This window comes from Hemiscyllium ocellatum, chromosome 12, assembly GCF_020745735.1.
Source record: "Hemiscyllium ocellatum isolate sHemOce1 chromosome 12, sHemOce1.pat.X.cur, whole genome shotgun sequence".
Lineage (NCBI taxonomy): Eukaryota > Metazoa > Chordata > Chondrichthyes > Orectolobiformes > Hemiscylliidae > Hemiscyllium > Hemiscyllium ocellatum.
In genome coordinates, this window is record NC_083412.1 from 87,780,149 (window position 1) to 87,852,237 (window position 72,089).

Here is a 72,089-nt window from a genome sequence, read left to right on the forward strand (position 1 = left end):
TTCACCATGTTAAATATTCACTCCCTTCACCATATTAAACATTCGCTCCGATCACCTCGTTAAACATTCACTCCCTTCACCTTGTTAAATATTCACTCCCTTCGTCGTGTTAAACATTCACTCTCTTCACCGTATTGAACATTCACACCATTCAACATTTCAAACACTCACTGCCTTCACCGCATTAAACATTCACTCCCTTCACCGTGTTAAACATTCACTCACTTCACCGTGTTAAACATTCACTCATTTCACCACGTTAAATATTCACTTCCTTCACCATGTTAAATATTCACTCCGTTCATTATGTTAAACAGTCACTCACTTCATCGTGTTAAACATTCTCTCCCTTCACCGCGTTAAATATTCACTCCCTTCACATTGTTAAATATTCACTCCGTTCATTATGTTACACGTTCATTCCCTACACGGCGTTAAACAGTCACTCACTCCACCGTGTTAAATATTCACTCCCTTCACCGTATTAAACATTCACTCCGATCACCTCGTTAAACATTCACTCCCTTCCCCGCGTTAAACATTCACTCCCTTCCCCGCGTTAAACATTCACTCACTTCACCGTGTTAAACATTCACTCACTTCACCGAGTTAAACATTCACTCACTTCATTACGTTCAACATTCATTCTCTTAACTGCGTTAAACTTTCACTCCCTCCACCATGTTAAACATTCACTCCCATCACCGTGTTTTATGTTCACTTCCTTCACCGTATTAAACTTTCACTCCCTACCATGTTAAACATTCACTCCCTTCATCACGTTAAGCATTCATTCTCTTAACTGCGTTAAACGTTCACTCCCTCCACCGTGTTAAACATTCACTCCCTTCACCGCGTTAAACATTCTCTCCCTTCACCGTGTTAAACATTCACTCACTTCACCATGTTAAACATTCTCTCCCTTCACCGCGTTAAATATTCACTTCCTTCACCGCGTTAAACAGTCACTCACTTCACCGTGTTAAACATTCACTCCCTTCACCGTGTTGAACATTCACTCCCTTCACCGTGCTATACATTCACTCTCGTCTCCGTATTAAACATTCACACCATTCAACATTTCAAACACTCACTGCCTTCACCGCATTAAACATTCTCTCCCATCACCGTGTTAAACATTTACTTCCTTCTCTGTGTTGAATATTCACTCCCTTCACCGTGTTAAACATTTACTCCCTTCCCCGCGTTAAACATTCTCTCCCATCACCGTGTTCAACATTCACTCAATTCACCGTGTTAAACATTGACTCCCTTCACCGTATCAATCGTTCACTCACTTCACCCAGTTTAGATTCATTTCCTTCTATGTCTTAAACACTCACTCCCTTCACCGCATTAAACATTCACTCCCACCACCGAGTTAAACATTCACTCCCTTCACCGTGTTAAACGTTCACTCCCTTCACCGTGTTAAACGTTCACTCCCTTCACCGTGTTAATCATACATTCCCTTCAGCATGTTAAATATTCACGCCCTTCACTGTGTTAAACATTCACTCCCATCACCTCGTTAAACACTCACCCCCTCCATCACGTTAAACACTCATTCTCTTCACTGCGTTAAACATTCACTCCCTCCACCATGTCAAACACTCACTCACTTCACCGTGTAAAATATTCACTCCCTTCACCTTATTAAACACTCTCTCCCATCACCATGTTAAACATTTACTTCCTTCACCACGTTGAACATTCACCACCTTCACCGTGATAAATATTCACTCACGTATCTGTGTTAAGCATTCACACACTTCACCATGTAAAACATTCACTCCCTTCGCCGTGTTAAACATTCACTCTCTTCACCGTGTTAAACATTCTCTCCCTTCACCATGTTAAAAATTCAATCCCTTCATCACGTTAAACATTCTCTCCCTACACCGTGTGAAACATTCATTCCCTTCATCATATTAAACATTCATTCCCTTCACCGTGTTTAACATTCACTCCCTTCACCATATTAAACATTCATTCCCTTCACCATATTAAACATTCACTCCCTTCACCATATTAAACACTCACTCTCTTCACCATTTTAAACAATCACACCATTCACCATTTCAAACACTCTCTGCCTTCACCGCGTTAAACATTCTCTCCCTTCACCGCGTTAAACAGTCACTCCCTTTACCGTGTTATACATTCACTCCTTCACCATATTAAACATTCACTCCCTTCACCATGTTAAACATTCTCTCCCTTCACCATGTTAAATATTCACTCCCTTCACCGTGTTAAACATACACTCTCTCCACCGTGTTAAAGTCACTCCCTTCACCGTGTTGAACATTCACTCTCTTCACCACGTTAAACATTCTCTCCCTTCCCCAGGTTAAATATTCACTCCCTTCGTCATGTTAAACATTCACTCTCCTCACCGTATTGAACATTCACACGATTCACCATGTCAAACACTCACTGCCTTCACTGCATTAAACATTCTCTCCCATCACCGTGTTAAACATTTACTTCCTTTACCGTGTTAACATTCTCTCCCTTCACCGTATTAAACATTCACTCCCTTCATCACGTTAAACATTGTCTCCCTTCACCATGTTAAATATTCCCTCCCTTCACAGTGTTAAACATTCACCAGCTCCACCGTGTTATAGTCACTCCCTCCACCGTGTTATAGTCACTCCCTTCACCGTGTTAAACATTCTCTCCCTTCACCATATTAAATATTCACTCCCTTCACCATATTAAACAGTCACTCCCTTCACCATGTTAAACAGTCACTCCCTTCATCGCGTTAAGCATTCACTCTCTTCACCGTATTGAACATTCACACGATTCACCATTTCAAACACTCACTCCCTTCACCGCGTTAAACATTTACTTCCTTCACCACGTTAAATATTCACTCCCTTCACCGTATTAAACATTCTCTCCCTTCACCGTGTTAAATATTCACTCCCTTCACATTGTTAAATATTCACTCCGTTCATTATGTTACACGTTCATTCCCTACACGGCGTTAAACAGTCACTCACTCCACTGTGTTAAACATTCACTCCCTTCACCGTATTAAACATTCACTCTTTTCACCGTATTGAACATTCACATCATTCACCATTTCAAACACTCACTGCCTTCACCGCATTAAACATTCTCTCCCATCACCGTGTAAAACATTTACTTCCTTCACCGTGTTATACATTCACTCCCTTCACCATTTTAAACATTCACTCACTTCACCGCATTAAACATTCACTCCCTCCACCGCGCTAAACATTCACTCCCTTCACCGTGTTAAACATTCACTCACTTCACCGTATTAAACATTCACTCCCATCACCGTGTTTTATGTTCACTTCCTTCACCGTATTAAACTTTCACTCCCTACCATGTTAAACATTCACTCCCTTCATCACGTTAAGCATTCATTCTCTTAACTGCGTTAAACGTTCACTCCCTCCACCGTGCTAAACATTCACTCCCTTCACCGCGTTAAACATACACTCCCTTCACCGTGTTAAACATTCACTCACTTCACCATGTTAAACATTCTCTCCCTTCACCGCGTTAAATATTCACTTCCTTCACCGCGTTAAACAGTCACTCACTTCACCGTGTTAAACATTCACTCCCTTCACCGTGTTGAACATTCACTCCCTTCACCGTGTTATACATTCACTCTCGTCTCCGTATTAAACATTCACACCATTCACCATTTCAAACACTCACTGCCTTCACCGCATTAAACATTCTCTCCCATCACCGTGTTAAACATTTACTTCCTTCTCTGTGTTGAATATTCACTCCCTTCACCGTGTTAAACATTTACTCCCTTCCCCGCGTTAAACATTCTCTCCCATCACCGTGTTCAACATTCACTCCCTTCACCGTGTTAAACATTGACTCCCTTCACCGTATCAATCGTTCACTCACTTCACCCAGTTTAGATTCATTTCCTTCTATGTCTTAAACACTCACTCCCTTCACCGCATTAAACATTCACTCCCACCACCGAGATAAACATTCACTCCCTTCACCGTGTTAAACGTTCACTCCCTTCACCGTGTTAAACGTTCACTCCCTTCACCGTGTTAATCATACATTCCCTTCAGCATGTTAAATATTCACGCCCTTCACTGTGTTAAACATTCACTCCCTTCACCGTGTTAAACATTCACTCCCATCACCTCGTTAAACACTCACCCCCTCCATCACGTTAAACATTCATTCTCTTCACTGCGTTAAACATTCACTCCCTCCACCATGTCAAACACTCACTCACTTCACCGTGTAAAATATTCACTCCCTTCACCTTATTAAACACTCTCTCCCATCACCATGTTAAACATTTACTTCCTTCACCACGTTGAACATTCACCACCTTCACCGTGATAAATATTCACTCACGTATCTGTGTTAAGCATTCACACACTTCACCATGTAAAACATTCACTCCCTTCGCCGTGTTAAACATTCACTCTCTTCACCGTGTTAAACATTCACTCTCTTCACCGTGTTAAACATTCTCTCCCTTCACCATGTAAAACATTCACTCCCTTCGCCGTGTTAAACATTCACTCTCTTCACCGTGTTAAACATTCACTCTCTTCACCGTGTTAAACATTCTCTCCCTTCACCATGTTAAAAATTCAATCCCTTCATCACGTTAAACATTCTCTCCCTACACCGTGTGAAACATTCACTCCCTTCACCATATTAAACATTCATTCCCTTCACCGTGTTTAACATTCACTCCCTTCACTATATTAAACATTCATTCCCTTCACCATATTAAACATTCACTCCCTTCACCATATTAAACTTTCACTCCCTCCACCACGTTAAACATTCACTCCCTTCACCGTGTTAAATATTTACTCCGTTCATTATGTTAAACATTCACTCTCTTCACGGTATTAAACATTCACTCCCTTCACCTTGTTATACATTCACTTCCTTCACCGTATTAAACTTTCACTCCCTTAACCGAGATAAACATTCACTCCCTTCAACGAGTTAAAAATTCACTCCCTTCGTTACGTTCAACATTCATTCTCTTAACTGCGTTAAATGTTCACTCCCTCCACCGTGTTAAACATTCTCTCCCTTTACCGTGTTAAACATTTACTTCCTTCAACGTGTTAAACATTCAATCCCTTCCCCACGTTAAACATTCACTCCCTTCACCATATTAAACATTCACTTCCTTCACCGTGTTAAACATTCACTCCCTTCACCGTGTTAAACATTCACTCCCTTCATTACGTTCAACATTCATTCTCTTAACTGCGTTAAACATTCACTCCCTCCACCATGTTAAACATTCACTCCCTTCACCGTGTTATATGTTCACTTCCTTCACCGTATTAAACTTTCACTCCCTTCACCGTGTTAAACATTCACTCCCTTGTCTGCATTAAACATTCACTCCCTTCATCACGTTAAACATTCATTCTCTTAACTGCGTTAAACATTCACTCCCTCCACCGTGTTATATGTTCACTTCCTTCACCGTATTAAACTTTCACTCCCTACCGTGTTAAACATTCACTCCCTTGTCTGCATTAAACATTCACTCCCTTCATCACGTTAAACATTCATTCTCTTAACTGTGTTAAACATTCACTCCCTCCACCGTGTTAAACATTCACTCCCTTCACCGTGTTAAACATTCATTCCCTTTACCGTGTTATACATTCACTCCTTCACCATATTAAACATTCACTCCCTTCACCGTGTTAAACATTCACTCCCTTCATCATGTTAAACATTCACTCCTTCACCATATTAAACATTCTCTCCCTTCACCATGTTAAATATTCACTCCCTTCACCGTGTTAAACATACACTCTCTCCACCGTGTTAAAGTCACTCCCTTCACCGTGTTGAACATTCACTCTCTTCACCACGTTAAACATTCTCTCCCTTCCCCGGGTTAAATATTCACTCCCTTCGTCATGTTAAACATTCACTCTCCTCACCGTATTGAACATTCACACGATTCACCATGTCAAACACTCACTGCCTTCACTGCATTAAACATTCTCTCCCATCACCGTGTTAAACATTTACTTCCTTTACCGTGTTAACATTCTCTCCCTTCACCGTATTAAACATTCACTCCCTTCATCACGTTAAACATTGTCTCCCTTCACCATGTTAAATATTCCCTCCCTTCACAGTGTTAAACATTCACCAGCTCCACCGTGTTATAGTCACTCCCTCCACCGTGTTATAGTCACTCCCTTCACCGTGTTAAACATTCTCTCCCTTCACCATATTAAATATTCACTCCCTTCACCATATTAAACAGTCACTCCCTTCACCATGTTAAACATTCACTCCCTTCATCGCGTTAAGCATTCACTCTCTTCACCGTATTGAACATTCACACGATTCACCATTTCAAACACTCACTCCCTTCACCGCGTTAAACATTTACTTCCTTCACCACGTTAAATATTCACTCCCTTCACCGTATTAAACATTCTCTCCCTTCACCGCGTTAAATATTCACTCCCTTCACATTGTTAAATATTCACTCCGTTCATTATGTTACACGTTCATTCCCTACACGGCGTTAAACAGTCATTCACTCCACCGTGTTAAACATTCACTCCCTTCACCGTATTAAACATTCACTCTTTTCACCGTATTGAACATTCACACCATTCACCATTTCAAACACTCACTGCCTTCACCGCATTAAACATTCTCTCCCATCACCGTGTAAAACATTTACTTCCTTCACCGTGTTATACATTCACTCCCTTCACCATTTTAAACATTCACTCACTTCACCGCATTAAACATTCACTCCCTCCACCGCGTTAAACATTCACTCCCTTCACCGTGTTAAACATTCACTCACTTCACCGTGTTAAACATTCACTCACTTCATTACGTTCAACATTCATTCTCTTAACTGCGTTAAACTTTCACTCCCTCCACCATGTTAAACATTCACTCCCATCACCGTGTTTTATGTTCACTTCCTTCACCGTATTAAACTTTCACTCCCTACCATGTTAAACATTCACTCCCTTCATCACGTTAAGCATTCATTCTCTTAACTGCGTTAAACGTTCACTCCCTCCACCGTGTTAAACATTCACTCCCTTCACCGCGTTAAACATTCTCTCCCTTCACCGTGTTAAACATTCACTCACTTCACCATGTTAAACATTCTCTCCCTTCACCGCGTTAAATATTCACTTCCTTCACCGCGTTAAACAGTCACTCACTTCACCGTGTTAAACATTCACTCCCTTCACCGTGTTGAACATTCACTCCCTTCACCGTGCTATACATTCACTCTCGTCTCCGTATTAAACATTCACACCATTCACCATTTCAAACACTCACTGCCTTCACCGCATTAAACATTCTCTCCCATCACCGTGTTAAACATTTACTTCCTTCTCTGTGTTGAATATTCACTCCCTTCACCGTGTTAAACATTTACTCCCTTCCCTGCGTTAAACATTCTCTCCCATCACCGTGTTCAACATTCACTCAATTCACCGTGTTAAACATTGACTTCCTTCACCGTATCAATCGTTCACTCACTTCACCCAGTTTAGATTCATTTCCTTCTATGTCTTAAACACTCGCTCCCTTCACCGCATTAAACATTCACTCCCACCACCGAGTTAAACATTCACTCCCTTCACCGTGTTAAACGTTCACTCCCTTCACCGTGTTAAACGTTCACTCCCTTCACCGTGTTAATCATACATTCCCTTCAGCATGTTAAATATTCACGCCCTTCACTGTGTTAAACATTCACTCCCTTCACCGTGTTAAACATTCACTCCCATCACCTCGTTAAACACTCACCCCCTCCATCACGTTAAACATTCATTCTCTTCACTGCGTTAAACATTCACTCCCTCCACCATGTCAAACACTCACTCACTTCACCGTGTAAAATATTCACTCCCTTCACCTTATTAAACACTCTCTCCCATCACCATGTTAAACATTTACTTCCTTCACCACGTTGAACATTCACCACCTTCACCGTGATAAATATTCACTCACGTATCTGTGTTAAGCATTCACACACTTCACCATGTAAAACATTCACTCCCTTCGCCGTGTTAAACATTCACTCTCTTCACCGTGTTAAACATTTACTCTCTTCACCGAGTTAAACATTCTCTCCCTTCACCATGTTAAAAATTCAATCCCTTCATCACGTTAAACATTCTCTCCCTACACCGTGTGAAACATTCATTCCCTTCACCATATTAAACATTCATTCCCTTCACCGTGTTTAACATTCACTCCCTTCACCATATTAAACATTCATTCCCTTCACCATATTAAACATTCACTCCCTTCACCATATTAAACTTTCACTCCCTCCACCACGTTAAACATTCACTCCCTTCACCGTGTTAAATATTCACTCCGTTCATTATGTTAAACATTCACTCCCTTCACCTTGTTATACATTCACTTCCTTCACCGTATTAAACTTTCACTCCCTTAACCGAGATAAACATTCACTCCCTTCAACGAGTTAAAAATTCACTCCCTTCGTTACGTTCAACATTCATTCTCTTAACTGCGTTAAATGTTCACTCCCTCCACCGTGTTAAACATTCTCTCCCTTTACCGTGTTAAACATTTACTTCCTTCAACGTGTTAAACATTCAATCCCTTCCCCACGTTAAACATTCACTCCCTTCACCGTATTAAACATTCACTTCCTTCACCGTATTAAACAGTCACTCCCTTAACTGTGTTAAACATTCACTCTCTTCACCGTGTTAAACATTCACTCCCTTCACTGAGTTAAACATTCACTCCCTTCATTACGTTCAACATTCATTCTCTTAACTGCGTTAAACATTCACTCCCTCCACCGTGTTATATGTTCACTTCCTTCACCGTATTAAACTTTCACTCCCTACCGTGTTAAACATTCACTCCCTTGTCTGCATTAAACATTCACTCCCTTCATCACGTTAAACATTCATTCTCTTAACTGTGTTAAACATTCACTCCCTCCACCGTGTTAAACATTCACTCCCTTCACCGTGTTAAACATTCATTCCCTTTACCGTGTTATACATTCACTCCTTCACCATATTAAACATTCACTCCCTTCACCGTGTTAAACATTCACTCCCTTCATCATGTTAAACATTCACTCCTTCACCATATTAAACATTCACTCCCTTCACCATGTTAAACATTCTCTCCCTTCACCATGTTAAATATTCACTCCCTTCACCGTGTTAAACATACACTCTCTCCACCGTGTTAAAGTCACTCCCTTCACCGTGTTGAACATTCACTCTCTTCACCACGTTAAACATTCTCTCCCTTCCCCGGTTAAATATTCACTCCCTTCGTCATGTTAAACATTCACTCTCCTCACCGTATTGAACATTCACACGATTCACCATGTCAAACACTCACTCCCTTCACTGCATTAAACATTCTCTCCCATCACCGTGTTAAACATTTACTTCCTTTACCGTGTTAACATTCTCTCCCTTCACCGTATTAAACATTCACTCCCTTCATCACGTTAAACATTGTCTCCCTTCACCATGTTAAATATTCCCTCCCTTCACAGTGTTAAACATTCACCAGCTCCACCGTGTTATAGTCACTCCCTCCACCGTGTTATAGTCACTCCCTTCACCGTGTTAAACATTCTCTCCCTTCACTATATTAAATATTCACTCCCTTCACCATATTAAACAGTCACTCCCTTCATCGCGTTAAGCATTCACTCTCTTCACCGTATTGAACATTCACACGATTCACCATTTCAAACACTCACTCCCTTCACCGCGTTAAACATTTACTTCCTTCCCCGGGTTAAACATTCACTACCTTCACTGCGTTAAACACTCACTCCCTTCACCGCGTTAAACATTTACTTCCTTCACCACGTTAAACATTCACTCCCTTCCCCGGGTTAAACATTCACTACCTTCACCGTTTTAAACATTCACTACCTTCACCATGTTAAACATTCACTACCTTCACCGTGTTAAACTTTCTCTCCCTTCACCGAGTTAAACGTTCTCTCCTTTCTCTGTATTAAACATTCACTCCCTTCCCCAACAATGGCTGTATCATCCATAAATTGCATTGTAGGAACTTATCCAGGCCCTTTCGACATCACTTTGAAATCCACAGCATTTCCCGTCTGGAAAGATAAAATCCGCAGATACACTGGAACACCACTTCAAGCCACAGACCATCTTGACTTGGAAATATATTGCCCAAATCCCTGCTGCCAAGTCAATATCTGGGAAATCCCTCCCCAACAGCATTTGACCATAAGACCATAAGAAATAGGAGTGGAAGTAAGGCCATTCAGCCCATCGAGTCCACTCTGCCTTTCAATATGGCCAATGCCACCTACCCGCACTCTCCCTGTAGGCATTAATTCCTTGCGAGATGAAGAATTTATCAATCTGTGCCTTGAAGACATTTAATGTCCCGGCCTCCACTGCGCTCCGTGGCAATGAATTCCACAGGCCCACCACCATCATGCACCACACGTGACATCACTTCTGCCCCCACATCATCGCTGATGTCACACGCTCAGTGACTTCCACAACCTCACTCCCATGTTCACCACCACTTTCGCCCCCACCAACACCACTCACCTGCATTCTGCTGACACGCCCCCCCCCCCCCCGCCACAGGTTCCACTGTCACTATCCCCACCCCCCAGATTCCTGAGGGGAACACCACCCCTGCTCATGACTCCACTCCCATTCCCCCTAACACCACACCCACTCCAGTTACAGGCTCTGCACCCACTCCCAGATCCCAGCTCCCAGCTCCCAGCTCCCAGCCTTGCCAAGTTTTCACCATCCCTCAGACCTCCCCCTCACTGAGGATGAACGATCAGTCCTCAGCAAAGGACTCACCTTCATCCCCCTCCGCTCACACATCAATGAATTTAATACACGCCGTGACGTCAAACACTTTTTTCCACCTCCGTGCTTAGTTTTACAATCAGGAATCCCCCGGAAACCTTCCGAGGACCTCTTTGCCCACCTCCAACACACTCCATCCACCTGGACACCCCGCGCTGGCCAATTGCCTGCCCTCAATCTCTTCCTTTCCAACTGCGGCCGAGACATGAACCGTCTCAACCTGTCTACCCCCCTCCCCCACTCCAACCTCTCACCCTCACAACGCGCAGCCCTCCAATCCCTTTGCTCCAATCCCAACCTCACCTTCAAAATAGCAGATAAAGGTGGTGCAGTGGCAGTCTGGCGCACTGACCTCTACACCGCTGAAGCCAGACGCCAACTCGAAGATACCTCCTCCTACCGCCCCCTTGACCATGACCCCCCCCCCCCCCCCCCCATCACCAAACCATCATAAGACCATAAGACCATAAGACATAGGAGTGGAAGTAAAGCCATTTGGCCCATTGAGTCCACTCCGCCATTCAATCATGGCTGATGAGCATTTCAACTCCACTTACCAGCGTTCTCCCCGTAGCCTTTAATTCCTCGATACAACAAGAATCTATCAATCTCGGCCATGAAGACATTTAGCGTCCCGGCCTCCACTGCACTCTGTGGCAATGAATTCCACAGGCCCACCACCCTCTGGCTGAAGAAATGTCTCTGCATTTCTGTTCTGAATTGACCCCCTCTAATTCTAAGGCTGTGTCCACGGGTCCTAGTCTCCTCGCCTAACGGAAACAATTTCCTAGCGTCCACCCTTTCCAAGCCATGTATTATCTTGTACGTCTCTATTAAGTCTCCCCTCAATCTTCTAAACTCCAACGAATACAATCCCAGGATCCTCAGCCGTTCCTCATATGTTAGACCTGCCATTCCAGGGATCATCCGTGTGAATCTCTGCTGGACACGTTCCAGTGCCAGTATGTCCTTCCTGAGGTGTGGGGACCAAAACTGGACACAGTACTCCAAATGGGGCCTAACCAGAGCTTTATAAAGTCTCAGTAGCACATCTCTGTTTTTATATTCCAACCCTCTTGAGATAAGAGACAACATTGCATTCGCTTTCTTAATCACGGACTCAACCTGCATGTTTACCTTTAGAGAATCCTCGACTAGCACTCCCAGATCCCTTTGTACTTTGGCTTTACTAATTTTCTCACCATTTAGCAAGTAGTCTATGCTTTTATTCTTTTTGCCAAAGTGCAAGACCTCGCACTTGCTCACGTTAAATTCCATCAGCCATTTCCTGGACCACTCTCCCAAACTGTCTAGATCCTTCTGTAGCCTCCCCACTTCCTCAGTACTACCTGCCTGTCCACCTAACTTCGTATCATCGGCAAACTTCGCTAGAATGCCCCCAGTCCCCTCATCCAAATCATTAATTAATAATGCGAATAGCTGTGGCCCCAACACTGAACCCTGCGGGTCACCGTTCGTCACCGGCTGCCATTCTGAAAAAGAACCTTTTATCCCAACTCTCTGCCTTCTGTTAGACAGCCAATCCTCAATCCATCCCAGCAGCTCACCTCGAACACCATGGGCCCTCACCTTGCTCAGCAGCCTCCCGTGTGGCACCTTATCAAAGGCCTTTTGAAAGTCTAGATAGACCACATCCACTCGGTTTCCCTGGTCTAACCTACTTCAAAAAAATTCCAACAGGTTTGTCAGGCATGTTAAAACTATGTTGACATACTAAAACCATGTTGACTTGTTCTAATCAGACTCTGCTCTTCCAAGAATTTAGAAACCTCATCCATAATGATGGATTCTAGAATTTTACCAACAACCGAGGTTAAGCTGATTGGCCTATAATTTTCCATCTTTTGTCCAGACCATACAGAACCTCATCACCTCAGGAGATCTCGCACCCACAGCTTCCAACTTCATTGTCCGGGAACCCCGCACTGCCTGGTTCTACCTCCTTCCCAAGATCCACAAGCCTGACCACCCTGGGCCGACCCATTGTCTCAGCATGCTCCTGCTCTATTGAACTCATTTCTACCTACCTTGACACTGTCCTATCCTCCCTGGTCCAGGAATTCCCCACATACGTTCGAGACACCACTCACGTCCTCCACCTACTCCAAGACTTCCGTTTCCCCGACCCAATGCCTTATCTCCACCATGGATATACAAGCCCTCTACACCTCCATCCGCCATGACCAGGGCCTCCAAGCCCTCCATTTCTTCCTCTCCCGACGTCCCCAACAGTACCCTTCCACCGACACTTTCATTCGTTTGGCCGAACTGGTCCTCACCCTTAACAATTTTTCTTTTGAATCCTCCCACTTCCTCCAGACCAAAGGGATAGCTATGGGCACCCGTATGGTCCCCAGCTATGCCTGTCTCTTTGTTAGCTACGTAGAACAGTCCATCTTCCACAGTTATACTGGCACCACTCCCCACCTCTTCCTCCGCCACATTGATGACTGCATCGGCGCCACCTTGTGCTCCAGCGAGGAGGTTGAGCAATTCATCAACTTCACCAACACATTCCACCCTGACCTTAAATTCACTTTGACCATCTCTGACACCTCCCTCCCCTTCCTGGACCTCTCCATCTCCATTAATGACGATCGACTTGACACTGACATTTTTTACAAACCCACTGACTCCCACAGGTACCTGGATTACACCACTTCCCACCCTACTTCCTGCAAAAATACCATCCCATATTCCCAATTCCTCCACCTCTGCAATATCAGATCCCAGGAGGACCAGTTTCTCCACAGAACACACCAGATGGCCTCCTTCTTTAGAGACCGCAATTTCCCTTCCCAAGTGGTTAAGGACGCCCTCCAACGCATCTCGTCCACATTCCGCACCTCCGCCCTCAGACCCCTCCCCTCCAACCGTAACAAGGACAGAACCCCCCCTGGTGCTCACCTTCCACCCTGCCAACCTTCACATAAACTGCATTATCCACCAACATTTCCACCACCTCCAAACGGACCCCACCACCAGGGATATATTTCCCTCCCCACCTTGTTCCGTTTTCAGCATAGACCGTTCCTCCATGACTACCTGGTCAGGTCCACGCCCCAACAACCCACCCTCCCCTCCTGGCACCTTCCCCTGCCACCGCAGGAATTGCAAACCCTGCGCCCACACCTCCTCCCTCACCTCCATCCAAGGCCCGAAAGGAGCCTTCCACATCCATCAACCTTTCACCTGCACATCCACCAGTATCATTTATTGTATCCATTGCTCCTGATGCAGTCTCCTCTACATTGGGGAGACTGGGTGCCTCCTTGCAGAGCGCTTTAGGGAACATCTCTGGGACACCCGCACCAATCAACCCCACCATCCTATTTCAACTCTCCCTCCCACTCTGCCGAGGACATGTAGGTCCTGGGCCTCCTCCACTGCTGCTCTCTCACTACCCGACGCCTGGAGGAAGAACGCCTCATCTTTCACCTCGAAACACTTCAACCCCAGGGCATCAATGTGGATTTCACCAGTTTCCTCATTTCCCCTTTCCCCACCTCACCCTAGTTCCAACCTTCCAGCTCAGCACTGCCCTCATGACCTGTCCTACCTGCCTATCTTCCTTCCCACCCATCCACTCCACCCTCCAATCTGACCTATCACCTCCATCCCCACCCCCATTTACCTATTGTACTCTATGCTATTTTCTCCCCATCCTCACCCCCCTCTCATTTATCTCTCTGCTCTGCAGGCACCCTGCCTCTATTCCTGATGAAGGGCTTTTGCCCGAAACGTCGATTTTCCTGCTCTAGGATGCTGCCTGACCTGCTGTGCTTTTCTAGCACCACTCTAACCTAAATCTGTCTGCAGCCTAACCACCTCCTCAGTGCTACCTGCCTGTCCACCTAACTTCGTATCATCAGCGAACTTCACTAGAATGTCCCCAGTCTCTTCGTCTAGATCATTTATATATAAAGTGAACAGCTGCAGCCCCAACACTGAACCCTGCGCGACACCACTTTGTCAACATCTGCCATTCCAAAAAAGAACCATTTATCCCAACTCTCTGCCTTCTGTCAGACAGCCAATCCTCGATCCATGCCAGTAGCTCATCTTGAACAGCATGGGCCCTCACCTTACTCAGCAGCCTCCTGTGAGGCACCTTATCAAAGGCCTTTTGGAAGTCTGGGTAGATAACATAGAAAGCATTGCTAATCAACCTATGGCACATGAAAGGTTCCAGAGAAGGCAAGTCTCCTCCACTTTCTCATGAGCAAGCAGGAATGGACAATAACTTTTTAAGGGGCAGCACGGTGGCTCACTGGTTAGCACTGCTGCCACACAGCACCAGGGATCCAGGTCCGATTCCAGCCTCGGACCACTGTCAATGTGGAGTTAGCACATTCTCCCGGTGTCTGAGTGGTTTTCCTTTGAGTGCTGCATTTTTCTCTCATAATCAAAAGATGTGCAGGTTAGGTGAATTGGCCATGTTAAATTGCCCACAGTGTTCTGGGATGGGTAGGCTAGGCGCATTAATCAGAGGTAAACATCAGACAATAGGGGAGGGGGGTGGGTTTTGGTAGGTTACTCTTTGGAGGGTCGGTGTGGACTTGTTGGCCCAAATGGCCTGTTTCCATATTGTAGGCATTCCATGAAATTACAATCTGATGAATGAACAAAGATCAAAGGTAAATACTTGAAGGAGTAAAATTTTTAGAACTACAAGACAGTGCTAATTGCATGGTCTAGCACAGAAACAATAGGCTAAGTGACTACTTTCTGTGCTCAGTCTCTTGCAGTTTGGCTTATTCTATTTAATGACGTGATGTAATGTTCGCTCAGTTTGGTGCAGTGGAAGACTATTGCTTGAAAACATAGGACAAGGAGCAGTAGAGATGTGTTCATCAATACTTTCGGTTCCAGTCCAAACAAAGCCAAACCATGAGAGTTAGCCTCAGGGAGACTTTGGAATCAGACTAGTACTTTCTTCTTGTCAATGGAGGCATGAGAGACCAGTCAAAGGTAAGGATAGACTTGGGGAAAATTTGGAAAAGTAAGGATCGAGTGAATAACTAAGATCTTTTTCCCAGGGTAGGGGAGTCCAAAACTATAGGATACAGGTTTAAGGACAGAGGGGAAAAATTTGAAAGGGACCTAAGGGGCAACTTTCTCATGCAGAGGGTGGTGTGTGTATGGAATGAGCTGCCAGAGGAAGTGGTGAGGCTGGTACAATTACAGCATTTAAAAGATATCTGGATGGGTACATGAATATAAAAGGTTTAAAGGGAAGTGGGCCAAATGCTGGCAAATGGGACTAGATTAATTTAGGATATCTGGTCAGCATGAACGAGTTGGAACTGATTCTGTGCGGTACATCTCTATGACTCTGTGCTTTCACAGAATGAATAAAACTTCCCTCTCTGATGAGTGATAACCAGCCGTATTAGAATTAGTGGCAAAAGATCTGGAGAGCAGATGAAGAGTAACTTCTTCTGAGAACGATGAGGCTCTTAAATGGTCAACTTGAAAAAGTGATGGGAGACAGCACCATAGGTGAATCTAAAACTGGTTTGGACACATATTTCGCACTAAAAGGATAGGAAAAGTACAGGCATCTGGACAAACAGTGGGGTGTAGGACACCTGACTTTTCAAAGTGCAGCACAGGTGTGACGTGTAGAATGGCCTTTTTCTGTGCTGCAAATATCTATGATTCCATGTTCAAACGTGCAGAAAGCAGAACTACTTAAAAAATAATTGCCATGGGTAAAATAACATGTTTCGAGGCTGGATATTTGGCAAGAGAGCTGAAGGATTATATATTAAAGCCTTGGCATTTATCCAGGGAGCCACATTTTTATTACTTGTGTGCTACCTCATGTTAAAATAAAACCAGTTGGAGCAGAACATAACAGCTGTCAATACGGTCCAGGCATTTTCAAGTGATTTCGTAAAAAGCAAACTGAAATGGGCACATTCTGGACACACAACATTCTCTTCAAAAGCAGAGGTGTGTGAATTTCACACTAACTTGCCTCCATTTGGCCCATACCCTCTAAACCTTCCATATTCATGTACCTGTCCAAATGTCTTTTAAACGTTGTAACTGTATCTGCATCTATCAGTTCCTCTAGCAGTTCATGGTAGGATTCTTGGGAGTGCGGATGAGCAGAGATATCTTGGTGTCCATGTCCACAGATCCCTGAAAGTTGCCACCCAGATTGATAGGGTTGTTACAGTGTTTTAGTTTTTATTAATAGAGGGATCGAGTTCCGGAACCATGAGGCTACGCTGCAGCTGTACAAAACTCTGGTACGGCCACACTTGGCGTATTGTGTACAGTTCTGATCACCACATTATAAGAAGGATGTGGAAGCTTTGGAAAGGGTGCAGAGGGGATTTACTAGGATGTTGCCTGGTATGGAAGGAATGTCTTACGGGGAAAGGCTGAGGGTCTTGAGGCTGTTCTCGTTAGAGAGAAGAAGGTTGAGAGGTGACTTAATACAAGATAATCAGAGGGTTAGATAGGGGTGGACAGGGGGAGCCTTTTTCCAAGTATGGCGGCGGCAAACATGAGGGAACACAACTTTAAAGTGAGGGGAGATAGGTATAAGAAGATGTCAGAGGTAGTTTCTTTACTCAGAAAGTAGTAAGGGTATGGAATGCTTTGCCTGTAACGGTAGTTGGTTCAACTAGGAGAAAGTGAGGACTGCAGATGCTGGAGACCAGAGTTGAAAAATGTGGTGCTGGAAAAAACACAGCAGGCCAGGCAGCATCCGAGGAGCAGGAGAATCGACATTTCAGGCATAAGCCCTTCTTCAGGAATTCCTGATCCTTGCTAGTGTGGGGTCACTCCATGTCTCCCACGCCTCCTCCCTTTTACAGCTATCAAGCCATTCTTCTGGCGATATGGAAATTAAGGTCTTGATGAGCTTCATGTTTATGGGTCATCAGGACAAGGCACACATTGCACCCATTTCCCTATCTCTAAGTGAAAGGAATGATCAGCCATTTCGCTCAGTAGGCGTTAGCTTCCCTCAAAACGTGGTACTTTTAGTTTATAGTCAGTGGGTTACAAACATATGAGCAAGGTACAAAAGTGGGCTGCTCAGCCCATAAGTCCTGCTCAGCTATTAGATCACCTACAGTGTGGACACAGGCTAATTGGCCCAACAAGTCCACACCCACCCTCTGAACAGCAACTCACCCAGAGCCATTTTCCTACCCTACATTTACCCCTGACTAACACACCTAACTTTATGGGCAATTTAGCATAGCCAATTCACCCAACTTGCAGAGCTTTGGACTGTGGAAGGAAACTGGCGCACCCAGAGAAAACGCATGCAGACCCGGGGAGAATGTGCAAAATTGACACAGACAATTGCCCAAGGCTGGGATCGAACCCACGTCCCTGGTACTGTGAGGCAGCAGTGCTAACCACTGAGCTATCGTGCCGCCACATGGCTGCTCTGATTATAACCTCCCCACTACACTCCTGTATTTCCAAATAATATTTCGCCCTATTTGTAACCAAGAATCTATCCACCTCTAGCTTTAAAATATTTAAAGATTCTGCATCCTCTCCCTCTTGAGGAAGAGAATTCCAAAGACCCATGACCCTCTGATAGAGAAAAAAAACTCTCTTGCCACAACACTTCATCACATAACCCAGTTTGATCCACACCGTGCCACTAACTGGAAGACACAGTCTCGCTCAATTCGAATCCAAGTGTTGATCACCCCTTGGATTAATAGAGTGTTTCCTCGCCATACCCAGGGCAGCCCATGTGAAAAACATGGCTGCAACAACAGCTCAAAGGCTGGAGCCAATGGCTCACCACCCAACTTCTTATAGCCTCGTCATCGCCCAGACGTTACAAGCCAGGATTGTGTTATAAGGCCCTGGACTTGCACAGATGGCAGCAGCTGCAGTATATTCAAGGATCATGATACCATCCAAGACAAAACAACATCTCATTCAATTTGAATCCAAAGACTCCTCTTTGGAACTTCCAATGTGGACTCTTTGGACTCGAATGTTTGCTCTTCACAGATGATGCCTGCAGAGTTTCTCCACTAGTTTCCATTTTTGTTTCATATTTCCAACATCTTTTGCTGTTATCCCAGTTTAGTTTCCTTCCTGCACAGATTCACTATTGCTGCAGTATGTATACAGCGTTTTCATGGAAATCACAAAGTTTCTTTGCAGATCATTGAGACACAGAAATAGGAACAATAGTAGGCCATTCAGCCCTTTGAATCAGCAAAGCCATTCAATAAAATAATGGATGATCAGAAAATTCCAGGTGTTTGATCCAACATCAGTGAAGGAACAGTGAGATACTTCCATGTCAAGATGGTGAGTGGTTTGGAGGAAGTTGCAGGTGTTGGCATTCCCATATATGTGCTGTCCCTGTCATTCTAGATGGAAAGGGTCATGGGTTTGAAAGGTGCTGTCTAAGGATCTTTGGAGATAGTGTACACCATTGCTACAGAGCATTGGTGGACTAGGGCATAAATGCTTGTGAATGTGGTGCCAATGAAATGGGCTGCTTTGTCCTAGATGGTGCCAAGCTTCTTGAATATTGTTGAACCTGTATCCATGCAGACAAATGGGGAGCAATCCATCACACTCCTGATTTGTGCCTTGTAGATGGTGGACAGGGTTTGAGGACTCATGAGTAACTCACCACAGTATTCCTAGCCTCTGACCTTCTCTTGCAACCACTGTGGGTTTTTTTGTGGTGTGTCCAGTTGAGTTTCTAATCAATTGTAATCCCCTGGATTTCGGTAGTGGGGGATTCGGTGATTGTAACACAATGTTAAGTGATGGTGTTTAGGTTGTCTCTTTTTGGTGATGGACATAGCCTTAGCTTTTCGTGGCTTAAGTGTGCCACTTGTCAGCCCAAGCCTAGGTACTGTCCAGATCTTGTTGCAATTGAACATGGACTGCTTCAGTATCTGTGAAGTTGTGAATGGTGCTCAACACTGTACAATTATCAGTGAACAAACACAAATCTAACCTTATGATGGAGGGAAAGTCATTAATGAAGCAGCAGAGGATAGTTGAACATAAATTGTTACTATTCCTTTGTCGTTGGTGGATCAAAATCCTGGAATTCCCTACTAAGATATACCTACCATGTAAATCCTGAGCTTGTGAAGAAGGCCTAGCATATCCTGAAGGTAATGAAAGATGGGGATAAATGCCAGCCTTTCACATCATGCCCTATCCCTTGAATGATTGGAAAAAACCGGGTCTAATAACTTGAAAGACTCTTTAAGTGACCTTTGCACATAGCTTTGCACACTCAGGACACTGATAGGAACTCAGGCAGACACTGAGTTAAAATGATCAGTGATTTCTGCTTCTTAAACAAAAAACACATTTTGCAAAGAGTTTGGAATTCAGCAGGGTGATTTGAGACTTTTTTCCCCACTAAAATAGACTATTGGAAGCATTTGGCAATTGCTACCAACTTAATGTCATAAAGCAAAACAGATCCTTTATGTAACTGTTGATGATATATAATGAAAAACAATGGGTCCTGGTTAGCTCAGATGATCTGAGCATGGACATAATACCACTGAGGTTAGGGGTGTGATCTCCAAACCACAGATTCCTCTTTCCTGCCATGTGAGATTGATTCATTGAGTTTTGCCTACTCTCTCGCCCTACCTCCCCCTCATTTTTGATGGTCCCTTAGTGGGACATGTTTGTAAACAGCAGATGGCTACACTTGTGATTGCTGACAGTTAAAAAAGGAAAAAAAAAATGCAAAGCAAAATTCACAGTGATTTTGGTGGTGCGAAAGTTCTGTTTGATCACACTTCTGAGTACGAAAAGAAGGAAATATAAAACAAAGCAGGGTTCTTATGGTGCAGCGGTAGTTGGCCTGGACTAGGAGGCCCAGATTCAAGACCCACCTGCACCAGAGGTGTGTGATGTCATTAATGGACAAGTTGGTCAGAAAATAAAAAAAAAGACCAAAAAAAGGGCTCAGCATATTACAAGACTGAAGCAGTAGCCTCTGCCCATAATGCAATGGTGTTTCGTCAGCTGGATCTGTGGTCAGGTGAGTGAGGTAGGAGTCTAAGGCCATGAGGGATTTGGACCTCAAGCTTGTCCTATTGGAGGGTGCGAGCAAACCAGTCATGCTGTAAAGCCTTTAGCAGACACAGTAGAGTAAAGTAGCTTTTCATCATTTCTACCATATACAACTAATATAGTAAAATTGAGACAGCGTTCCTCCAGGACCAAGGATGCGACGTGGACAGCACAAACTTCACACTCGTACACAGCATAAAGTGCATAAAAAGTACAAAACATGCGCTAATAAAAGAATGAGAAATAATAAACATTTTTCTAACAACAATTCGAAATCGTGCAAAGAATTTTAGATGGGTAAGAGACCGATCACACAGTGTTAAGGACCCTGATGGCTTGGAGGAAGAAACTGTTGCACAGTCTGGCTGTGAGAGATCGAATGCTCCGGTATCTTCTGCCAGATGGCAGGAGGGAGAAGGGTTTGAGTGAGGACTGTGTGGGGTCTTCCACAATGCTCTTAGTCTTTTGGATGCAGTGTGTGGTGAAAATGTCTGTAATGGAGGGAAGAGAGACCCCAATGATCCTCTCAGCTGTCGTCACTATCCAAAACAGTGCAATTCCAAAATCTGGCAGTGAGGTAGCAGCTGAGGGTACACTCAATGAACCCTCAGTAGAATGTGGTGAGGATAGGGCTGTGGGAGATGGGCTTTCCTCAGCCTGCACAGAAACTGGAGATGCTGCTGGGCTTTCTTGGCTATGGAGCTGGTGTTGAGGGTCCAGGTGAGATTCTCCGCCAGGTGTACACCAATAAATTTGGTGCTCTTCACGATCTCCATGGAGGGAGCCATCGATGTCCAGCGGAGAGTGGCCACTCCGTGTCCTCTTAAAGTCAACACCCACCTCTTTGTCTTGTCCACGTTCAGAGACAAGTTGTTGGCTCTGCACAAGCCCGTTAGCCGCTGCACCTTCTCCCTGCATGCTGACTCGTCGTTCCTGCTGATGAGACCTCCTACAGTCATATCATCAGTGAACCTGAAGATGTGATTCGAGCTGTGCATCATTGCACAGTCATGGGTCAGCAGGGTGAATATCAGCGGACTGAGCACACAGCCCTGGGGAGCTATGCATTTGCATTTAGAACATTATAATCCAGCTGTTTAGGGATATTTTGCCACAAATCTCTGGATCAAGTGGGATTTGAATCCTGCTCTCCTGGCTGAGAGGTATCGCCACGAGTACCCTCTCAATTCCCATCTAATTGCTAAGCCTCCCTTGAACACTAGTGACAGCAGGGATAATGGGTGTTATCTGGCCCAACAATCAACCTAATTGACATCCTGACATGTGAGGGCAAATTTCTCCCATTGGTCCCTTCCTGCCTCTGACTTACTTGCTATAGGATTTTCCCACTTTAGAAAGACAAATGTTAATCCTCTTACCATAAGATATTATAGCAGAATTAGGACATTTGGCCCACTGAGTCTGCTACACAATTCAATCTCCTTCCCACCAACCAGGTAAATTGACTCCATCGTTACATTTTCCAGCAGGACAGCTCAGATTAGATCCTGGCCTTCCTATTCCCTTCTACCCCCATGGACTCATCTGGCTGGATAAAGCTTCCTCTTAAATAGATTCATACTCTCTACCTGTGATAAAGTTTTTAAAAATTCTCTATTATTTCTTCAGAACTTTGAAAACATCTCTGTTTTATTCATTCACAGGGTATGAGTTAGGCCAGCATTTATTGCTTATCTTTAATTGTTAAGGGGTCAACCACATTGCTGTGGGTCCTTAACTAGGCCAGACCAAGTAAGGATGGCATGGCAGATTTCCTACCCAAAAGGTCATTAATGAACCAGATTGTTTTTTTCCCCAACAATCTGCTATGGTTTCATGGTCAAACTTAGATTCTTATTTCTAGATTTTTACTTAAATTGAATTCAAATTCCACTATCTGCCATGGAGAAACATGAATCCAGTTCCCCGGACCTTTACCTGGATTTCGGGATTAATTGGGTGGTGTTGGTCCTAGGAGAAAGTGAGGACTGCAGATGCTGGAGATCAGAGCTGAAAATGTGTTGCTGGAAAAGCGCAGCAGGTCAGGCAGCATCCAAGGAGCAGGAGAGTCGACGTTTCAGGCATGAGCCCTTCTTCAGGAGTGAGGAAAGTGTATTGGCATTGGTACTATTCAGCCATTGCCTACCCATTTCAGATGGTTATCTAATTCCTTTTTGAAAGTCTGGTCTCCCTCCTATCAGAAAGATGTTGTGACATTTGAAAGGGTTGAGAAAAGATTTACAAGGATGTTGCCGGGGTTGGAGGGTTTGAGCTATAGGGAGAGGCTGAGGCTATTTTTCCTGGAGCATTGGAGTCTGAGGAGTGACCTTATAGAGGTTTATAAAATCATGAGGGGCATGGATAGTGTAAATAGGCAAGATCTTTTCCCTGAGGTATGGGAGTCCAGAACTAGAGGGCACAGGTTTAGGTGAAAAGGGAAAGATTTAAAAGAGACCTAAGGGACAACGTTTTCACGCAGAGGGTGATATGTATATAGAATGAGTTGCCAGAGGAAATGGTGGATGCTGGTACAATTCCAGCATTTAAAAGACATTTGGATGGGTATATGAATTGGAAGCCATTGGTACCCATGGGAATGGCCTCAATCAGGACCTTGAGTTCATGTCACACTACAGGTGATCCTACTGCATGATATACTCTCTCTCTCTCTCTCTCACACACACACACACACACACTCACTTACATACTCACACCCACGCAGATCCTCCCTCACACACAAGCTCTCTTGCATACGCACACACATACACCCCCGCACTCACACCAACACACACCCCCTCTCAAACACACACATACATGAACTCACACCCACACGCACACACTCACACTCAATCTGTTGCTCCAACATGCGCTGACATATAAGCTTATGGGGTGAATTTAATTTGGCAGAATTATATTTTATTTTGCTGAATCCATGTGTAAAACTCTGTAAAACTATACACAGGGTTTATCAGTCTGACATAGCATTGGGACACAGACAGACCTCACACCCATTGTTTAAAAACTGAGCTTTCTTGAGAATGTAATTTAAAAGAAATTCTGGGATTTAGATCTCAAAGAATAGAAACCAGCAAATCCCATTATAAAAGATGAAAGATTTAATCTGAGATTGTTTACTGCGTCACATCTCCATAACACTGAACTCCTTCGGCTATAAATTCTGTGAGCATGATCTTAAGCTCCACAACCACCTGATGAAGGAACGGCACACCGAAACCTAGTGGTTCCAAATAAACCTGTTGGACTATAACCTGGTGTTGTGTGATTTTTAATCATGAATAAGAAGGGTTTAGATGGATATGGGCTAAATGCTGGCAAATGGGACTAGGTTAGGTTAGAATATCTGGTCGGCATGGACGAATTGGACTGAAGGGTCTTTTTCTGTGTCGTACATCTCTATGACTCTATGATTGTAATTCCCGTCCATCGCCATTTCAAGCAGCTCTATTTATTATAAAAATATTTGCCTTAGCTTTACTCTTCACCAGTCAGTCTAGCAGTCATCTCAGCCATCTACACTCTCTGATGTGTGAGTCATAGAGTCATAGAGATGTACAGAACAGAAACAGACCCTTCAGTCCAAATCGTCCATGCTAATTAGATATCCTAACCTAATCTAGTCCCATTTGCTAGCACTTGGTCCACATCCCTCTTCCTATTCATATACCCATCCAGATGCCTTTTGTAATGTGTCATTGTAACAGCCTCCAGCACTTCCTTTGGCGACTTATTTCGTACACACACCACCCTCTGTGTGAAAACGTTGCGTCTTGGGTCCTTTTAAATCTTTATCCTCTCATCTTAAACCTATGTCCTCCAGTTCTGGACTCCCTACTCCACGGAAAAGACCTTGTCTATTTACTCTATCCATGCCCCTCATGATTTTATAAACCCCTATTACGTCACCCCTCAGCCTCCGCTACTCCAGGGAAAACAGCCCCAGCCTATGCAGCCTCTCCCTCTAGCTCAACATCCTTGGCAACATCCTTGTAAATCTTTTCTGAACCTTCTTCCAATTTCTTTTGGTTTTGTATCTAAGTAAAAAGGACGAAGAGATCGATAGGAAAAGAAAGCTTTCATCTTTCGGAAGTTGTTTTGTTGTTTTGGATAAGCTCCTTTTCTCCCTCAGCGACTGCGGGACACAGTTCAACTGTGACGGCTGATCCTCCATGGCCACATCCTCAGTCACTGATAAGAAGACTCCCCGTGGCTTAAACCTTTCAGCCAACTGCAGGGCCCTGCTATTCCAGCAGCAGAATGGGGCCCCCTTTCTGTGAGGGAAAGGCTGCAGAGTCAGTGAAAGAGCAAGTTGCTGGTGTTTAACTTACAAAAAATTATATGTGTGTGTGTGTGTGTGTGTGTGTGGACTTAGGCAAGAGAAACAACAGAGGCATTAAACTCACTGCTAGTAAAAATATAGCTACGCACTTTCACTTCTCCCGATATAATGTCAGTGTGTCTTTCCTGAGAAGTGAGTGGAAAAAGGACGACACAGGGCTTTCTTTTCGAATAAAAAGAGCTCTTTTTTTTCTCTTCTCTGGGCAGGCGTGAGGCTTGAGAACTACCTCTTGCCAGAACGGGTGGTTCTAAATAACTTCTGCAATCTGTCTGGCTCCAGCACATTAGGACGAAGAAGGCTCTACCAAGTTTGTTTATTCTGTGACTTTGAGCAAACATTTTCTGTTCTCACCTTTCTCTGGAAAACGAAGTACTTGATCAGCATTTGAATCCAGGCAAATATATGTACCTGCTACAAAGGAAAGCTCTGTGTTCTAAAGTATGATTTCTCTTGATTGGAAAAGAAAATTTGCTTGAACTTTTTATCATGACAATGTTTTTTTCAACCATTTACTTAAATATATACACTGTGTACATGGGTAACAAGCTATTAAATTGAATGTGGTGCCTCAGCGACTGATATAGTGTCAATAATACTGAAAGATAATTATTTCTTCAGATTTCCAGTTGCTAACCATGATAACCCAGGATTGCTGGCTACGAAAATATACAATGAGGAACCTACATTAAAGATCCTCAAGGATTCCATCACTTTTGTTAATCCAGAATGGCATGACCATGGTATGAGGAAAAAAGACCCAGGTACCCTCTCCTGGAAGATATTTTCAATCTGCTTTATTCATGGGATGTGGGTGCCAACATTTATTGTCAATCTCTACTTGCCCTTAAACTGAGTGGTTGGCAAAGGCCATTTCAGAGGGTAGTTTAAGAGCCAATGACATTACTGGCACTCCGAAGTTACATACAGGTCAGACCAGTTAAAGCTAACAGATTTCCTTCCTTCGAGGCAATTAATGAACTGGATCGATATTTACAATCGTCGATGATCATTTTACGGTCACCGTTGTCAAGGCTAATTTTCTATTCCATACGTGTTCAATTGAATTTAAATTCCTCTAGCTGTGCCATTGTCACTATTTCCTTCTACCTTGTGGTCAGCACCACACCTTGAGCCCAGCAGATTTTGGGTCAAAACAGATCTGAGTTTATGTGATTGGAAGGCCTTACCAACTTACATTTGTATAGCCTTCAAAGTAGCAGAACAATGCTAGGCAATTCATGGACATGACAGAATCCCAAAAGTGTGGAAACAGGTCATTTGGCCCAACAAGTCCACACCGACTGTCCAAAGATCATCTCACCCAGACACACTCCACTAGCCTGTAACCTTGTATTCCCCATGGCTAATCTACCTAAGCTACACATCCCCAGACACTATGAGCAATTTAGCATGGCCAATCCTCCTAACCATGCATATTTTTGCACTGTGGGACGAAGCCAGAACACCTGGAGAAAACGCACACAGACACAGGGAGAATGTGCAAACTCCACACAGTCACCTCAGGCTGGAATCGAACCCAGGTCCCTGACGCTGTGAGGCAGCAATGCTAGCCAGTGAGCCACTATGTCACAAAATCATAGAATCATAAAGATGTACAGCACAGAAACAACCTTTTGGTCCAACTTGTCCATGTCGACCAGATATCCTAAATTAATCTAGTCCCATATACCAGTACTTGACCCATATGCCTCTAAACCTTTTGTTTTCATATAGCCATCCAGATGCCTTTTAAATGTTGTAATTGTACCAGCCTCCATCACTTCCTCTGGCAGCTCATTCCATGCATGCACCACCCTCTGCGTGAAAAAGTTGCCCCTTAGGTCTCTTTTAAATCTTTCCCCTCTCATCCTTCACTTGTGCCCTCTAGTTCTGGACTCCCCCAACCCAGGGAAATGATCTTGTCTATTCACCCTGTCCATGCCCCTCATGATTTTATTAACCTCTATACTGTCACCCCTCAGCCTCCGAAGCTCCGGGGAAAACAGCCCCAGCCTGTTCAGCTTCTCCCTGTAGCTCCAACCCTGGCAACATTCATGTAAGTCTTTTCTGAACCCTTTCATGTTTCTCAACAACCTTCAAACAAAATCAGATAGCAACCCCCATAAGATTCTTAGTCCATGGGGCTAATAGCTGGGTCAAAGATTTTGAAGCAAGGAAGAGAGAGAGAGAGAGAGTTTAGAGGTGGATAAGATTGACAAAGAATTCCGGAACTTTAGGGCTAAGTTGAAGGCATGGCCATCAACGGTGAAAGGAGAGATGGCACAAGAGGCCAGAATTGGAAGTATGTAGATATCCCAGATAGATGTAGGGTTGGAGGAGGTTTCAGACATAGGGGAAGCTGAGGACATCCAGAGAGTTGAAGACCAAGGTGAGCTTTAACAAGCTAAGAGATCCACTGGTTCACTGTCGGGGCATCTGCTTGAAGAGTGGCTGTCAGCATGGGGTGTTTGAAAGGCTGGGGGCTCCTATAGAACCAACGCCCAGCAAGGATCAACCCCTTCAGTAAAGGGGACAATCAGCTGAAAGCACCGACCTCTAACTGAACTCTATTACATCGACTGGGTAGATCACTGTTTGGTTAGGGATTGTTTCTGGCAGACTCAAGCAGAGAATTAGTTAAAAATGCCTTTGTGCTTCTTTTAGAAAAAACAGTTTATACCCACCAAGATTGTTGAACAGCAGGGTTGGTTAAATTTTTTATTACCACAATATTCCTTCTTGACTATGTCTGCTATAGATCTTCTTTTTAAAATCAACTTGTTCGGACACATTATGAGACACCTCTAAACGTCAGTGGGACTTGAACCTAGAAATAGAAACACCACAGTGACGACAGAGGAGTCCTTCATATGGTATACATTTTGAATCAACCTGTTTAAGCATGTTATTATTTCATTCCAGCGCAGTTAGGAATTGAATCTAGAGCATACTGTATCACAAGAATCCTCTATAGTGGCTGCCACATTCTGGTATTCTGTCCCTTATAAAAACGTAAGGACATAAAAACTAGGAGCAGGAGTAGGCCATCTGGCCCTTCAAGCCTGCTCCACCATTCAATAAGATCATGGCTGCTCTTTTCGTGGACTCAGCTCCACTTACCCACCCATTCACCATAGCCACTAATTCCTTCACTATTCAAAAATCTATCTGTCTTTGCCTTAAAAACATTCAATGAGGTAGCCTCAACTGCTTCACTGGGCAGGGAATTCCACAGATTCACAACCCTCTGGATGAGGAGATTCCTCCTCAGCTCATTCCTAAATCTGCTCCCCCTTTATTTCCAGTTTCATTGACCAGTGGAAACAACCTCCCTGTTTCTATCTTATCTATTCCCTTCATCATTTTACGTTTCTATAAGATCACCCTGCCCCCACCATTCTTCAAAATTACAATGAGTATAATCCCAGTCAATTCAGTCTACTCACTGAGCAGTTCTGGAAGCTGGAAAAGATGCAGTTAGATTTGCTTGAGTTGCCGCTTTATGGGAATGGGTTGTGCTACTTGACTCCTGACCTTCTCAACAACTCTACACATACATATATCCATCAAAGTTGCCACCCAAGTTGATAGGGCTGTTAAGAAGGCATGTGTGTTTTGGCTTTCATTAATAGGGGGATTGAGTTTAAGAACCGCGAGGTTTTGCTGCAGCTGTATAAAACCTTGGTTACACCACACTTGGAATATTGTGTCCAGTTCTCGTCGCCTCTTTATAGGAAGGATGTAGATGCTTTAGAGAGGGTGCAGAGGAGATTTACCAGGATGCTGCCTGAAGTGGAGGGCTTGTCTTATGAAGAGAGGTTGAGTGAGCTTGGACTTTTCACTTTGGAGAGAAGAAGGAAGAGAGGTGACAGGATAGTGATGTAGAGTAGATAGCCAGGGCAGAAATGGCTGTCACGAGGGGTCATAATTTTAAGATGATTGGAGGAAAGTATGGGGAGATGTCAGAGGTAGATTCTTTACACAGAGAGTGGTGGGTGGGTGGAATGCACTGCCAGTGGTGATGATAGAGTCAGATAAATTAGGGACATTCAAGTGACTGCTGGACAAGCACATTGATGGCAGTAAATTGAGGGCTGTATAGATTAGGTTGACCTTAGATCAAGATAAATCCTCGGCACAACATTGTGGGCCAAAGGGCCTGAACTGTGCTGTACTGTTCTGTGTTTTAACATTCTGTACCTTCCATCCTGTTCTTGCTGCTTCGTTTGAGTCTACCCTGGATTATCAACACCCCATCCACTGGTAAGTTATTAAACTGCTGTAGCACCCTATCATATCAGCACTATAATGGGAGCCAATCGGTTAGATTAACATTGAATGAAAATGCTCAACTCAATCTAATTTTAGCCTAGCCTGATCAGCGCCTCATTTTTACCTCTCAGGGGACATAAGGTAGAGGTCTCCGATTTAGGGAGGAACAAGTCTGTGGAGGGATTTGAAAGCAATGATGATGTTGCACAATCATGAGTATTTATAGTTCAATGAGTACAAAGGGTAATGGGTGAACAGGGCTGGTTAGCACTGAGGGCTTCGCCAGTGGAATGTCGTCTGATCCCAATTTATGAAGGATGTGAAATGGACCGACTATCTCCTACTTGACATCTTACATAAACCCTGCCATAATAGCCAGTAGCATTTTTATGGAAATAAAAGATTTATTTATGGGCCTTGTTCACTTGAGATGCTAATTTGAAGATCTTATGAATCTAAGACCTTATACATGATGTAGAGGTGCTGGTGTTAGATTGGGGTGGACAAAGTCAGAAGTCACATGACACCAGATTATAGTCCAAGAGTAATTTGCAATCACAACTTTTGGAGATGTTTTTTCCTCTCACAATGTCCCATCAGTAGCAAAGGTGGAATCAGCATCTATGGTGTGACTTGTAATTAAAAAGGTACATAGGTACAAAATTTGAACATTAAGAATTTGATGAAGGTTCAAGAGGAGTGAAAGTAAATAATGTCTCTCTCAAAGTTATCAGAGGGACGTTGGGCTGAATGGACTGCTTCAGCATAGAAGCATTCAATAATTTACTGCAATTGACTGGGAGGCTAAATGGGGACTGAGACCTCCACTTACTCCCAAACCTGCTGTTCTTGTCCAGCTAATCAAACATCAACTATCATGATAAGGTACAGGTGCAGTGACATTATCACTGAGCTAGGGGAATCTAGAGACCCAGGTAATGTTCTGGGTTCAAATTCCATGACAGCAAATGGCTAAAATTCTGGAATTAAACGCCTATAAAGCCAGTGTTGATTGTCATGAAAAGCTATCTAACTCACTAGTGTCGTTTAGGGTTTGAAAATGCTGTCTTTATCCAATTTGGCCTGCATGTGACTACAGACCCACAGCAATGGTTGACTCTGACTTGGCCTATCGAACCATTCAGTTGTACCAAGTGCAACAAAGTCTCAATGAAGGAATTAAATGGACAGGCAACCTGTCACCAAGTAAAGCATTGGAAACGATGTTAGTAAACTCAACAAAGTCCTCCTTATGAGCATCTGGAAGCTAGTGCGAAAATTAGCACACAGGCAGGACTTTGTCCCAAATGGTATTGTTGGTCTGCACATGGATTGGAGCGGTTCAAGAAGGCAACTCACCTCAACCTTCTGAAGGGCAAATAGGGACAAGAAACTATCCACATTCCATGAACAAATAAAAACAATCTAGCAAACTGGAGGCAAATTGCAGGAGCACATGGAAGGGGAGTGTCCATGCCCAATCAGCACTAGAGCCTGGGACATCATGCAGTAGTTATGTCCATTATGCTGTGAATCAGACTTGCTGGGTAGTCAGAGATGGGATTTCAAAAGTACGGTGCTCTCAAAATCAGTGTTCACTTGTTATTGAAAGCGTAAATAATATGTTAAAAATGTCATTAAAGAACATTGAGATTCTAACACTTACCCCTAGAGTTTGTGCTGGTAGATTCCAGCAAGGCCCATATGCCTCCTCTGTCCTTGTGCCACCTTTTTGGAGCTGCTGTAAGCACTCCCAGACTTTCCAATGTCCTGTGTCAGTGGCGACAAACAATTGCTGGCAATTGGGGTCATTATTCGTGATTTCAAAATGGTAGGTGGGCTCTGATTTCCACACCAGCCTGCCATCTTCCATTTTGAGGACTGGCGTGATGACATTATATTACATTTCCATCACAATGTAATCACGACCTATTTTATATTCCCCCAGAGTATCGGTGGACTGGTGAAAATGAAAATCTTGACTACAGTTTGTACTTTCCTGACAGACCTTTGAAGTGGAGTGTTATTAACCCATCTGAATGACACAAGCAAATATATCATTTCACAACAACTGAAAGGTTTGATTATATAACCTCCTTTCCAGCCCAACCCGACCAGAGAATATTTTTGAAAAATGTGTAACAAAATAACAGTAAACCTAAGAATAACTGAACACTACAGGATGCTGGTTCTCTGTGTTCAGCACTAACAGTAGATCTCATTTTTTGTCCAGACATTAAGCTAATAATTCACATTGCACATTATGACCCCACCTCCTCACTCACCAAGCCCATATTGCTGAATGATTCAAGAAACCCAGATACTTTGTCAAAAGAATTGACCATTTCATGTTAAAGCAGTTAGCTCCTCCCAATGTTTTATTGTCCTCAGTGAGTGCTGGAATTGTTGGCCTATGCTGGGATTTGCTACCACAGAGATAAAGCATCAGATTTTGCCCAAGTAACTACTCTACTTCTCTGAACAATCCACATGTCTTTCAAGAAAGCGTCAAAACTATGTTCAATCGAGGAAAGACATTGGCTGCAGATTCATGGAAACACTAATACCTGAAAGTTCCCCTCCAAGCCTCACACAATGCTGATTTGGATTCGATCAACAGTCTTTCACTGTTTTGAGTCAAAATCCTAGACCTACCTTCCTAATAGCACTGTGTGCCCCCTACAACCACAAGGACAACAGTGATTGATAGATCCCTCTATTTTCTCAATAGAAATTGGGGCTAGAGAGTTAATGCTGGCCAGTGGCTTACTCAATATTCACCCATGGATTGTACCCTACACTGAGTAGGTATCTTATAGATGTGAATAGCTCTGTCTTTACTAGTAACCCTTGCACTCCTCTGGGAACATATCATTGCTGAGTTTAATCTTTATTCACTGCACACCCTTCTGGTGACTGGGAGATCAAAAAGGCTGTGGTTTCTAGGATTGGGAAATGCAGAAGAATTGTGGCTGTTTTCTGGGAACTCTCACAAAGTGGGAGGATCTGCTTTTGTTGTTTCTAAATCAGTTTGACATTGTTGTGGTGACAGCTCTTCCTGTTGATGAAAGGCCGCTGCTTAATCCAGGGAACATTAAAGGTCATATGCCTGTAGTTGATCACACCATGAACTGCGGGGCTCCAAGCTGATGGACCTTTCTGTTTCATTGGTCAGGCAAGTACTAATACTCACATAATAACTTCAATATGGCATTGGACAGCTACTTCATGTACAGATTGGAAGGGCTGAATGGTCTACTCCTGTTTCTGTGTTCACTTGTCCATCTTGGATGGATAGCCCTTAATGTCATTTCCTGACAAAAATCTGTCAATTTCAGTTTTGAAATGTTTAATTCACCACAAATCTCCAAAACCATTATAGAAGAACGGGGTTTTAGATTTTCACTCTTCCACGTTGTGCAACATTTTCTGGAATAACACTTGAACTGCCACATTCCACTGTTAAAGTCACGCTAGGCTTTCAGACTTTCACTAAAATGAAACCATTTCTATCTCACTGTCCACAACAGAGATCTTCTATCTTCCAAAGTTACACCACTCCCCACTTTTTCCTCCGCTATATTGATGACTACATCGGCACCAGCTCGTCCTCGCACAAGGAAGTTTAACAGTTCACTAACACATTCCACTTCAATTTCATCAAGTTCGCCAACACATTCCATCCCAAACTTAAATTTACCTGGACCATCTCTGGCACCTCCCTCCCCTTCCTGAACCTCTCCAACTCAATCAACGATGACCGACTCAACACTGACATTTTATAAAAACCCACTGACCCTCATAGCTACCTGGATTACAACTCACAGCTACCTGGATTACAACTCCTACCACCCAACCACCTGCAAAATGCTTTCTCACACTCCCAATTCCTCCATCTCTGCCACATCTGCTCCCAGGAGGAACCATTCCACCACAGAACATACCAGATGGACTCCTTCTTTAAAGACTGCCATTTCCCCTCCCTCGTGGTTGAAGATGCCCTTCAACACATCTCATCCATGTCCCGCACCTCTGCCCGCAAACCCCACCCCTCCAACTGCAACAAGGACAGAACGCTCCAGTCCTCACCTTCCACCCCACCAACCTCCGCATAAATTGCATCATTTGCCGACATTTTCGCCATCTTCAAACGGACCCCACCACCAGGGATATATTTCCCTCCCCACCCATTTCCACTTTCCGCAAAGATCGTTCTCTCCGTGACTACCTGGTCAGGTCCACACCCCCCAACAACCCACCATCCCTTCCTGGCACCCTCCCCTGCCACGGCAAGAATTGCAAAACCTGCACCCACACCTCCTGTCTCACCTCCATCCAAGGCCCCAAAGGAGCCTTCCTCATCCATCAAAGTTCCACCTGCATTTCTACACATCATTTACTGTATCCGTTGCTCCCAATGCAGTCTCCTCCACATTGGGAGACCGGACACCTTCTCACAGAGCACATCTCTGGGACACCCACATCAATCAACCCCATCACCTCATAGCCAAACATTTCAACACCCCTTCCCACTCTGCCAAGGACACACAGGTCCTGGACCTTCTCCATCACCACTCCATCACCACCCGATGCCTGGAGGAAGAACGCCTCACTTCCACCACGGGACTCTTCAACCCCCTGGCATGAATGTGGATTCACCAGTTTCCTCATTTCCCCTCGCCCCCACCTCCCCCCAGTTCAAACCTTCCAGCTCAGCACCATCCTCATGACCTTTCCCACTTGTCAAACTTCCTTCCAACCTATCTGCTCCACCCTCCTCGCCGACCTATCCCCTTTACCCACCCCCCATCCAGTTATTGCACTCACAGCTACCTTCTCCCCAGCCCCACCCTCCTCCACCCCCGAGGCTACCAGCCTCTTTCCTGATGAAGAGCTTTTGCACGAAATGTTGATTTTCCTGCTCCTCGGATGCTGCCTGACCAGCTGTGCTTTTCCAGCACCACTCTAATCTCGATTCTAATCTCCAGCATCTGCAGCACCCACCTCCACCTAATAAGTGCTGGCCAGTTTGTGACACCCACAACCCCATCCCATGAGTGGATATAAAAACAGATGCTACATCACCATCCAAAGATGAATGTCTTCCTCTTCTATCTCAACTTTGTAAGTCCGAATACTATCCCCTCTTCCATCACTGTACTCAGAATTCTACCCACTGTTGCAACATGTATCATCTAAATGCTACTCTTTTTTTCTAAGATATATCTCCTATGTACTGTTGCCTTTCCCATCAAGTATTCTTTAGATGTAAATTGAATGACCCTGAAGTTCCAATCCTGGCCCAAGGACAATATGGACAGTCAGGCTACACCACTAGAGCAACATGGAGGGAGAGCAAGCTAACGTTACAAAACCTGACTCTTCATCATAGATTCTTCATCTAGACTAGAAACAGTAGCTTGCTGTCTCTCCATGGATGCTACCTGACCCACTGTGATCTCCAGCCTTGTCGTTTTCAGTACAGATTCAAACATTTGCCGTAATTTGCTCCAGCTCTTTCTTTGAGCACATTATTCCAGATTAATCAATGAACTGAACTTAAAATAATTCAGGTGCTGTGGTTGAATTATGAACTCTCTGGTGCATCAGTCAGGAGCCTTGGATTACTAATTCCAAAAGACCATGATACTACCAGCCCCACTACAGCCCAGCTCTTTATTTATTCCTTCCTTTTGCATATTGGATGTGCTATCACTCAAAAACGCATGATTTTTCCACTCCCAGATAGCCTCTATTTTCATCTTTAACCAACCACCATCAAATTACCTGTGTTTCCTATTGTGCAACTTTTATTCAGAGCTGGTTAGGGCAATCCAATATCAGCAAAGGTGAGGGAGAGGTAGGGAGAGGGGGAGAGCTACCTCTTAAATACAAAGTCAATGAGCATCATTTGCTCTCCATCATCCCCAAGGCTGATCTATTTGACTCTTGAAGGGACTTTTGTATTTCTCACGCTGACAATCCCTGACAATCCGGAAACTAGAAGACCCAGCCGACGGTGCTTTTGTTAAGAACAAGGTGGAAGGATAGACTGTTGAGGCAGAGTTCTTCAGCTCTTAAAAAGAATTATACTTGACTCAAAATATTAACCCAATTTCTCTCTCCACAGATTCTGCCAGACCTGCTAAGTTTCACTAGCACTTTTTATTTCAGTCGTGCTAGTCGTGTTGATCAATCATTAGCTAACATCTTCACTTCTGACCCTATGATGAAAGGAAAATCATTGATGAAAATGGTTGAGCCTAGGGCACTACCTTGATGAACTGATGAACCCCTGTCATGATGTCTTGGCGCAGAGTTAACTGTCCTCTGACAACAATCATTTTCCTTTGTGCTCGACCAGTGTAGCTTTTCCTCCTCATTCCCACTTACTCTACTTTTGCTTGGACCCTTTGAAACCAAGGGAGAAAGTGAGGACTGCAGATGCTGGAGCTCAGAGTCGAGAGTGTGGTGCTGGGAAAGCACAGCAGGTCAGGCAGTATCTGAGGAGCAGGAAAATCAATGTTTCGGGGATAAGCCCTTCATCAGGAATGAGGCTTGTGGGTCAGGGCTAAGAGATAAATGGGAGGGGGTGGGGGGAAGGTAGCTGAGAAAGTGATAGGTGGATGAAGGTGGGGGAAAAGGTGATAGGTCGGGGGGGGGAGTGACGGACGGGTCCGGTGGTGGTGCCAAGTTGGAGGCTTGGGACTGAGATGGTGGATGATCTACTGCATCCGTTGCACTTGGTGTGGTCCCCTCTACATCGGGGAGACAGGATGCCTTCTTGCAGATCATTTCAGAGAACATCTCTGGGACACCCACAGCCTCCAACCTCACTGCCCCATGGCTGAACACTTCAACACCTCCTCCCACTCTGTCAAGGACATGCAAATCCTGGACCTCCTTCACTGCTAAACCATTACCACCCGACGCCTGGAAGAGGAACACTTCATTGAATAATCTGGAATAATCTGCTCAAAGAAAGAGCTGGAGCAAATTAAGGCAAATGTTTTGGGACCCTGCAACCGTAGTGGATAAATATGGATTTCAACATCTTCTTCATTTCCCCTCTCCCCACATTATCCCAGTCCCAAGCCTCCAACTGGGCACCACCCTCCGGATCCACCCATCAGTCCCCCCTCTGACCTATCACCTTCGCCCTCACCTTCATCCATCTATCACATTCCCAGCTACCTTCCCCCAACCGTCCTCCCATTTATCTCTCAGCCCCAACCCACAAGCCTCATTCCTGATGAAGGGCTTATGCCTGAAATGTCAATTCTCCTGCTCCTCGGATGCTGCCTGACCTTCTCTGCTTTTCCAGCACCACATTCTCGAACGGTTGAAAACAAACTTGGTCAAATGTGGTCAAGGTCAAAACGTGTGGCGCTGGGAAAGCACAGCCGGACAGGCAGCATCCGAGGAGCAGGAAAGTCGACATTTCGAGCACTAAATTCTTCATCACTCATTTCCTCCCAAATGCGGTCAAGGGCAGTCACTCTCACCTCACCTCTGTTCAGCTGTTTTGTTCATGTTTTGGAACAAGTCTGAGAGGAAGTCAGAATCTGATTGACTCTGACTGAAGACAAATTAAGTGCAAGTGAGCAGGTTATTACTAAATAAGTGCTGCTTGATAGTATTATTAATGACATCTTGCATCACTTTACCGATGATCAAAAGTAAACTGGTCAGTCAGTATTGAACATTTTGGATTAATCCTGCTTTTTGTGTACATGACTTAATTGAGCAATGTTCCATATTGTGGGACGATAATAGTGTTGTAACTGTACTGGAAGAGCTTGGCAAAGGGAGGGGCAAGTTCTGGATCACCAAGACTCCAGTACTATTGGAATGTTGTCAGGGCCAATAGCCTTAGTTTTATTTTTCCAGCTTTCTTGATATCACAAGGAATGAATAAGGATGTAGATAATGCTTGGACTAAGTGGTTTCCCAGTAGGCATTCAAGAGTATCTTACTGGGAGTGGTGGGATAATTGGAGAGGTTTAGAGAAGACTTCCAGAGCTTAAATCTTAGCAGAACCCCCCAAGAGCAGGGCAGCGAAGGCAGAAAATCAATGACAATGCGCTCAGAGTCTGGCCAAAGCTCCCTGCTTCCATTTTGGTGAAAGCTGTATCTGAGAGGTTCCCTACTCCTTTCTCTTCGATCTGCCACATCCTAGCGGAATTTTCTATTTTTATGTCAGATTTGAAATGTACTTGTCTTGTTTTCTTTTTGTTTTGACTGAAATCTACAAATTGGCTGATTCTGAGAAGTTAAAAAGAGCATGGAGCTGTTGTGAAAGATTTAGCAGGAACACTGTGAGCTAGCGAGAGGGATAAACAGCATACCTTCCAGATGACATAACATGAGCTCTTCCATCGTATTTTTTTTCTCTTTCCCTTTGTTATTGACCAACAATTTTAAAGAAGAAATCCAGAAAAAAAAGCAACAGAGCACTCAACGCAAATGACACCTTTTTTCGTGAGACAAAGCAACAATACAGTATATTAAATTATTGTAAGGCACAGGAATGTCTGGGCCACTCAATAGTACTGTACGAACTGGTAGCTTTTCCTTTAAGCTAAAAGATCTCCAACACTTTGAGAAGCTCTTAACAATGTTTGCCCTTTCGCACAATGAGTTTCCACGTTCATTAACACTTCCAGTGTGCTTGTCATTCCAACATATCTTTCGCACCATGCCTTCTCCACATACTTTGAGGTGGGTGTAAATTGATTTCCTCCAGGGTTATCTTCAAGCACTGGTGATCTGACAGTTTATTGCTGAGATATTGCAGAGCCTATCTCTTGCTTAAATGCAGTGATGATATGTAGGCGGCATGCATATTTATCAAATAGCCCGTACTCACACATAGAGAAAAGCCACTTATAGCAATAGTTTGCACTCCTGTGACATTTTGAATGTTGCAAACTATCTTACACAGAACAGCAGCATAATCAGAGCATATTAACACAGTCACGGAAGGAGACTGGGTTCTTGGTCAAAAAGGTTGGTTGAGGTTGAATAGAGAATTGGAGAGGAAGAGATTTTAGGGGAGATTTCAGAACTTGGAGATTCTCCAGAGGTGTGAGGTGATTCACTTTGATCAGAAGAACTCAAAAAGACAATGTAAAATAAAGTGTATAATTCTAAAGGGAATGCAGGAGCTGAGGGATCTAGGTGTACATGTGTACAGATAATTGAACTTTGCAGAATGAGAGGTTAGACCAGCAAGAAAAACATATTTTTCTCAGCTTTATTAACAGGCCTTGAGAATTCAGGAGCAAGAATGCTGAACTTATACGAGACACTTGTGAGATCTCAGTGGCAGTATTGTGTATGATTGAGTGCCATAAGAAAGATGTGAATGCATTGGGGTACGGAAACAATTTACAAGAATGGTTCCAGGTTTGAGAAACTTCAGCTGTTAGGATAGACTGAAGAAATTGGAACCATTCTGGAGAAAATGCAGCAAAGAAGAACTCTGATTCAGGGTTTTCAAAATCATGAGTAGACTTGATAGAGTAAACAGTTGAAGTTGTATCCACTGATAATAGCAAAAAGAAAGAGGCCATATATTTGAAATGGTGTGCAAATAAAGCAAAGATAACGTGTAAAAAGTCCTTTTTCACACAGCAAGTGATTAGGATAGGGAATGTACTGCCTAATGGAGACAGTTCAACAAAGGTATTCTAGAGGGGCATTGGATGATTATTTGGATAACAGTAGTGAGCAGGGATACAGCAGGCAGACAGGGATAAGGCAGGAGATTGGCACATGGTAATAGAATCAGGGCAAGCATGATGCAACTTAATAATTCTGTGATTTTGTGATTGGATAGTGAGGACTAGGTGAGTATTGTGTTGCTCAGATAGGATAATGAAGGAAAGGAAGAAGCCATCTTAAAAGTCGTTGATTCAGTCAAAAGGTAGAGGCAATATCGGGTTAGCATCATGAGATTTTGATAAAGGCTATGCAAATGCTGTGGCAGCAGTAAAAACCGGATTGGAACAGTTCAAATGTGAAGTTGCAGGAAAGTGAGATATCAGAAATGGCCAGGTGTTAGGATGTAGCTTTCAGAACAGAACCTCATTAAGCTAACATTTTCAAGAGAGAAAGGGAAAAGACAAGAGAAGATGGCGTGGTCCAAAACAAAGATTGTATTTTGTTCTGACCCTTAGAAAGGAAATGTTCACCATTGTGTATGTGTTTCTAGGAGAGGAATGGTTGTGTGTAGCTAGTGAACAAACCATTCTATAATAAAACAGTGGTACTAGCCTTTCTGGGGCTATTGATAGGCAGCACCGGAGACACACCAGGAGTGATTTTAGCACCTGCCGGCAAATGTTACATGAGACTTGAGTTATGTTCTCAACAGAGTAATTCTTTGGCAAATAATTATTTCAACAAATGGGAAAACTGAAGCAAGAATCCTGAAGTCTGGAATACATAGACCTTAAGCCAGCTCAATATTGGGCCTTGAACATTATTATATCACACACTTGCTGGGAATCTCAAGTGAGTCAGTGGTAAAGAGAATTTGATTTACGGGCAGCACGGTGGCTCGGTGGTTAGCCCTGCTGCCTCACAGCATAAGGGATTTAGATTTAGTTGGTTTTTGTTTTTTTAAGGAAAGCTTACTTTTAGAGGGATGGCAGTGCAGAGAGGGCAATGTTCCTCTTGCAACATGTATGAGGTGAGGGACGCCATCAGCGTCCCTGCTGAGTACACTTGCAAGAAGTGCAACCATCTCCAGCTCCTCCAAACCCGTGTTAGGGAACTGGAGCTGGAGTTGGATGAACTGCGGATCATTCGGGAGGCAGAGGAGGTCATAGATCGGAGCTATAGGCAAGTAGTTACTCCGAAAGTTCAAGATAGATGGGTGACAGTGAGGGGGAGTGGGAGGAGGAAGCCAGTGCAGGGACCCCCTGCGGTCATTCCCCTCAAGAACAAGTATACCGTTTTGGATACTTGTGGGGGGGATGACTTACCAGGGGCAAGCAACGAGGTTCAGGCCTCTGGCACGGAGCCTGGCCCCGTTGCTCAGAAGGGAAGGGTGGAGAAAGGTAGAGCGATTGTTCTTGGGGACTCGATAGTGAGGGGTACAGACAGACGGTTTTGTGGGGGCGACAGGGACTCACGTTTGGTATGTTGCCTCCCAGGTGCAAGGGTACGTGATGTCGCTGATCGTGTTTTCCGGGTCCTTAAGGGGGAGGGGGAGCAGCCCCAGATCGTGGTCCACGTTGGCACCAACGATATAGGTAGGAAGAAGGGTGAGGATGTAAGGCAGGCTTTCAGGGAGCTAGGTTGGAAGCTCAGAGTTAGAACAAACAGAGTTGTAGTCTCTGGTTTGTTACCCGTGCCACGTGATAGAGAGTCGAGGAACAGGGAGAGAGAGCAGTTAAATGCGTGGCTACAGGGATGGTGCAGGAGGGAGGGATTCCGGTTTCTGGATAACTGGGGTCCTTTCTGGGGAAGGTGGGACCTCTATAAAAAGGATGGTCTACACTTGAACCTGAGGGGCACCAGTATCCTTGGGGGGAGGTTTGCTAGTGCTCTTTGGGAGGGTTTAAACTAACTCCGCGGGGGCATGGGAACCAGGACTGTAGCTTTAGGGTACAGGACCTTGAGTGTAGGGAGGTTAGGAATAATGCAGCGATCTCTAAGGAGGGTGACTGTAACCAGAAAGGTGGATTGAAGTGTGTATACTTCAATGCCAGAAGTATAAGGAATAAGGTAGGTGAACTTGCAGCGTGGGTTGGTACCTGGGACTTCGATGTTGTGGCCATTACAGAGACGTGGGTAGAACAGGGACAAGAATGGCTGTTGCACGTTCCAGGGTTCAAATGTTTTAGTAGGATCAGACATGGGGGTAAAAAAGGGGGAGGCGTGGCATTACTTGTCAAAGACAGTATCACAGCAGTGGAATGGACGATGGAAGAGGACTTGCCATCTGAGGTAGTTTGGGCTGAGGTTAGAAATAGGAAAGGTGAGGTCACCCTGTTAGGTGTTTTCTACAGGCCTCCTAATAGTCCTAGAGAAGTAGAGGATAATATTGCGAGGATGATTCAGGAAAAGAGTGAAGGTAGCAGGGTGGTTGTTATGGGGGACTTTAACTTCCCAGATATTGACTGGGAGAGCTATAGCTCGAGTTCATTAGATGGGTCGGTGTTTGTACAATGTGTGCAGGAGGGTTTCCTGACACAATATGTCGACAGGCCAACAAGAGGGGAGGCTATATTGGATTTGGTTCTAGGTAATGAACCAGGCCAGGTGTTGGACTTGGAGGTAGGTGAGCACTTCGGGGACAGTGACCACAACTCGGTGACTTTTACTTTAGTGATGGAGAGGGATAATCGTGTGCCGCAGGGCAAGAGCTATAGCTGGGGGCAGGGAAATTATGATGCAGTGAGGCATGACTTAGGAGGTGTGGATTGGAAAAACAGGCTTCAAGAGAAGAACACTAATGAGATGTGGGGAGTGTTCAAGGAGCAGCTACTGCGTGTCCTCGATAGGTATGTACCAGTCAGGCATGGTGTAAAGGGCCTTGTGAGGCAGCCGTGGTTTAGTAAGGAATTGGAGTCCCTTGTGAAAGGGAAGAAGGCGGCATATGTAAAGATGAGGCGTGAAGGTTCAGTAGGGGCGATTGAGAGTTATAAGGTAGCCAGGAAGGAGCTAAAGAGGGAGTTAAGAAAAGCGAGAAGGGGACATGAAAAGTCTTTAGCTGGTAGGATTAGGGAAAACCCAAAGGCTTTCTATAGGTATGTCAAGAATAAAAGGATGACTAGGGTAGGTATCGGTCCAGTCAAGGATAGTAGTGGGAAGTTGTGTGTGGAGGCGGAGGAGATTGGAGAGACATTAAATCAGTACTTTTCATCAGTATTCACTCAGGAACAGGACACTGTTGCTGATGTGAATATGGAATCACAAATAATTAGAATGGATGCCCTGGAAATATGCAGGGAAGAGGTTTTGGGAATATTGGAAAGGATGAATATAGATAAGTCTCCTGGGCCTGATGGCATTTACCCCAGGATCCTATGGGAAGCTAGGGAGGAGATAGCAGAGCCATTGGCCTGGATTTTTATGTCATCGTTGTCAACAGGAATAGTACCAGAGGACTGGAGGATAGCGAATGTGGTCCCATTGTTCAAGAAAGGGAGTAGGGATAGCCCTAGCAACTATAGGCCAGTGAGTCTGACTTCAGTGGTGGGCAAAGTCTTAGAGAGAATGGTAAGGGATAAGATTTATGAACATCTGGGTAGGAATAACGTGATCAGGGATAGCCAGCATGGTTTTGTGAAGGGCAGGTCGTGCCTCACAAACCTTATTGAGTTCTTTGAGAAGGTGACCAAGGAAGTGGATGAGGGTAAAGCAGTAGATGTTGTGTATATGGATTTTAGTAAGGCGTTCGATAGGGTTCCCCATGGTAGGCTAATGCTAAAACTTCGGAGGTATGGCATTGAGGATACATTAGAGGTTTGGATTAGGAATTGGCTGGCTGGAAGGAGACAGAGGGTAGTAGTTGATGGATTATGTTCATCTTGGAGCGCAGTTACTAGCGGTGTACCACAAGGATCTGTTTTGGGACCATTGCTTTTTGTTATCTTTATAAATGATCTAGAGGAAGGACTTGAAAGCTGGGTAAGCAAGTTTGCGGATGACACAAAAGTCGGTGGAGTTGTGGATAGTGAGGAAGGAAGTGGTAGGTTACAGCGGGATATAGATAAGTTGCAGAGCTGGGCGGAAATGTGGCAAATGGAATTCAATGTAGCTAAGTGCGAAGTCGTTCACTTTGGTAGGAATAACAAGATGATGGATTACTGGGCTAATGGTAGGCTACTTGGTAGTGTGGATGAGCAGAGGGATCTTGGTGTCCATGTACACAGATCTCTGAAAGTTGCCACCCAGGTAAATAGTGCTGTGAGGAAGGCATATGGTGTACTGGGCTTTATTGGCAGAGGAATTGAGTTCCGGAGTCCTGAGGTCATGTTGCAGTTGTATAAGACTCTGGTGCGGCCTCATCTGGAGTATTGTGTGCAGTTTTGGTCGCCATACTATAGGAAGGATGTGGAAGCTTTAGAACGAGTGCAGAGGAGGTTTACCAGGATGTTGCCTGGAATGGTAGGAAAATCTTATGAGGAAAGGCTGAGGCACTTGGGGCTGTTCTCATTGGAGAAGAGAAGGTTTAGGGGAGATCTGATAGAAGTGTATAAGATGATTAGGGGTTTAGATAGGGTAGATACTAAGAACCTTTTACCGCTAATGGAGTCAGGTGTTACTAGGGGACATAGCTTTAAATTAAGGGGTGGTAGGTATAGGACAGATGTTAGGGGTAGATTCTTCACACAGCGGGTTGTGAGTTCATGGAATGCCCTGCCCGTATCAGTGGTGAACTCTCCTTCTTTATGGTCATTTAAGCGGGCATTGGATAGGCATTTGGAAGTTATTGGGCTAGTATAGGTTAGGTAGGATTCGGTCGGCGCAACATCGAGGGCCGAAGGGCCTGTACTGCGCTGTATCCTTCTATGTTCTATGTTCTATGTTCTATGTTCTATGGACCCGGGTTCGATTCCCACCTTGGACTACTATCTGTGTGGAGTTTGCACATTCTCCCTGTGTCTGCATGGGTTTCTTCCGGGTGCTCTGGTTTCCTCCCACAGTCCAAAGATGCGCAAGTCAGGTGAATTGACGATAGTGTTGGTATATCACAGGGGTGAATGTAGAGGAATGGGTCTGGGTGGGTTACCCTTCAGAGGGTTGGTGTGGACTTGTTGGGCCAAAGAGCCTGTTTCCATACTGTAGGGAATCTAATCTCAGTCCTCTATGGCTCCAGTAAGGAATTGGGGGTGAGAAGAGGAATAGTCAGAGAGGGAAGGAGAACTGAGACAGAAGGGTTTAACAATCAGGAGGGAGCACATGGTTACGACTGGGAAGGGTGGTTGAGGTGGCAACGAGGCCATGGCTAGAAGTGTTACCTCCAACAAAAGAAAATCTAAGCACCTCTACTTTTAAATCAATGGGATTACCATGAGTGAATCCCCCACTACCAAGATCCTGCACATTCCTATTGACTAGGAATTAAATGGGGCCAACCATATAAATACAGTGGTTCCAAAAGCACATCTAGTTTTAGACCTCTGGAATGAGAAACCTATCTCCTGATTCAAAAACCTGTCTATCATTTGCAAGGCTGAAGTCTGGTGTGGGATGAAAACTGTCCACTTGCTTGAATGAGCACCCTCCTACAACACAGAACCTTGACACCTTCCAAGGAACAGCAGCCTATTTGATTGCAATCTGATCCACCACTTTCAATATTAACTTGCTTCACCACCCCGGACAGTGACAGCAATGTCTACCCTTTCTACAAGATGCACTGCAGCCATTCAAGGCTCCACTGTCAGCAACTTCTGAAGAGGTGGTCTCTGACATCTGGAAGGCACACTGTAGCAGATACAGGGGGACACTATCATCTGTAAACTTCCTTGTAGGACAGACACCACACTGACTTAGAATTATGTTCCTTTAGAGTCAAAAGGTCTAAATCCTGGAACTTCCTCCCAAATAACATTGTGGGTGTATGTGTAGTATATGGACTGCAAGTTCAAGAAGGCAGCTACATCACCACCTACTCAAGAGCAATTACAGATGGGCAACACCTTTTGATATGGTGCTTTCCCCACATGAAATAAACTTAATAAGTATTAGTTGTTCTGAAGCCAAATAATAATTAACACTATCATCACAGACCTCCATAAAATAACAAGGTTTATCTGAATTTAAGCAGAGAGGAGTCTGAGCTAGCTTCCCAGTAGGAGAATGCAGGAAATTAGAAACAAATTCAGGGATTATCTGACCTCCTGGCTGTTTATGATTCATTGAAATATTTTTACCAATGTCCTAGATGCATTATTCAGTATGAGTAGAAAAATACTATGTTTTAAGTTTGACCAAGATAGTGAATATTTCTACTGTGTTCAGGGAGGATTCTTGATCCCTTCAACTAATAATTTGGAGTCCGTGAGTAATATGCAAATACTTTAATTTATAAGGAAGACTCAAATTTCTGAAGGACCTCTTCATTCTCTGTGTTATGTCATTTTGAAATATATTCTTATCTATTTCTTTTGAAAAAGTAAATTTTTTAAAAATTGCCAGCTCAGAGAAATGTTCAGAGCAGTCACAGGGGCTGCTGGAATGAGGCAGGCTGTCCCAGTGCAAGGTCCTCCAGATTTCATCCTTCCCCCCAACTCATTCCACCACACAATGACCATGTCTCATCCTTGCCACTTGCTGGTGCCCACTCATGGCTTCTCATGACTGGCTGTGCCCCTCCACCCACTATCCCATGGCTCTACATTGCCTCTATGCCAGACCATGTCACTTCCATCACACTCGTATTCACTCAGTATACACTGTATTGAAGCAGTGAACATTTTACTGAATGAAGGAATAAATGATTGAAATGAATCATTGATTTTTTTTGTTACATGCATCTTGGAGATAGAGTGAAAAGTGTTTCGTTGCCACAATCCAGTACAACTTAAAGGTAACATAGGATAAAAATAAATTACCTGAATATAAGCCCATCTCAACCACAACAGCAGCGCTTCTGCAAGGTCTCTGGAAATGTTCCCATCCTCAAGGGAACAGCAATGCCAACACTGATGCCTCAGGAGAACCAGATTGTGCTGCTGCCACTGCCTTTATGTGACCACCAAGAGTCCAGGCTCTGGCCCTACCACTGCCAGGAGTCCCCGCGCCAGGCACTACTGCCGCCATGAGTCCAGGTTTCTGGCCTAATATCATGAGAAGTCTAGTCTCCAGCCAACCACTGCCAAGAGTCCCTATCCGGGTACCAGTGCCACCAAGAGTCCATGCTCCGGGCCTATCACCACCAGGAGTCCAGGCTGCAGGCACCATCACTGCAGCCAGGAGTCCCAATCCACGCTGCCAGTGCTGCAGCCACCACCCCACTGACACCATTCCAGCCTTGCAGATGAAGAAGAAAGAAAGAAAGAAAGAAGGAAGAGAAAATAAAAGTATGTGGAGGAAGCAATGCTATCAACCTGGAGTGGACAGGCTCCAATGAGTCCAAACACTATCTATGGTGTCGATGCCAGCATGACACTTCAAAAACAAACTTTAGAAAAACCCGTTTCTCATTGATAATGATCCACAATGTTAAAAATCCACTTTGTTATTTCTACACCACATCATTCTGATCTTTTAAATTATGAATAGTTGAAATTGTAAGTACTTGAAACATCTTCTCCTTTGCCAATGAACATTACACATTTGACAGCAGAGATATGAGAGCCAAAGATGTTAATTAACCAGGGGCTTAAGTATTTCAATAGAGTAATGGGCATCAAGACTCTCTGACAATTCTCATTGTTTATGCTTGAACACAAACAATTCCTGGTTACCAGTTGAGCAGAAGGCAATGACAAACCACTTCTGTACTTACCCCATAAGCATAGACCATTCCAATGGAAGTTCATGGCCCAAACCTTGGGAATGAGGAAAGACAAGCAGACAGACTGTCGCCACACTGTTCTCCATTGCAACTAGATCCTCAACTTCCTGACCTACAGGCCACGTAAAATAGGCAAAAGACTCCATAACACCTTCTCCATCATAATCTTCAACACCTGCACTCGAAAAGGCTGGATACTCAGCCCCTTACTATACCTGTTATACAGTCATGACTCATTGTGGCCAAATTCTGCTCTAACTTTATTGACAAGGTTGCTGATGACACCATTGCAATGGGTCGGATCTTAAACAATGATAAGGCAGAGTACAGGAAAGAGAGAGCTTAGTGGCATAGTGTAAAGACAATAATCCCTCCCTCAATGTCAGCAAAATGGAGGAGCTGGTTATTGGTGTCAGGAAGTGGAATGGAGGGCATGGCAGTGTCTGCGTCAGTAATGCTGAGGTGGAGATGGTCACGACCTTCAAGTTCCTAAAAATAAGTATCACCACTGATCAATCCTGGCCCATCCATGTCGACACTACAGTCAAGAAGCACACCAACACCTCAACTTTCTCAGAAGGTGGAGGAAATTTGGCATATCCACAATAACTCTGATCAATTGTTATAGTTGCATCATAAAAAGCACCCTGTCTGGATGTATCACAGAATGACAACTGCTCTGCCTAAGGTGGCAAAAAATTACAGAGAGTTGTGAACACAGCCAATGCATCACAAAAACCAGCCTTCCTCCATTGACTCTGTCTATACTTCGCACCGCCCCGGGAAAGCAGCCAACATAATGAAAGACCCCCTTCCCACCCTGGTTATATTCTCTTCCACCCTCTTCCAACGGGCAGAAGGAAAAGTTTGAAAACATGTACCAACAGAATTAAGAACAGCTTCTTCCCCACTGTTATCAGACTTTTGAACGGACCTCTCATTTATTAAAGTTGATCTTTCTCTGCACCTTCTCTGCCACTGTAACACTATGTTCTGCATTCTGTTCTACGACCCTGATGTACTTATGTCAGGTATGATTTGCCTGGACAGAACACAAAACAATGCTTTTCATTGTATCTCAGTTTATGTGACTATAATGAATCAAAGGAGAAAGTGAGGTCTGCAGATGCTGGAGATCAGAGCTGAAAATGTGTTGCTGGAAAAGCGCAGCAGGTCAGGCAGCATCCAAAGAACTGGAAATTCGACGTTTCGGGCATAAGCCCTTCATCAGGAATCTGATGAAGGGCTTATGCCCGAAACGTCGAATTTCCTGTTCCTTGGATGCTGCCTGACCTGCTGCGCTTTTCCAGCAACACATTTTCAGCTATAATGAATCAAATCAAATCAAATTAAAATCAATACTTCCACTCTCTATAGAGTGGGCAAATGTGCTTAAAATTGACATAGCATGGTATGGGAGTTACTGTGGGCATGAGGGTCCATAGAGAATGAGTGGAGGGGCACGGCCAGACTTGGATGCATGTTCAGCCATGGGCGAGTATGATTAATGGGACATGTGGACATGAGGATGATTGAACCTTATCTTTGACAAGGTTCCTTCATGAAAACTATAGTTTACAATACCTCTGAGATGTCAAGACTCTAAAAAGTTGGCCTGACTCCAGGAAAATGGCAGAGGAGTAGGAATTCACACACTATCCCCACAATGGAGCTGGCCAGCTCAGGGCTATCAGTTACAAACTCACAACAGAAGGCAGCAGTAACCCTTTAGAGTATTCCTAAAAATTGGAATCTTGGAAATGGGGCAGGAAATCCCAAAATTGGAACCAACCTTAAAGGACTTCTCATTCAACCCTGCACAGTGAGTCTCCACGCCCCCATGGTTTATGAAGGTGACGATATACACAGCCTTTATTAATAATCTGATGTTCATAATTTTGGACCATAATAGCGAAACAAACAATTGCAGATCCTGGAAAGCTGAAACAAAAGCAGAACTGCTGGAGACACTCAGCAGAGTTAACATTTCAAGTCCAGTGACTCCTCTTCAGAACTACCATATGGTAGTTGAATATAAATCACAACCTGTGAAACATAATAAAAGCACTTCTCCTGCTCTTACCATAGAATAGTAAGGTTCCCTTTAAAGATTGCTTCCTAGTTCTTAACAAAGCCAAGATTCTGCTGCCAATTTTTTATTTAAACAATTGGAGACACTGGCCCTTTTATTTTTACATCTGTATGCTGTTGTTCCCTTCCATTATAGTCTATTTTCCACATAATAAATTTACTTGAATAATTCCATTTTCATTATTTGAATAATGGAACTGGCACATGCTCCTGGAAGATCCCCTGACCCGCGCAGTGAAACAGACCTGAGATCTCCAGGCTATTTCCAATGCTCCATAACTACAGAAATGAAACTGACTAATTGCAAAGCTCTGTGCTCAGCAGTAAAACTGGTTTCTTCTCCTGTGTTAGTTCCAACCCATTAACTTTAGCACTGAAGCCAAAGCAGTGTGATTGCCAATTCTATATGACCCCACCCTATCTCTGTCATCCCATCCATCCCCACACTCCTCTAGATGTCGAAGCTTCTCTATTTCTGATTTCTTGACCACCCCAGATTTGAATTGTTCCAGCATTGACAGTCATGCTTCAAGGCCCTAAGCTCTGGAATTCTCTTCCTTGACTTCTCTAACTCTATATCTCTCACATTTCCTGAAGGAAACTTCTTGGATTCTACTTCCTTATTGAAGCTTTTTGAGGTCGGCTGTCCAAATATTCCTTCAAAAGAGGTATCCAGGGCCTCGAGCTGAAGCTGGCAATAAATCTTTAGCATATGTAAATAAGATGGTTGTCAAATGCTTCCTTTACTAAATTAGTTTTCCATGAATGTAATTGATGCCAGGCCCAATGGCTTGAAGAAATACTTGCCTCCAGTCTGCCGATAAAAACCATGAGTGCTTCTGATCACTGCGTGTTTCCATGTGTACAATCACAGCCTACAGCTCCAGAAGATAACCCATTTATTTGCCCAAGCCTTTACACGGTCCAGATCATACTGTAAATAGACATAGAACACTGCAGTATCTGAGCGATGTGAATGGTGCTGAACATTATGCAATTATTAGTGATTATCTCAATATCTGTCTTGAACCTGTTAATAGAAGGAAGGTCATTGATGAGGGAGTTGAGGATGATTTGGCCTAAGAGCTGGAGGCACTGAAACAATATTCTGGGACAATCCTTATTTCTTGAACTCCAACAATTGCAACCATCTTTTTTTGTGCTGCATATAACTCCAACCAGTGGAGAATGTTCCCCTTATTCCAATACACTTCCTGATCAATAGTGATACCTAGAATGTTGATTGTAGAGGATTCAATAAAATAATGCCATTGTATGTCAAGGGGCAGGAGTTGGATTTTCTTTTGTTGGAGATCATCATCACCCAGCATTTGTTCATTTGTCAGCCCAAGCCTGGATATTGTTCAGGTCTTTCTGCATTTCGACATAGACTCTTCAGTATCTAAAGAATTGAGATTGGTGCTGAACATTGTGCAATCATCAGCGAACATCCCACTTCTGACATGATGATAGAGATAAGGTCATTAATGGAGCAGCTGAAGATGGTTAGGCCAAGGACATTACCTTGACAAGTTCCTGTTCTCCTGGAGTTTGGATGACCTACCTATAACAACCACAACTGTCTTCCTTTGTGCCAGATGCAGTTCCAATCAATGGAGAGATTTCCCCTGATTTCCATTGACTCCAGGTTTTCCGAAGTTCCTTGAAGCTACACTTGGTTCAATGTGGCCTTGAGGTTAATGGCAGTCACCAGTACAGTTCACCTCTTTCATTCATATTTGGACCAAGGCTGTAATGAGGTCAGGTGCTCATTGACCCTGGCAGAACCAAAACAACACGTTAGTGAGCATGTCAATGCTGAGTAGGAGCTGCTTGATAGCGCTGGTAATATTCACTTTACTGATGATTGAGATTAGACTCGTCAGCTCAAGTTGGAATTATCCTGCTTGCTATGTGTGAGACTTAACTAGCTTATTCAAGCTTGGGATGAGAGGTGGCCACCACGCAAGCATCAGGTAATGGCCATATTCAACAAAAGTGAATTAATCCCTCTCCCCCAGACGTTCAACAGCATTAGCATTGTTGAATACCACATTGTCAATATCCTGGCTGTCACCAACCAGAAACTGAACTGGATAACCCATATTAATACAGTGACTACAAGAACAGGTTCAGAGGCGAGAAAATCTGCTGGGTATCTCTTCTCCTGGCTCCTCAGAGCCTGTTCACTATATACAAGATATCAGTTAGGTGCGAAATAGAATACTCTCCTCTTGTTGTCACACTCTCAGGCAATGCATTCCAGATTCTAACCACTCACTGGGTGAATGAGATTTCCCTCATGACTTCATGTAACAGGAAGGGATAGGAAATATAATTCTAAGACCAGATCAATGGGATAATGCTCAAGATTACTCAAACAATGTAAGACAAAACAAAAGGCTCTGGATCTGAATGTACATATTATTCAAAACAAAAAAGATGATTTGATAGTGTAAATGTAATTACAATCTGATAGCGAGAACACAGTCAGGAATCCAATGGGACAGTGTTTTGCATTGAACTATACATTACATTTAGGCAAGACAAGAAACAAGGAAAGTAGGGAGGAGTGGCTCCGTTAATAATGGTATTAGCACAAAAGGGAAGGTTCATCATGAAACTAGGATGCAGTAGCAATTTTCGTGGAGATGTCTCTAGTGAGAGTGGTGTACAGGCCTTGTAATAGTAACTACACATGATTCAACAGAGCATAAAATAAGAAATAATATCAAGAAAGAAATGTTTTGTTAATTTATGACCTGATATTGTGGTACTGTAAGGTAGTAACAACCACAAGGTGATTGGATTTTACATTCAGTTTGAGGCAGGAAGAGTGGGTCCAAGAACAGTATATTGAATTTAAATTAAAAAGTTGTGCAGCATAAAAAACAAGGTCAGCTACATTGTTAGTTGAATGATTGGTTTTGAGACTTTTGAAACTTGATTGAAACTATCTTGTCCTAGTTCCTTTGTTATAGAATTTATAGGATCCCTACAGTGTGGAAAGAGGCCATTTGGCCCAACAAGTCCACACCAACCCTCCAAAGAGCATCCCATTCAAACACATTCCCCTATCCTTCATTTCCTCTGACTAATACAAATAGCCTACACATCCATGAACACTACGGGCAATTTAGCATTGCCAATTCATCTAACTGGCACATCTTTGGACTGTGGGAGGAAACCGGAGCACCCAGAGGAAACCCACGCAGACACAGGCCAAATGTGCAAACTCCAAACAGACAGTCGCCTGAGGCTGGAATCAAAACAGGGCCCTGGTGCTGAAAGGCAACAGTGCTAACCTCTGAGCCACTATGCCACCCCAGTAAATGATTGTATTAGCACAAACAAGAAGGTTAATCAAAACTAATGGAACCAAGGTGCAGTAGCAATTTGTGGAAGCAATCGCAGAAGCAATTTCCCCTTTTGCAGAAGTGGAATGACACCATTCAGAATGAGAGATATATTTTCCCTTTTCTTTATCTGCAGTACAGGGATGTTGAAATGGTACTAGCAGAGCTGTGATGCTTATAGCACATTAGTCCACACAGGAGGAATATAAATCCATGAAATCTCCAGACTAGGTTTGAATCACATTTTTAACCTCTGTCACTGGATATTCTGGTGAAGGGGGAAAATGCAAATATCTCTCTTATTTAGACTGATTTTATTATTACTGTCAAATTCACAGCCTGAGATACTCACAAGAGAGTATAAATTCAGATTGTCATGCATTTTCTCCCTCTGAAGCTTCATTGACGCTCATCAAGTAACATTTCTGTCTGAGACTCTCTGTCTGAAGGCAGCCACTAAATTGACAACAGCAGTCAACCTTTGGCTCCTTGCCCCTTTGTTTCAAAACAGTTATCATTAAAGTTTGATATATCCATAGGGGATTGATGGTTATGATTCTTGGGCATGATTGTGGGCAAAGATCTGGCAAATGTGAAATGTGTGGGAAAATGTCACATTCTCACTTTTGTCAGGAAGAATAAAAGAGAAGCATATTATCTAACTTCTGAGAGATTCCAGCACTCTGAGATGCAGGAAGATCTGGATGCCTTAATGGGTGAATTGTGAAAGATTAGAACATAGAACATAGAACATAGAAAAATACAGCGCAGTACAGGCCCTTCGGCCCTCGATGTTGCACCGACCAAAGTCTACCTAACCTACACTAGCCCAATAACCTCCATATGCTTATCCAATGCCCGCTTAAATGACTATAAAGAGGGAGATTTCACCACTGCTACTGGCAGGGCATTCCATGAGTGTGCAGGTGTAGCCAGGAAAGCTAATAGGTTGGTTTAATTTCTTGCAGATGAAATTGAATACAAACATATAGCGATTATGTTTCAATAGTACACAATACACAAATGCACACAATAGTAGTCTCTGTATTTAAGGGGTAAGGATGTCAGTGGACTGAGAGCAGTTCAGAAAATATTTACCAGACTGGTACCTGGAATAATCAGACTGCTTTTGGAAAAAAAGGGTCAGACAGGTTAAATGCATATTCATTGGAGTGTTTGAAGAGTAAGTGGCATATTGGTTAAATCTCCTCCAGTCCTGTATGATTGCATGATAAGTTTAACTTGAAAAGGGCTCCTCTCTTTTTCCTCGAAGGGCTGATTAAACATCAGGCAAATTGTTTAACTCAAGTGAAGACTGTGAGTATCCGGTGTGAGGGCCAGAGGGGACACATTAACATGTGAAGATTATTAGCTAGGAGGGATGTCAGATAGAACCTATTACACCAGGTTTGTTGACTGGAGGAAACAGTTATTGACGAAGGCAGTCAAAGTACATATTGGATTTCAGAGAAACCATCAGCAATTTTTAAGAACAGAGAAGAGATTGAGGGGTTTGGTGAGAGAATGGTTCATTGTGAAAGGGATAGAAATGATTGCCTTTCTCTGTTCCTGCTGAATTCATATGTCAACAAGTTGACACTTTGGGAACTAATAATCTCACGATGCATGGGATTTGCTACTTACATGCTTCAGATAGTTGCTTTACTTCTGTAACAAATGTGTTGACTGATGCCATCACTCCATACATCATGCACAATGCACTTATGTGCAAATAACATTTCATCCTGTCCTGGCTGGGCACAATGTATTTTTAGGCATCTGGGTGGGACATTGAGAGCTGTGAGCATTAACACAATCAGCAGGCAGAGGTGTTGGCCAGTTATTTGTCACAGGCTTCCTCTCGCATTGAATGTCGATGAAAGCTTTGTGTGTTCAGGAGGTTGAGTCAATGGCAGGTACTATTCCAAGTTCTAATGAGCTAGGGTTGGAAGGAAGGAAAACTTTCTGGAATCTGGGTGGGAAATCTTCAAAAACTGACTGGAGCACAATTACCAAACAAGGCTAATAAACTGATCAACTGAGCAAACACTGGGTGATAGCTGTAAAAATAATTGAATAATTTAACATATTCAGTCACTATCAGTGCAAATACTGATCAACTACTGTGTAACTAGGATTTGGAGATGCCGGTGTTGGACTGGGGTGTACAAAGTTGAAAATCATACAAACACCAGGTTATAGTCCAACAGGTTTAATTGGAAGCACTAGCTTTCAGAGCACTGCACCCTTCACCACCTGATGAAGGAGCAGTGCTTTGAAAGCTAGTGCTTCCAATTAAACCTGTTGGACTATAGCCTGGTGTTCTGTGATTTTAAACACTGTATAACTACACTGAGTGGATCACCAACAAGGCTAATATGCTTTGTAAGTGACAGTTTAAATCGTCTGTGTAATTGTCTATACATATTCAGTATATGGGGCAACATAATTGGAAATGCAACATTGATGGCTCACTGTCAGCTGTAGGATAATGCTTGAGGGTTTGAATACAAATGCAGTTTTTACACCTCTGTATACATTGGAGCTTAACAAACTGTGTGTGCTAGTGTATGGCAGCAAGTCATCAATCTATCTGGGAGACTGAGAGGCTGATTTCTGCCCCAATTTCTGGTTTCTTATTTCATATCTCTCCCTCAGGACTGTAAAGTTGGACACTTTCTTTATTTCTTCATTTTTCTGCCTTTATATTCTGTGTTTTGATTTATTTTTCTGTGTTTTAAGATGGCACTGGAAAGTGGCAACTAGCGTGAGAATTAGAATTAGCCTTTATTGTCACATGTACTCAATGAGTACAGTGAAAGGTTTATATGTCCGCCACTTACAGCACCAACTTAGCTAGAAAGCCACCTAGGTATAGCTTCTTTAGTTATAAGCTCTTAGAAAATAGAGAAAATAATGTCTGATATTGCAGAAATAGAAGTTCAGAACCACGGCCTTTCAACACAACCACGCTGGCATCTAGCCTCCAATCTGCACTGGACTCTGGCACCAGACCATGTTCGGCTTAACCTTAAGGATCATGAAGCTGGAATATTGTTTCAGGCCACCACACTGGGCCAGACGGACACCAGGCTACCCAGAGAGGCCTCCATGCCAGGCTAGTAGGTCGTGGCACCACGCTGGGAAGCCACTAGGCAAAAGTGAGGACTGCAGCTGCTGGAAACCAGAGTTTAGATCAGAGTGGTGCTAGAAAAGCACAGCAGGTCAGGCAGCAGCCGAGGAGCAGGAAAATCAACATTTCGGGCAAAAGCCCTTCAGCAGGAATAGAGGCAGGGTGGAGACATAAATTTGTGGGGGGAGGGCTGGGGAGAAGGTAGCAAAGAAGGTAGGTGAATGGGGGTGGGAATGGAGGTGATAGGTCAGAGAGAAGGGTGGAGTGGATAGCTGTGAAGAGAGATAGGCAGGTAGGACAGGTCATGAGGATGGTGCTGAGCTGGAAGGTTGGAACTGGGGTAAAGTGAGGGGAGGGAAAATGAGGAAACTGGTGAAGTCCACATAGATGCCCTGGGGTTGAAGTGTTCCAAGGTGGAAAGTGAGATGTTCTTCCTCCAGGCATCTGGTGGTGAGGGAGCAGCGGTGAAGGAGGCCCAGGACCTGCATGTCCTCGGCAGAGTTGGAGAGGGAGTTGAAATGTTGGGCCACAGGGCGGTGTGGTTGATTGGTGCGGGTGTCCCAGAAATGTTCCCTAAAGCACTCTGCGAGGAGATGTCCAGTCTCCCCAATGTGGAGGAGACCGCATCGGGAGCAATGGATACAATAAATGACATTGGTCGATGTAAAGGTGAAACGTTGATGGATGTGGAAGGCTCCTTTGGGGCTTTGGATGGTGGTGAGGGAGGAGATGTGGGTGCAGGTTTTGCAATTCCTGCGGTGGCAGGGGACGGTGCCAGGATGGGAAAGCCACTACAAGAGACTGCTGCGCCAGGCCAGTAGTTCAGAGGCCTGGAATCATAGTCAGATGTCAGGAGAGAAGAAGGGAAAAAAACTAAGCAGAAATAAAAGAGAAGAAAACAAGAGGAAGAACGGGTGGAGCAGACAAGCTCTGACTGGAGCATCCTACTCCACTGCCATCTTGGATCGGAAGGTGAGGGGACAGAGGGGACTATACAATACTTCATAATGTACCTTGTAACAAGTACACATTACAGTGAGTCAAATCAATTCTAATCTATTTCACTTCCTTTCATCTGTTTTTCAAGGGCTTATGTCCGAAACGTCGATTCTCCAGCTCCTTGGATGCTCCCTGACCTGCTGCGTTTTTCCGGCAACACATTTTTCAGCTCTGATCTCCAGCATCTGCAGTCCTCAATTTCTCCATATATGACACATAGTCAAGAAGTTATATTGAGACAATGTTTGGATCAAATTAGCGTCAATAATGTTGGGCGGCACGGTGGCACAGTGGTTAGCACTGCTGCCTCACAGCGCCAGGGACCTGGGTTCAATTCCCACCTCAGGCGACTGACTGTGTGGAGTTTGCACGTTCTCCCCGTGTCTGCTTGGGTTTCCTCCGGGTGCTCCGGTTTCCTCCCACAGTCCAAAGATGCGCGGGTCAGGTGAATTGGCCATGCTAAATTGCCCATAGTGTTAGGTAAGGGGTATATGTAGGGGTATGGGTGGGTTGCGCTTCGGCGGGTCGGTGTGGACTTGTTGGGCCGAAGGGCCTGTTTCCACACTGTAAGTAATCTAATCTAAAAAGTAGTCTAATCTAATAAATTATAAAATGAATGGATCCGTCTCAAAATACATACATTGTATGTACCCACAGACATAGTGGACAGAACCTTCTAAGAGCTTGAATGATGTGGGCTATGGTGGGATTTATGGTAGAATCATGGGGGAGGCAGATGGGATTAGTTTAGAATTGCATCATGGTCAGCAGAGACAGAGTAGGCTGAATGGTGTGTTCCTGTGCTGTACTGTTCTATGTTCTATTAGTCCTATGAAGCCTGTTTTGACATCAGGATCAACGCGCTGTACCTCTGATTCAAATGCCAATTGCTGAAGTGAGATTCTTGTTGCCCTAGTGCCGAGTTGCCTATTAAAGGAGATTGTTGCTTGTTAATAACTTTATTCATTGCACATCTTGCTTCATGTCAATCCAAACCCACCCAGCAAACTTGTCCTAACCCTATTCTTGCAGCATCTGTGCCATGCTTTGCCTTGTCTTGCTGTGCTTGTTAGCACACTGGCATTTCTGTCAGATCCTGAAGTCTAGCAATATTGCAGTGTTGACATCTCCTGCTGCTCAGACTCACAGACAGGCAGCTTGGCCTGCTCACTCAGGCTGTGAACAGCCTCTGGACTAGTCAGCACCAGACAGGGTATGATCCATTTACCCATCCTCCACGGACATTTCCCAATTCCTCAGTAACCCCATGGCACCTCTCCCATCCTCTTACAGGATGCTGGGGAAGCACAGGCCTGCATTGCAGGGAAGACCCAACAACTAGCATTGGCACTTTAAATGCAAGGCTGAAAAGTGTGTCACTGGAATAGCACAGCAGGTCAGGCAGCATCCAAGGAGGAGGAGAGTCGATGTTTCAGGCATAAGACCTTCATCAAGAATGAGCAGGCAGCCACCACGTGTCCATCAAGGTCAGTGGATCTGTTCCCGCACAGTCCTGTAGATCCCACATCATCATGGACATTAGAGTTTATCAGGTCAGGAGCTGAAAACGTAACAGTCAGGGATCTGGTGAATCGAGTTGAGGGGTGTTCATCAAAATTGTTCAATGATCTGGAATTTCTGAAAGTCTGTGTGTTGATTGTTGTGGAGGATGCAGGTGGACCGCAAAAGAGAATATGGCAGTCAAGGGGGAGGCAGAGGCTTGTGGTGAGGTGGGGACAAGCATGGTGATGCAGTATGAAAACTCAAGATATAAGGGTGGTGCAGAACAGCACCAGACGGCATGGTAGACCACAACAGGGGGAGGGGTACGATTACTGGCAGTGACCACCACATTGTCTCCACTGGATAAACATAGAGGATCGAAGTGGGCATCAATAATCATCTCCCTCAGGGGAAATGGAGGACAGTTAGAGACAACGTTCAATGTGGTGGGTCTCCACATGGGAGTATGAGTGGGAATGGTGATGGTGTTCACCACAAGCTACATTCTCTGCGATCATGTACCATTCTGTCGATGCAAGACAGAATTGAAGAGTGGCTGGGGCCATACGCAGGGTAGGCAAAATCAGTGCCTGTTTGATGGGCGGGATCCATGTCTGCTCGATGTTCAAACATTGAAGGCACAAATACATGAAGCGTGGCTTTGCAAACCCCAGCTACATTTCCATTCCAATCATTTCTTCACCCGCTCACAATGCAAGCAGAATGAAAACACTACAGGTTCAAATACTGGCTGCCAAAATGAACATGAGCATCTCTATGATGCAGAAGCGAACGGCAATGATTTAAAAAGAGGTAGATGCTGGCCAATAGTGTCCCATCACTTGTGAACTTCCAAGGGTGCTGTGGGAGGAGGGGAACATTGATTTATCATATATTGTGTCAGTTTGATAATGAACTCGAATCAATGTAATGACAAGCTGACCGATTGATGTGAATCAGGATCTTATATGTTTCAGTTAAGTGACCTCTTGCTCTTCCAAACTCAAGCAGTTACAAGACTAGTCCTGTCCAACCTTTCCTTATAAGACAGCCTGTTCAGTACAGATCATTTTCAACTCGTGCTAAGATCAGGGCTGGTCACCCTGTCACTAGGACAGTTGAAATATGAGGCAACTTTCTTGGGAAGTGCTTGGAGGCAGCCTGGAAAATAAAATGGCATTAGAGTGATGGGAGGAGGAGAGATTCCAGAGAGAAGCTGGGTTGCTATAGCGGCGGGCAACAGCAGGCCTGGGAATTTGATGGTAAGGTGACTGTGACAGAGGGAGGAGGATTAGGGTGCCATGAGAGGGACAGGGTAGTGTGCCTTCCCATGTGTAATTGATAGTTCCAACGGGCAGTAGGTTTCAGGGTGCTGAGAAGATTTTTTTCTGCATATTGACGTGTGCAAATGAATTGCCTGGCATACCATGTTTGACCTTCTAATTGGCTACAGGTAGTGGACATATTCTTGAACGAGGGTTAATATATGTTTCCAGAAATTTTGTCTTTGACCTGTTAAAGGTGCTATAAAAATGTTACTGATAAACTTCGCCTATCACCTGAGAGTGAGCCTTTTGATAGTTATATGGGGAAAACGTTTCTATGCTTCAGAGTATATATTCCACAGAATAAAATTTTGATGGTCTTTCTTTAGTTTACTTCGTTCAGTAAAAGTCTTAAAGCTGGGCTTTGTCTTTGGATCCTTCCAATTAGTCTTTGGAAATTCAAATTTACTTTTAAAGTTGTCAGACTTGATGGAGGAGATAAACACAGGTGCTGCTCAATCTGCTGAATATTGTCAATATTATCTGATTTTTTTAATTATTATTCATTCACCGGATGAGGACGTTGCTGGCTAAGGCTGCAGTTACTGCCCATCCCTCATTGCCCAGAGGGTAGTTAAGAGACAACCATATTGCTGTGGGTCTAGAATCACATAAAGGCCAGGCCAGGTAAGGATGGCAGTTCCTTCCCCAAAGGACATTGGTGAATTAGGTGAGTTTTTCTAACAATTGACAGTGGGTTCATGGCCATCAGTAGGCACTTGATTCCCAATTACTCATTGAATCCACAATCCATCATCTGCCATGGCAGGATTCAAACCAGAACATTTGCTGGGTCTTTGGATGAACAGCCCAGTGATAATATCATGAGGCCATTGTTTCCCCTAATTTCTTCCATAGTTAACCTGACTTCCACCTTGCTTTGAATGTCCGCATGGGTAACATGTGATCCACCATAAGGAATCAACCTTGGTCCACTTTGTCAATATGTGATGCCTTGAAAGCAATAGAACATAGAACATCACAGCGCAGTCCAGCCCTCGATGTTGCGCCAACCTGTGAAACCAATCACTTTACCAACACCTTCCACCCCGACCTCAAATTCACCTGGACCATCTCAGACTCCTCACTCCCCTTCCTAGACCTGTCCATTTCTATCTCGGGTGACCGAATCAACACGGACATTTACTACAAACCGACTGACTCCCACAGCTACCTAGACTACACCTCCTCCCACCGTGCCCCCTGTAAAAACGCCATTCCATACTCCCAATTCCTATGGCTCCGCCACATCTGCTCCCAGGAGGACCAGTTCCGATACCATACAACCCAAATGGCCTCCTTCTTCAAAATCCGCAACATCCCCCCAGACGTGATCAATGATGTCCTCCACCACATTTCCTCCACTTCCCGCTCCTCCGCCCTTGAGCCCCGCCCCTCCAATCGCCACCAGGACAGAACCCCACTGGTCCTCACCTACCACCCCACCAACCTCCACATACATTTCCAATGCCTCTCCCCTAAGTCCCTCCTCCCTACCTTTTATCTTAGCCTGCTGGACACACTTTCCTCATTCCTGAAGAAGGGCTTATGCCCGAAACGTCGATTCTCCTGCTTTTTAGATGCTGCCTGACCTGCTGCGCTTTTCCAGCAACATTTTCAGCTCTGATCTCCAGCGTCTGCAGTCCTCACTTTCTCCTGAAGCCCATCTGACCAACATTATTCCATTTTCATCTATATGTTTATTCAATGACCATATAAATGCCCATAAAGTTGGAGAGTCTACTACTATTGAAGGCAGGACGTTCCACGTCCTACTACTCTCTAAGTAAAAAAAACTACCGCTGGCATCTGTCCTATATCGATCACCCCTCAATTTAATGTTATGTCCCCTCATGCTAGCCATCAACATCTGAGGAAAAAGACTCTCACTTTCCACCCTATTTAATTCTCCGATCATCTTGTATGTCTCTATTAAGTGAACTCTCAACCTTCTCTCTGACAAAACAGCCTCAAGCCTCTCAGCCTTTCCTCATAAGTCCTACCCTCCATACCAGGCAATATCCCAGTAAATCTCCTTTCCAAAGCTTCCACATCCTTCCTCTCATGCAGTGACCAGAACCTTATGCAATACTCCAAGTGCAGCCGCACCAGAATTTTGTACAGCTGCAGCATGACCTCATGGCTCTGAAATTCAATCCCTCTACCAATAAAAGCGAATACACTGTATGCCTTCTTAACAACCCCATCAACTTGGGTGCCAACTTTCAACGATCTATGCCCATTGATACAGAGATCTCTCTGCTCTACTACACCACCAAGAATCTTACCATTAGCCCAGTACTTTTATTCCTGTTTCTCCTTCCAAAGTGAATCACCTCTCACTTTTCCATATTAAACTCCATTTGCCACCTTTCAGCCCAGCTCTGCAGCTTATCTGTGTCTCTCTGTAACCTGCAACATCCTTCTGCACTGTCCACAACTCCACCGACCTTAGTGTCATCCACAAATTTACTAACCCATCCTTTTATGCCCTCATCCAGGTCATTCATAAAAATGACAAACAGTTGTGGCCCTAAAACCAATCCTTGCGGTACACCACTAGTAAATGAACTCCAGAATGAACATTTCCCATCAACCACCACCCTCTGTCTTCTTACAACTAGCCGATTTCTGATCCAAATCGCTAAATCACCCTCAATCCCATGCCTCTATATTTTCTGCAATAGCTTACCATGGGGAACCTTATCAAACACTTTACTGAAACCCATATACACCACATCAACTACTTTACCCTCATCCACCTGTTTGGTCACCTTCTCAAATAAATCAATAAAGGTTTGTGAGGCATGACCTATCCTTCACAAAACTGTGTTGACAATCCCTAATTAACTTATTCCTCTCTAGATGATTATGAATTATATCTATTTCTTATAAACCTTTCCAACACTTTACCCACAACCAAAGTAAGGCTCACTGGTCTATAATTACTAGAGTTGTCTTTACTCACATTCTTGAACAAGGAGACAAATTTGCTAACCTCCAGTTTTCTGGAATTTCCTTGTAGACAATGATAACATAAAGATTAACGCCTAATGCTCAACAATCTCCTCTCTGGCTTCCCAGAGAATCCTAGGAGAAATTCCATCTGGCCCAGGGGACCTAGCGATTTCACACTCTCCAGAATTGCTAACACCTCCTACTTATGAGCCTCAATCCCATCTAGTCTAACAGCCTATATCTCAGTATTCTCCTCTACAACATTGTCTTTTTCCTGTGTGAATATTAACGAGAGATGTTCATTTAGCACCTTTCCCCAGACTCCACGCACAACGTCCTACACTGGCCCTAATCTTACTCTACTCATTCTTTTATTCCTGATATACCTATAGAAAGATTTGCAGTTTTCCTTGATTCTACCTGCCAAAGAGCACTCATGTCCCCTCCTGGCTCTTCCTAGCTCTCTCTTTAGGTCCTTCTTGGCTAACTTGTAACTCTCAAGCGCCCTAACTAAGCCTTCAAATTTCCTCTCTTCCAAAATTTAGATGATCAATTTCACAAGCCACTTACTTCGCACAATTTAATATTCAGACACCTTAAATCACCTTAACTTGTGGAATATGACCAAGCCATTCAGCTGCTTGAGCTAGATACAATGTTCAGGCACAGCTGATCTGTACTTCCACTGGTGACTAACGAACATAATTCTTTGGATTCAGAGACTAAGAGTAAATAATAACTGAAAAGCAAAATGTGATGGTTGCTGAAAATCAGCAACAAATGTGGAAAATGCTGAAAATACTGCATGCTGGGAATGACACGGTGACACAGTGGCTCAGTGGTTAGCATTGCTGCCTCATAGCGCCAGGGACCAGGATTTGAATCCGGCCTCAGACGACTGTCTGTGTGGAGTTTGTACATTCTCCCAGTGTCTGCGTGGGCTTCCTGTGGGTGCTCTGGTTTCGTCTCGCAGTCCAAAGATGTGCAAGTTTGGTGGATTGGCCATGAGAAATTCCGTACAATGTCTAGAGATGTACAGGGTGGGTGGATTAGCCATGGGAAATCCAAGGGTGAGGGAGGGGGCTGGGTCTGGGTCTGGGTCTGGGTCTGGGTTGGATGCACTCCAGAGGTTTGGATTCAATGGGAAGAATGGCCTCTTTCTGCACCGTAAGAATTCTATGAAAATGCTCATTGGGTGAGACGGGATGAGGGGAGGTAAAAGCAAATAGGCAAGAGAATTGTGGAGTGGAATTCCTTTTACATTGACAATCAACATCGTTTAACCAAGTTTATCGGTCTTTGTTTAACTGCTGTGTCCGAAATCTTGCTGTGTGACAATTTGCTTCTGCATTTCAGTTGTAAAGTATCTGTGGACATCCGGAGGTTGTGATGGATGGCATATAAATAGAAAGTTTGTGCTTTCTTTCAGAGCTGAACGTGCTATTCTTGGCTCAGCCTGTGTTTGAAGAGTCTGGTAAGTCATCTAATGTATCCAAGTGAGACACAAGCCTTTATCCTAGCAAGTACAAGCCTTGTTCCAGCATGGGACAGAGAACACACTGGAATATCCCAGCTAACAGGCTGATTCTGGGATCATTAGTCTGAACCCGTTTCCAAGTTAATTGTAATATAAGGCTGAGTGGAAAATTGGGTCATCTCGTTAAGATTTAATAAAGAAATATGAAGCAATCTTCAATACCAATATCAATCATGTCAGCCAAATATCTGGCTAAAACGTACCAAACTTACTGAGCCAGTGACAGCCATTGGCAGTTAAGAGAATGTCTCTAAATTACTGACTCAAGCTAATCTGAATCATTACAGCAACTTCAACAAGGAAAATATCTAAAGGCTGTTTCCAAGGATGAGAAATAAGGTAGAGCTGAAAGATTCAAAGGGATGGGCAATGATCCAGGGTGGCAGATGTAGGATTGGTTTGTGAGATTTGCATGGGGGTGGGGAGTGTTTAAATACAAAGGGCAATATCAAAGATGGCTGAAATAGCTGATAAAAATGTTTGCTGGGGTGGTGGGGAGGGAGGGTCGGACAAAAAGGGATTTTGGTTAATTTTGTCCAATGTAGTGTTTATTACTTGGCATCATGGTAGCACACAAAGCCACCAACACACTTAACTAATTAACTTGAAAGACCCTATGCAAACAATGAGCAAAACTAATGTCATTTACAAAATACTGTGCAAGGACTGTAACAAACACAACATTGGACAAACAGGCAGAAAACTAGCCACCAGGATGCATGAACACCAACTAGCCACAAAAAGACATGATCCTCTCTCACTAGTACCCTCACATACGGATGAGGAAGGACACCTCTTTGACTGGGACAATACAACCATCCTCGGACAAGCCAAACAAAGACACACATGAAAATTCCTAGAAGCATGGCACTCCAACCGGAACTCTATCAACAAACACATCGAGTTTAACCACGTCTACCACCCCCTGAGAAAAGGAACAGGAAGTGACTTCACCACAGGAAATAACATCACCGCAGAAAATGACATCACCAACCCAAACATATAAATAGAAAGCGGGAATTTTCAGCATTGCTTCACCTGAGGCCTACTGAAGATGTTATCTAATAGGGTAATGAAACGTCTGGAAATGAATCTTGCATCTCAGCGAGCAAACCTACATCCAAAACCTCAACCTGAGCTACAAATCTTCTCAAAACTCATCAATCTTCATATGTTTTGAACCCATATCCTTAGAGAGAGCTGAGGTACTTGTCCAGTGACATCACCATTACACCACTGCATTCCACCACAAGTACTTCCTGTGGCTTGGTGACTCTATGGTATATGTCTCTACTCACAAACCCTGTGACTGACCCTTAATACACTCACGGTATTAACTGAGCAACAAAGATGCCTCACTCCAGGTATCCTTATTCTAAATGCACATAACATCTTCTGGTCTTAGTGAACTAATGTATATCTGGACTGGCTGCTTCATTGATTGCCATGTCCAGTAATAAACTTGAAGGGACTAGGTATAAGCCACATATTTAAATGGATATGACACAACCACCACAAAGATAGCTTTTGATCAGTGAATAGATTTTGAAATTCATCATATTTCTGTGATTCCCTGTGTCATCTCCATGACCCTGGCTAACCATGGACTGCATTGAATAACATCTGCTTGTTCTCGAGTGATGAGGTTCCACTAATGAAACCAAAATTAGGTCTGTTTTACACCAGTTCCAACTCAGTTGATTGCAAAATATTTCAGGAGCAGGAAAATCGACATTTCGGTGAAAAGCCCTTCATGGAGGGCTTTTGCCTGAAACGTCAATTTTCCTGCTCCTCGGGTGCTGCCTGACCTGTTGTACTTTTCCAGCACAACTCTAATCTTGACTCTGATCTCCAGCATCTGCAGTCCTCACTTTGGCCTAGCAAGATATTTCAATATATCATGCAATAAAATGTGGGGAGTAATTTTCATCTTCACCAGTTGGAGCAGTTCACTTGCCCATTCTAAGATTGTGGCCCATTGGAGACAAGCCAATGTTCAGCGAGTGAAGGTGAAAATGGCCCTAAAGCATTGTTCTGCAGTTTTGGCATATTGCTGAGTCTAAGTGAAGCCAGCTTTAAGGTTAATTACACTTTAGCCCTGGGAACCTCAAATGCTGACACTACCGAGAATCTTTTTCTCATCACAACAATTCTTCTAGGTAGACATGAAAATTCCCCAACTCATTCCCTTGGTATTAACTTCAGCTTTGCCTCTTGATTGGGAAGCTGTGAGTTCAAATTGTGCTTCAGAAGAGCTGAGCAAAAACGTGTTGTGTTGGCGGTTCAGTACAACACTGAGGGAGTGAGAAACAGTGCTGCCTTTTATATGAGCTATTACGTTCATACCTTGTTTGATCTCAGGACAGGGTGGAGGAGGAGGAGGAGGCATAAAAGAGCCCACCTTACTATTTTAAAAAAAAGATTCTGACCAATATTCAGCCCTCTGTTAGATTACAAGCAGAATATCTGGCAAACTTTCATGATGCTGTTTGTGGGTTCCTGCTGTGTACAAATTGGCCATTGTGTCTTTTCTATTACATAAGGGATACATACTCTTTAAAAGTTCTATGTTGGTTATCAAAGTACTCTAGGATAGATCAGAAAACATAGACCTGTACAGCAGAGGAACAGGCCCCTTAGGCCCATGATATTGTGCCAAACGGGATGTCAAATTAAACTATTCCCTTTTGCCTGCCCTTGGTACATATGCCTCCACTTCTTGCATATTCATGTGCTTAGTTAAGAGTCCTTGTATCAGGTTCAAGACAGTCACTGCATTAAAACTCAAACAGATCGTTGTTTGTAACAAGCTGCCCAGCTCTCAGGACAACTCCATACAACCCTGTCACGGTAGACGCTGCAAGATGTGTAAGAGTGTGGACATAGATACCACCATTATGCATGGGAACACCTCCCACCTTGTACATGGCAGGTACTCATGTGACTCAGCCAACGTTGTCTATCTTATACGTTGTAGGCAAGGATGCCTGGAGGCATGGTATATTGGGGACACCGTGCAAAGGCTACGACAACGGATGAATGGGCACCGCACAACAATCAACAGACAGGAGGGGTCTCTCCCAATTGGGGAACACTTCAGTGGTCCAGGACATTCAGCCTCAGACCTTCAGGTGGCCATCCTTCAAGGTGGACTTTGAGACAGGCAGCAGAGGAAAGTGGCTGAGCAGAGGCTGATAGCTAAGTTCGATACCCATAGGGAGGGCCTCAACCGGGACCTTGGGTTCATGTCACATTGCAGGTGATCACCATTGCACTACACACACTCTCACATACACACAGACACACATACACACAGACACCCACACATACCCTTACAGACACACACACTCCCACACGCACACCCTCACAGACATAAGACACTCTGCACTCACTACACACACACACACACTTTCTCACACTCACAATCCCCAACCCAGACACACACACACACCCACATGTGCACATATATTTTGTGGGGTGAATTTGTACTTGCAGGGTTACATTGTACTTTGCTCAAAAACTGCATGCATTCATGTAGAACTCTGAGCTCGAAAATTGGATGAATTTATGTAAAACTCTGTTATCTCACTTTTTAGATTAGAATCAATCTAAGCATTAAGGCATAGACAGAGAACACAGGGGGCTAACACCTTCAACATATTGTCTAGCTATCACCATTGTTAACAGCTAACCCGAGAATGCAACATTTTTTTTAAAAAGTTTTGTGATTTACACATGAAAGAAATGAAGCTATCACTGTATTCTAACAGATGAAAGGCTTAACAGACAATCAATTTTCAATGTATAATTTCAGTTACATCACACTGCAAATTTTTGCTATAAATTCTGTGTTACGATCGAGCCCTCCACTATCACCTGATGAAGGAATGGCACTCCAAAAGCTAGGGCTTCCAATTAAACCTGTTGGACTATAACCTGGTGTTGTGTGATTTTTAACACTGCATTAAAAGCCAGATTATCCTTGAACAGTCCATCTTCCCATTGCTTGGTTATTCGCATTCTCAGTAACACTGAGAAAAGCAGTGTCTGCAACGACAACATAATATTTATTTTGCCACCAGGGCTGTTTAAACTGTTATTGTTCCTTTAAAAGACAGAGATGCCAATGATAGGTTTAACAATGATTATGTAGCTCCCCTGCTGGTGAAGTTGGTACATGCAGTCCATTGTCTTGGCTGAGAGGAGCTGGATTTAATCATTGACTTGTGGTGAGTTACCTGACCTCAGATCAGCAGTAACCAAAAGGTAGTAATGCTAGATGGTGCTTTGGTCCTGACTACTACCTAGTGACCTCTGGTGGAAAATGAACGTGAGTGTGTGTGAGAGAGAGATAGAGAGTGTGTGTGAGAGTGTGTGTGAGTGAGAGTGAGAGAGAGAGAGAGTGTGAGTGTGAGTTTGTGAGAGAGAGAGAGTGTGAGAGAGCGAGAGAGAGTAAGTGAGTGTGTGTGTCTGAGCGTGTGAACAGAGTCAGACTCTCACCACTCAGTGCCTGAGCTAAGATGCGATGGAGTGACATTTAAAAGGCAGCACTTGCGGAACCATATCACAGCAACAGATTGTCCTTAAGAAATAAGGAGAAAATAGAAGGGTTAATTGCATTCAAATTGTTCAAGTTATGACTTAAATTTCTCAATAGAGGGCAATAAAGGCCAATTAGAAATCCCTGGTGCAAACACAGAAGTAGGTTTTTAACTGCCTGTATCACCAGCAGGTGGTGCTATGAACCATTGCTTTACATGTACCAAGAGATCTGATTCCAACCTGCACAACTCTATATCCAGAGGGTGACTTTCAACTAGCTTAAAAACACACTTTTGAGATCACCAGGAGCTATGACTGAGTTGGCAGTAGAAGGATCAGAAGGCTCTTTTGATGAACAAGTTGCAACTGAACGAGACTCACAGAGAAAGTGAGTGCATGTCTTTATTGAGTCGCATGTTCTTCCTGTCTCTGCGTGGGTTTCCTCCTGCAGTTCAAAGATGTGCAGGTTAGGCGGATTGGCCATGGGAAATTGTCAAGAGTGTCCAGGGATGTGCCGGATATGTATCCAGGGTCAGGATTTCCCTCCCCTAGGATTTGTGGGAAAGGCAATAATCAGGTGGGAATTTCCCACCCTGTGGCACCAGGTCTGATCAACATTAGCAATCAAAGTCATTGTCATGAGCTAATTAATAAGGACAGACTGGATCAATAGCATTAATGGCAGAGAGAGAGAGATTGCGAGAGAGATTGGCAGTCTTCCTGGCTGATCGACAGAGCGGTTGGCTGCAGGCTCAGAGGGCAGGCCCTCCAAATGTCCTCATCCTGCTCCAATTGCTGGGTGATGGTGGGGGTGGGGGAATGGGGTTTGAATTCACATTTAAAGATGGCTGCCTCCACCCACCCTTTGACTCAGCAAAGGAAAACTTCCAGCCCTGGTTTAGGATTTCCTCCCCCATCCCTCAAATGGTAACGTCACAACATCCACCTTAAGCAAGTCTGACCTGCTTTCGAGATTAAGTATCCTCAGCCTGGTTATGACCTTTCAGTCATGTAATGGACCTTGCTCTCAGGCGTTTGCTTCTCCACTTCATAAACCTGATGCTCCAATGGTGTTGTTTAGCCACCAGGGCTGAAAATGTGTTGCTGGAAAAGTGCAGCACGTCAGGCAGCATCCAAGGAACAGGAAATTTGACGTTTCGGGCATAAGCCCTTCATCAGGATGGCTTCATCATACCGTTCCTGATGAAGGGCTTATGCCCAAAACGTCGAATTTCCTGTTCCTTGGATGCTGACTGACCTGCTGCGCTTTTCCAGCAACACGTTTTCAGCTCTGATACTCCAGCATCTGCAGACCTCACTTTCTCCTCGAAGATAGCCACCAGGGGTCAGGCAACGTGGACCTTGAACTTGCAAGAGATTTTCATTTTCAGAAGTGCAGCACCTATGTTACTGCCTGTTGACTAGGTCACTTTTAACTTATTGCTGCCTTACATACTGTACGAAGTTAATCACAGGAACAAAGGTACACAGTCCAAGTTTTAGTAGCATGTATGGTTGAATGTTACAATATAGAAACACATCATTCTATCCACCAGCTATGCACCTACATTTTCCTCCATCTAATTAAGTGGAAAATATGGCTAACTCTTGCCTTTGACTCAAAAGGTTCACAGTTCAAAGTCCCAATCCACTGACCACATTATCATGATGCTCAAATGTAGCGCTGGGAGAGTGCTAATGTATGTACTCATACAGCACAACAACAGCCCCTTCAGTCCAACTCGACCGTGTGTTAAGGGCCTGGATGGAGAGGAATTGTTAAATATGTTCAAGAAAAGTTTCTTTGTCAATATGGAGATATACCTACTAAAGGAGGATCAAAACTTGACTTTCTTTTGGGAAGAAAGTGAGGGCTGCAGATGCTGGGGATCAGAGCTGAAAATGTGTTGCTGGAAAAGTGCAGCAGGTCAGGCAGCATCCAAAGAGCAGGAGAATCGACGTTTTCAGCATGAGCCCTTCTTCAGGAATCCATGCTGCGCTTTTCCAGCAACACATTTTCAGCTTTCTTTTGGGAAATAAGGCAGGGCAAGTGACTGATGTGTCAGTGGGGGAGCACTTTGGGACCAGTGAGCATAATTCTATTAGTTTCAAAATAGTGATGGAAAAGGATCAGCCTTGTGTAAAAGTTAAAGCTCTTAATTGGAGTAAGGCAAATTGAAAGTGTATGAGACAGGAATTTTCAAAAGTTGATTGGAGTAAACTGTTCACAGGTGAGAGGATGACTGGCAAGTGAGAGGCTTTCAAAAGTGAGATTACAAGAGTTCAGAGACAGTATGCTCCTGTTAGAATGAAGGGTAAGGCTGGGAGGAGTAGGGAACAACGGATAACTAGAGCTATTGAGGCTTATAGTCAAAGAAAAAGAGGCATATATCAGGCATAGATAGCTGGGATCGAGTGAGTCTCTTGTGGAGAATAAAGGGAGTAGGGATATAATTATAAGAGGGAAATCAGCAGGTCAAAAAAGTGGATATGAGATAGCCTTGGCAGATAAGATTAAGGAGAATCCAAAAAGAATTTACAAGTACGTTATGGCAAAAGTATGTAGGGAGAGAATAGTGCTGCCTAAAGCTCAATATGGCTGTCTATGGAGATAGGAGAGATACTAAATAAATGCTTCACTGTAGTATTTACTGTGGAGGAAGATATGGAAGCTAGGGAACGCAGGGATATAAATGTAGCTGTGTTGAAAACAGTCCACATTAGAGATGAGGTGTCGCTGTAGGTCTTAAAAAAGATGAAGGTAGATAAATCTCCGCCACCTGATCAAGTGTATTCTCGGACGTTGTGGGAAGTGATGGGAGAAATTATGGGGCCCTTAGCAGAGATATTTGTATCATCGAAAGCAACAGGTGAGGTGCCAGAAGACTGGGGGTGGCTAATATTATGTCTTTATTTAAGAAAGGCTGTAAGGAAAATCCAGGGAATTATAGACTGGTGAGTCTGACATCAGTGGTGGGTAAGTTGTTAGAAGGGATGCTGAAAGACAAGATTTAAGTAATCTAATCTAATCTTAATGCATTTGGAAGGGCAAGGATTAATTAGGGATAGTCACCATGGGTTTGTGCAGGGGAAATCATGTCTCACAAACTTGACTAAGTGTTTTGAGGAGGTGATTAAGAAGACAGATGAGGGCAGAGTGGTAGATGTTGTCTATATGGATTTTAGCAAGGCCTTTGACAAGGTTTTACATAGTAGACTTCTTTAGTAAAGTAAGATCCCATGGGATTCAGGGAGAGCTAGCCAATTGGATACAAAATTAACTTGATGATAGGAGAAGAGGGTGATGGTAGTTGGCTGTTATTTGGATTTGAGGCCTATGTCCAGCAGTGTTTCATACAGATCAGTGCGATTGCAACATTTAAAAAGGCATCTGGATGGGTATATGAATAGGAAGGGATATAGGTCGGGTGCTGGCAGGTGGGACTAGATTGGTTTGGGATACCTAGTTGGCATGGACTGAAGGGTCCGTTTCAGTGCTGTACATCTCTATGACTCTATGACTCCAAATGCTTTGGATGAGAGTACAGGAAATATTGTCAGT